This window comes from Meles meles, unplaced genomic scaffold, assembly GCF_922984935.1.
Source record: "Meles meles unplaced genomic scaffold, mMelMel3.1 paternal haplotype, whole genome shotgun sequence".
In the NCBI taxonomy this organism is placed as follows: domain Eukaryota; kingdom Metazoa; phylum Chordata; class Mammalia; order Carnivora; family Mustelidae; genus Meles; species Meles meles.
The window spans coordinates 1-59750 of NW_025721454.1; the positions used below are offsets into that span (position 1 = coordinate 1).

The window sequence follows — 59750 nt, forward strand, 5'->3', positions numbered from 1 at the left end:
GTCCTTCTGTATCTCTGACTACAGACTTTAGTTTAAAATCTAATTTATCTGATATGAGAATCGCTACTCCGGCCTTCTTTTGAGGCCCATTGGCATGAAAGATGCTTCTCCATCCCTTCACTTTCAGTCTAGTTGTATCCTTAGGTTCAAAATGGGTTTCTTGTAGACAACATATGGATGGGTCCTGTCGTTTTATCCAATCTGCAACCCTGTGTCGTTTTATGGGCGCATTTAGGCCATTCACATTGAGAGTGATTATATAGAGATAGGTTTTTATTGACATCGTGTTGCCTTTGAAGTCTTTCTGTCTATAGATTGTTTCTGTATTTCTGTTCAATGATATTCTTAGGATTTTTCCTCTCTTATAGGACCCCCCTTAATATTTCCTGCAGTGTCAGCTTGGTGTTTGCATACTCTTTTACGCCTTGCAGGTCTTGGAAACTCTTTATCTCTCCATCCATTTTAAATGTCAGTCTTGCTGGATAGAGTATTCTTGGTTGCATGTTCTTCTCATTTAGTACTCTGAATATATTTTGCCAGCCCTTCCTGGCTTTCCAGGTCTCTGTGGAAAGGTCTGACGTTATTCTAATGGGCTTTCCTCTGTATGTAAGAAGCTTCTTTGTCCTAGCTGCTTTTAAGAGGGTCTCTCTTGAAACAAAATTCCCCATTCTAACGATAAGGTGCCGTGAGGACTTTCGAGAATCTAAAATCTTTGGAGGAAATCTTTCTGCCTCTAGTATATGAATGTTGTTTCCATTCGTGAGATTGGGAAAATTTTCATAGACAACTTCTTCCACTATATCTTCTAGACTTCTTTCTTTTTCTTCCCCTTCAGGGATTCCAACAATTCTGACGTTGGAACGTTTCATGGCATCGTTTATTTCCCTGAATCTGTTTTCGTGGCTTCTGAGCTGTTTGTTCCAGGCTTCCTCCTGATCCTTTCTCTCTATCTGTTTGTCCTCCAGATCACTAATTCTATCTTCTGTCTCAGTTACCCTAGCTTTTAGAGAATTTAGATTGGATTGGAACTCATTGAGAGCATTTTGAACATCATCCCTGGTGGCTTTCCGTTCTGCCCTAACATTGTGAACATCATCCCTGGTGGCTTTCAGTTCTGCCCTAATCAATTCTGTTTGGTCATCCATGGCTTTCTCCAACCTAGCTATTGCCTGGATAATTGTTAGTCTGAATTCCTTTTCTGACATATTGTCTATATCGATAGTCATTCGCTCTGTTGCAGAAGGTCCATCCTCTGTATTTTTCTTCTGTTGGGTATTCCTCCTCCTAGTCATTTTGGTAAGAGATGACTAAACAGATGCAGCTGGACTTATCGATTGTGGTGCAGTCAAGGTGCACCCTGGAATGCTTCTGTGCAATCAGGATTCCCCACCCAAATGAGAGAAAAACGAGAAGAAAAAGAAATAGAGAAAAAGAAAGAAAAAAAAAGGGGAAAGATAAAAGGAAAAAAAAAGAGAGAGAGAGATAGGGAAAAAAGGGAAGATAAAAGAGAAGGCTCAGCCCAAATGGGCCACAAGGTAAGATTTGTGGAGTATACAAACAAAAACAGACAGACAAAAAGAGTGATAAAAGTATATGACAAGAGAAAAAAATTTGTATATATAAGCGAAAAAAAAAAAAAAAAGGGAAGAACCTCATCAGAAAGAACCCCAAGTATAAGGTTTATATATTATCAGGACAGACACAAATTCACAGAAACACTGACAGAAGGAAAAATTGGGAGAATGGTTATAGATTCTCAGTGTGGGTGAGGAAGGTTATTTTGATTCTTCCTGAAGGTATCTTGATGTTTTTGTTAAGGGACTCAACTTTCCTAAGTTACAGTGGGATTAGAAACTGGTTTGCCTATAGGGGTAGCATTGATTGGGGAAAGGGGATTACCTTGAAGTTTAACTGTATATGTATAGTAGAAAATAAAAATTAAAAAAGAATAAACTAGACTAAACTAAGTTAAAATTAAAAAAGAATTTAAAAAATAGAAAAAAGAAAAACACGGGTGTATGTATCAAAAAGTTCAGGTTAGAAGGTTATTAAAGAATTTGATGTACTGGACATCTCGGTGTTATGGTAAATAGGTTAAAAAATTATCTGTATGTATAAAAAAAAAAAAGAACCAGAATATTGGTAAAGAGTTAAAAATAAAAGTTGTATTTATGAAGTAGTGGTGATTGTTCTCTTGTAGTCTTTTTTTTTTTTTCTTCCTTCCTGGTTGGTTTTCTGGGGGAGGGGCCTGCCACGTGGGTTTTCAGACAGTGATGTTCCCTGAGTTAGGTCCTCCCGCTCCCCTCAAGGGGGTGAGCTCTTTTTTTTTTCAGGAAACTGTTTTTTTTCAGCCTTTTGTTCTCTGGGGGTTTTTATGTTCTTTCATCTGCTTTCTCTCGCCTTGACACCTTTTGATGGTTTTTGGAGATTTAGAGGAGAGCAAACTGCACCCCGACCTCCCTCTCAGAGAGAAGCCTCAGACTGTTTTGGAAAAGCTGCTGGCAGAGTCGGTTCTGAGTCACTGTCCCTGGGGATGCAGGAGCTCCTCGTTGTACCCAAAACCAGGGCAGCGGTGTCTGTCTAGGCAGCTCCAGACTGCCAGAGAGGTTCGGAGCAGAGATTGCACACTGAGATTTTCCCGCTGTCCCGGGCTGGGAATGTGTGGTTTTTCCGGCTGCCAGAGCTCCAGGCTAGCGCCTATGAGCACCTATCCCAAGGGAGGGTGTGGTACGCGCGCATTTCAGGATTGCCGTCTGGCCAGGCTCCCAGCCCCTCATGGGAGCCAGACCCCACTTGTTCTCGGGCGCGCTGGCGTTCAGGTGCACTGGCCGCTCAGGGACGGAGACCTGATTTCTCCGCCGCACTCTCTCTGGCTCCGCGCCAGGGGAGGCTGTCCTGGGTCCGGGGACTTAGGTCCCTGACCCTAACTGCCCAGGTTCCCACTATTACCCCCAGTGATCCTTTGCTGTTTGTTTTTTGAGTGCTTTCAACCAGACTCCAAGTTAATGCTGGTCCCCAGACGCAGAGCACTCTTGTGCTGGGGTGTTACTTTCCGATCGGTCTCCTCTGGTGTCTCTCTCCCCCTTTTGTTTATCTTCCGATATCAGTCGGATGTTCCCAGTCTGCTTTACCTGCCACTGGTGTCTTCTGCTCCTGTAGAGATCCAGACGTGTATAATTCTGATCTCGGGCTGATTTCATGGGTGGTCGGAGTTCTTTGGTAGGTAATCAGCTCACTTTAGGGTACAGGTTGAAATGGTGCCTCCTCCTACTTCCCTGCCATCTTGACTCCTCCCCTCTCATTGTGGTTTTGATTTGTATTTCCCTGATGCCGAGTGATGTGGAGCACACTTTTCATGTGTCTGTTGGCCATCTGGATGTCTTCTTTGCAGAAATGTCTGTTCCTGTCCTCTGCCCATTTTTTGATTGGATTGTTTGTTCTTTGGGTGTTGAGTTTGCTAAGTTCCTTATAGATTTTGGACACTAGCCCTTTATCTGATATGTCGTTTGCAAATATCTTCTCCCATTCTGTCAGTTGTCTTTTGGTTTTGTGAACTGTTTCCTTTGCTGTGCAAAAGATTTTGATTTTGATGAAATCCCAATAGTTCATTTTTGCCCTTGTTTCCCTTGCCTTTGCTGATGTTCCTAGGAAGATGTTGCTGCGGCTGAGGTCGAAGAGGTTGCTGCCTGCATTCTCCACAAACACATAGATCAGTGGCACAGAATCGAGAGCCCAAAAATAGACCCTCAACTCTATGGTCATCTAATCTTCAACAAAGCAGTAAAGAATGTCCAATGGAAAAAAGACAGTCTCTTCAATAAATGGTGCTGAGAAAATTGGACAGCCACATGCAGAAAAATGAAATTGGACCACTTCCTTACACCACACACGAAAATAGACTCAAAATGGATGAAGGACCTCAATGTGAGAAAGCAATCCATAGAGCAATCTGTTTTTGATGCCATTCCAATCAAAATTCCACCGGTATTTTTCAGAGCTGTAGAAAATAATCCTAAAATTTGTATGGAATCAGAAGAGACCCCAAATTGCTAAGGAAATGTTGAATAAGAAAAACCACATCTGGGGACATCAGGTTACCTGACTTCAAGCTTTACTACCGAGCTGTGATCATCAAGACAGCATGTACTGGCATAAAAACAGACACATAGACCAGTGGAACAGAGTAGAGAGCCCAAATATGGACCCTCAACTCTATAGTCAGCTTATCTTTGACAAAGCAGGGAAAAAAAATATGCAGTGAAAAAAAAGAGAGTTTCTTCAATAAATGGTGCTGGGGAAATTGGACAGCGATATGTAGCAGAATGAAACTCGACCATTCTTTTACACCGTGCACAAAGATAAACTCGAAATGGATAAAAGACCTCAACGTGAGGCAGGAATCCATCAGAATGCTAGAGGAGAACATAGGCAGTAACCTCTTCGATATCAGCCACAGCAGTTTCTTTCAAAATACGACTCCAAAGGCAAAGGAAACGTAAGTGATAATGAACTTTTGGGACTTCATCAAGATCAAAAGCTTCTGCACAGCAAAGGAAACAGTCCACAAAATAAAGAGGTAACCCATGGACTGGGAGAAGATATTTGCAAATGACAGTACAGACAAAAGGTTGATATCCAGGATCTAAAAAGAACTTCTCAAACTCAACACAATCAAAACAGATAATCATGCCTAAAACAGACTTTTTAATTTTTTATTATGATCATGTATTTTGTTTCTGTTTCAGCTATTTGATTTGATGGATTATACTAATTGACTATTCAATCCTGACATACCTGCTGCATATCTGACTTCGTTGTGGTGTATAATTCTTTGAATACATCATTACCAAAATTTTATTGAAGATATTGCACTAACAATTATGTGATATTTGGTCCAAAATTTTCTTGTAAGTACTTGGCTGTAGTATTAACATAGTGCTGTCCATGCAGCATGGGTTGAAAAGTATATCCTCTGATTCCATATTGTAAATAAGATTGTAGATAATTTGTATAATTTCTTCATTTAAAGGTTGGAAGCATTCATTTTTGAGCTCATTATAAGCTTGGTGTTATCTGTTTTAGAAAGTTATTATATATTGATTCAATTACTTTAATAATATTCATTAAGATTAATTCAATAAGATTCAATAAGATTAATAAGATACTTTAAAAAGATTCAAAATATCTATTCTTACGTGTTTTAGGCAGATGGTGACTTTCAAGGAATCAGTCCATTCAACTACTTTATCAGTTGTGGATATAGGATAGTTTATTATCCTTTACTTTCCTGTGGGATTTTTAGTGATAACCTCTATTTCATTTCTGATTTTAGTAATTGATGTCTTTTTATTTACCTTAGTAAGCTCAGGCTTATAACCGTCTGTTGACCTTTTCAAAGAATCAGCTTTTAGTATTGTTGATACTCTGTACTCATTCTTTACTCTAATTTTATAATAAAAGTGATAATTATTATTATTATTTTATTATTTTTAGATTGATTTAGAGAGTCTAACGTTGATTGATAAAGGAAACTACTGTTGGGCAAAAACAAGTTTTTGTGTTATTAAGCCATACAATGATAAATAAATATGATAACACACATAATTTTATATACATGGAGAAGTGCCCCAAATTTGAGAATTCAATAGCATTTTTTCAAATTGTTTAATCAAAATTTGTCAATTTCAACATCACTGTATAAAATACAGTTTTACTATAAATGAAGCATTTTAATTCCTGGTGTTAAAGGTTTTGATGAGTCCGAGTACTTAGCATTCATGGGAGGGGTTGGAAGTTAGATAGTCGATATACCAGTGGACAATGGCCAAATTATTCATGACCGTAAAATTCTGACCCAGAACTTCTGCAGCAACCAGTCAAGGAATACAAACTACAACCACAGCGATCAGCCTAGAAACAGCTAGAGTGGTCATTGCCTGTCATGTCCCTAAACTCTGCCCTGATTTTCAGGACAGCACTAATAATCAGAGAAACTCAAATATGTTTCCTAAACCAAGCACCTGAATGTCCTGACCCCCACTTCCAGCCTTCTCCATGCCAAGAACCTGTAATCAAAACACAGCTAAAACCTTCCCTCTTTAACTATAAAGTTGTCTCACTCTTCTACCTGCCTTAATCCTCTGTCAAATACAAGTGATGGATGACTTTTTTTTTTTTTTTTTTTTGCAAGTTCTCAGTAAGTGGCTTCTGATTGTTTTCCTTTGGATGGTCTTTATTTTCACAAAATCAATGAGCAGATACTTTTAAATCAAATAAGTTAGACTCAAAAGCACAACAGCTTGGTTTAAAACATGATTCAACTATTTTTTTAATATTGTATTTATTTATTTGAGAGATAGAGCATGAGCACAGCAGAGGAAGCTATGGTGAGAGAGTAGAATGGAGAAGCAGACTCTCCCTGAGCAGGAAGCCCAATGTGGGGCTCAATCCCAGGCCCCTGGGATCATGACCTAAGCTGAAGGCAAACGCTTCACTGACTGAGCCACCCAGGTGCCCCAATTCAACTATTTTGTAGCAAGTTATGTGACTGTGTTTAAGAGAATCTAGTTATTAATTATTATTTTCATCATCACTTTATTTTATTTTTTATTTTTATTTATTTTATTTCAGATTGCTCCCCTTTTAATTTCCGAAGGTGGAAGTAAGATTATTGATTGTTTTTTTTTCTTTTCTTTTCTAATATACACATTGAAAATATCCCTTTAGGCATTCCTTTTGCTGCATTCCACACATGTTGCATTACTCTCAAAGTATCCATTTCTCATGACATTTTCTCCTTGACAGAAATGTAATTTTGTGTTTGGTTTAACCTTTATGTTTTGGGGTTTTTTCAAGTTTCCTCTCTGTTATGGATATCCAGATTAATTCCTTTGGATTGGGAGTAGGTATGACATTATTTCTATTCCTTTTGGGTCCCTTTTTTGTCTTATGGACAGAATTTGAAGTTGCCTATAGATGTCAAGTATACCTATTTCATTAATGGTGCTGCTGGGTTCAACTGTGGCTTTAGTGATTTCATGTCTGTTGGATCCATCCATCCATCTTTGACAGAGGGATGATGGAATCACCGATTATGATAGTGGCTTCAGAAGTCTACCACTTCTACCAGTCTTATCCTTTGTATTTTCAAGTCTTGTTAGAAGCACATACATTATCCCATTGTGTGTGCGTGTGTGTGTGTGTGTGTGTGTGTGTGTATGTGTGTGTGTGTGTATGGTGTATATATATATTGTGTATATATCCCATATATCATATATATATATATATGTGTGTGTGTCTGTGTGTGTATTTACACATATATATATGTACTGATTAGATGGATTGAATGAACATCTTTATGTGATATATATATACATATACATGTATATACACATATATATATACACACACACATACATATACATGTATATGTATATATATCACATAAAGATGTTGATCCATTCATCAACCCATGGACTTTTGGGCTGCTTCCATAGTTTGAATACTGTAAGTAATGCTGCCATTAGCAAAGGGGTGCATGTATCCCTTTACATTAGAATTTCTGTTTTATTCTTTGGGTGTTGAGTTTGCTAAGTTCCTTATAGATTTTGGATACTAGCCCTTTATCTGATATGTCGTTTGCAAATATCTTCTCCCATTCTGTCAGTTGTCTTTTGGTTGTTAGCTGTTTCCTTTGCTGTGCAAAAGCTTTTGATCTTGATGAAATCCCAATAGTTCATTTTTGCCCTTGCTTCCCTTGCCTTTGCCGTTGTTCCTAGGAAGATGTTGCTATGGCTGAGGTCGAAGAGGTTGCTGCCTGCATTCTCCTCAAGGATTTTGATGGATTCCTTTCTCACATTGAGGTCCTTCATCCATTTGGAATCTATTTTCGTGTGTGGTGTAAGGAAGTGGTCCAATTTCATTTTTCTGCATGTGGCTGTCCAATTTTCCCAGCACCATTTATTGAAGAGGCTGTCTTTTTTCCATTGGACATTCTTTCCTGCTTTGTCGAAGATTAGTTGACCATAGAGTTGAGGGTCGATTTCTGGGCTCTCTATTCTGTTCCACTGATCTATGTGTCTGTTTTTGTGCCAGTACCATGCTGTCTTGATGATGACAGCTTTGTAATAGAGCTTGAAGTCCGGAATTGTGATGCCACATGGGGGGGTAGGGGGATAGGAGAAGAATAAATGAAACAAGATGGGATTGGGAGGGAGACAAACCATAAATGACTCTTAATCTCACAAAACAAACTGGAGGTGGGATTGGGAGAGGGGGAGCGGGCTATGGACATTGGGGAGGGGAGGCGAACCATAAGAGACTATGGACTCTGAAAAACAACCTGAGGGTTTTGAAGGGTCAGGGGTGGGAGGTTGGGGCAACCTGAGGGTTTTGAAGGGTCAAGGGTGGGAGGTTGGGGGAACAGGTGGTGGGTAATGGGGAGGGCACGTTTTGCATGGAGCACTGGGTGTTGTGCAAAAAGAATGAATACTGTTACGCTGAAAAAATAAATAAAATGGAAAAAAAAATTAAAAAAAAAAAGAATTTCTGTTTTATTGGAGTAAATACTGTGTAGCACAATTATTGGACCTTAGGACAGTTCTACTTTTAACATCTTTGAGGAACCTCCATACTGTTACCACAATAGCTGCATAAGTTTGCAGTCCCACCAACAAAAGTTTCCTTTTTCTCTACATCCTCACCAACACTTTTTCCTTGTCTTGTTGATTTTGCTCTTCTGAAGTGTGAGATGATATCTCATTGTAGTCTTGATTTGCTTTTCCCTGATGATTAATGATGGTGACCATCTTTTCATGTATCTGTGGCCAAGTATGTCTTCTTTGGGAAAATGTCAGTTCATGCCTTCTGCCCATTTTTTAATTGGATTATTTGCAGATGGTGTTGAGTTACATCAGCTCTTCATATATTTTTGCTACTAACCATGTTCAGATATGTCATCTTCAGATATCTTCTCACATTCAGTAGGTTCCCTTTTTGTTGTATTGTTTCCTTAGCTGTGCAAAAGTTGTTCTTTTTTTCTTATTTGATATAGTCCCAATAGTTTATTTTTGCTTATTCCCTAGCCTCAGGATACAGATCTAGAAAAATGTTGCTACAGTCAATGTCACAGACATTTCTGCCTGTGTTTCTTCTCAGATTTTGAAGGTTTCCTGTCTCACATTTAGGTCTTCAGCCCATTTGGAGTTTACTTTTGTGTATGCTGTAAGAAAGTGGTCCAACTTCATTCCTTTGCATGTTGTTGTCCAGTTTTCTCAACACCATTCAATGAAAAGACTGTATTTTTCCCAATACCATATTCATTATTTCCTGCTTTATTAAAGATTAATGCACCGAATAATTGTGAGATCATTTCTGGGTGTTCTATTCTGTTCTATTGAGCTACATACCTTTTTGTGCTGGCACCATACTGTTTTGAACGACAGCTTTGTAATATAATTTGAAATCTAGAATTGTGATGCCTCCAGATTTGATTTTCTTTTTCAAGGTTACTCTAGCTGTTTGGGGTCTGTTGTGGTTCCCTACAAATTTTAGGATTTTTCATTCCAGTTCTGTGAAAAATGCAGTTGGTATTTGGTTAGGGATTGTATTAAATATGTAGATAGCATTCAGTAGTATGGTCACTTTAACAATATTTGTTCCTGCAGTTCATGAACATAGAATATCTTTCCATTCCTTTGTATGGTCTTCAATTTCTTTCATTCCTGTTTTCTGGTTTTCAGGGTGCTCGTCTTTCACCAATTTGGTTAGATTTATTTCTATGTATCTTACTGTGTTTGATGCAATTGCAAGTGGAATTATTTCCTTTACTTTTCTTTCTACTACTTCATTATTAGTGTACAGAAATGTAACAGATTTCTGCACATTGGTATTATATCCTGTGATACTGAATTCATCTATCAGTCCTAGGAGTTTTGTGGTGGCATCTTCTAGGTTTTCTATACAGTGTATCATGCTACCTGCAAACACTGAAAGTTTTATTTCTTCCCTACAAATTCAAATGTCTTTTTTTTTTTTTTTGTCTGACTGCTACAGGTAGGACTTCTAGTACTAAGTTGACTTTAAGACATGAGAGTGAATATCCCTGACCTGTTCTTGATCTCTGAGGAAATATGTGTTCTCAGTTTTCATCATTAAGTATGGTAGCTGTGATTTTGTCACATATGGCCCTTATTATGTGGACATATATTCCCTCTAAATCTACTTTGCTGGGGGGTTTTGTCATGAGTGGATATTGTACTTTGTCAAACGCTTTTTCTGTGTCTATTGAAACAACCATATATATTTTAATCTTTCTCTTATTGATGTGGTGTATCATACTGATTGAATTGCAAGTATTGAACTACCCTTGCATCCTGGGAATAAGACCCACTTTACTGTGGTGAATGATTTTTTTTTATGTATTGTTGGATTTAGTTCACGAATATTTTGTTGAAGTTTCTTGCATTAAACATCATCATACATATTAGCTTCTAGTTCTCCATTTTTTGTTTTGTTTTATGGTGTCTTTATGTTGTTTAGGTATCAAGGTCATACTGGTCTCAGAAAATGAATTTAAAGGTCCTTCTTCTTTCTCTGGGGTTGGTTGGTAATAGACATGAACTCTGAATGTTTGGAAGAATTCACCTGTGGAGCCATCTGACCCTGGACTTTTTGTTTGTTGGGAGATTGTCATTTCAATCTCCTTGTGGAATATTGATCTCGTCAAATTTTTTTTTTTCTTCCTGATTCAGTTTTGGCAGGCTATATTTCTAGGAATTCATCAATTTCTTTTAGGTTAATTTGTTGGCATATTTTTTTCATAATATTCTCTTACAGTTGTATTTCTGTGATATTGGTTATTTCTCCACTTTATGATTTTGAGTCCCTTCTTTCCTTCTATCATTCTATCCTTCCTTCCTCACTCTCTTCCCCCCCCCCCTCCTTGGCCTTTCTTTCCTTTCTCTTTCTTTTATGAGTCTTGCTGGAGATTTATCAATTTTGTTGATCTTTTCAAAGAAACTGTTCCTGATTTCAATGATCTTTTCTATTTTGTTTAGTATTTTTATCATTTATTTCTGCTCTAATTGTATTATTTATTTCCTTCTGCTGGTTTGGGTTTTGTTTGTTGTTCATTTTCTGAGAAATGAATGAATACATTTCTGAGAAATGTAGAAGGTTAGGTTGTTTATATGAGATTTGTTTTGCTTCTTAGGGTAGGTCTATATTACTATATACTTCACCCCTAGGACCACTTTTGTTGCATCTCAAAGGGTTTGGTTGTTTGCATTTTAATTTTTGCTTGTTTTCATATACTTTTCAATTTCTTCTTTGATATATTTGTTGACTCATTTATTGTTTATTAGCATGATATTTAACCTCCATGTACTTGTGGTCCTTCCAGATTTCTTCTTGTGTTTGATTTCTGGTTTCATTGCATTATGGTGGGGAAAAAAAAAAAACAACACGGTATGATTTCTATATATCTGAATTTGTTGAAGATGGCTTGTGACCCAGTATGTCATCTATTCTGGAGAATGCTCCATGTCCACCTGAAAAGAATGTGTATTATGCCTTTTCAGGATGGAATATTCACAGTATACCTCTTAAGTTCATTTGGTCCAATGTATCATTCAATGTCATTGTCCCCTTGTTGATTTTCTGTTTGGGTAATGTGTCCACCTAGATAAGTCAGGTGTTGAATTCCCCTACTACTATTGTACTATAAAGGGTTAGTTCCTTTATGTTTGTTATTAACTGCTTTTGTCTTGGGGGTGCTCCCATGTTGAGTGCATAAATATTTACAATTGTTCTATAAATTCTTGTTGAACTCTCTCCTTTATTATTACTTAGTGTCCTTTTTTGTCCCTGTTTAGAGTTTTTGTTTTAAAGTGTGCTTTGTCCAATGCAAGTATTGTTGCTCCAGCTATGTTTTGATGTTCTTTGCACAAATGTTTATCTACCCTGTCGCTTGCAATCTTCAGGCATCTGTGGGAGGCCGCAATAAGGCTTGGGATGAGGACCACACCAGGCCCTGACTTGCATCTCCTTTAAAGTCCAAATAGCCTAACAAAAGGCTTAGGATGAAATAACTGAGTAGCACTGAGAAAGGGTCTGTGCTATGTGTTGTGCGCTCACCTACATGACTTCCCACATGTAGTTAGCTTTAAACACAATTCAGACGGGGTTATAAATCCTTAACTGGTCCTTGACGTCCCAGTACAAGCTTGTAAATTACTCTCGGGTTTGTTGTTACTTCTTGAATCAATATTGAAACAATGTTTTAGCTCCAGCCTTTTGGCGTCATGAAGTCTGTGTGTAGTCATTTACGAGATTGATTAGGGGAACTGATTACGGGAACCTGTGGTTGTTTAGCTAGACACAGATGCATTGCTTCTCTTATTGTAGAACTACTATATATATATGGCCATAATGCCTCTAATAAACTCAGCACTGTTGGACATCCTCCTCAGTGCTCCTCCTGCCCCCATCTCTTTGTTTCTTTGTCTCTCTCTCACCATCCTCTTACCCTCTTGTTCCTGTTCGTGTTGTCACGCCGGCCGCGACAGGCGTCCTTAAGTCTAAAATAAGTCTCTTCTGGGCAGCATATTTTAGAGTCTTACTTTTGTATCTCACTGTCACCATATGTCTTTTGATTGGAGCAGTTTGTCCATTCACATTCAAAGTAACTATGGGTAGGTATTTATTGTTGTCATTTAAAACTATGGAGCTCTTCATAAATTTTGGTGTCATCCTTGTGTAGGGGTATGCTAATCTTCTCTGTATTTTCTAATTTTAGTGTGTGTGCTGCCAAAGCAATCACCATTTTGTTTCTTAAATGACTCATTTCTTCCCTTCCTTAGTATATTGCATTTTAACATATACTGTATTTCTCTATATATTACATATGGGATATAAAAATAGTGGTTTTATGTATATTTGCATACATGTTGTATATTGTTCTATTTTGTACTTTCTTTTGGGGTTTGCATTAGAGTCTGCAATATACATTGACAATTCATATGACTCTACTTTCAAATAATGTATTCACTTCACAGGTCTTACAAATTCTTTATGAAAAATTTCCCAATTCCTCCCTCTCATCTCTAGTACCAGTATTCTCCTTCATTTAACTTATACACTAGCTTACATAATCATATATACTATCACTATTATTATTTTGGCCAAACTGTTATCTGTTATACAGTTTTGAAAAATGAGTTATTTTACCCTCACTTATCCACTTCATATTATCTTCTAATACTCTTACTTTGTGTGTAACTGTTTCAGACATATATCATTTTTCATATTAAAAAAAAACTTCTTTTTTAAAAAATCATCCAAGGTAGATCTACTGAGAACTACTTTCAATTTTTAAGAAAATATTTCCCCTTTACTTTTGAAGAATTTCACATGGCACAAAATTCTAGTTTGGTGGGACTTCTTTATTCTTGCATGGTTGCTGAGAAGATGAATGTAATTCTTATATTACTCCTCTATCGTTAATTCTGCCCTCTGGCTTCTTCAATAATTTTTATCTTTAAATTTTTGCAGTTAAATATAATGGGCCTAGAATTAGGCTCAGGGCACTTTGGGACTTTTGGTCTTGTGTCTGGCATTAATGGGGGGGGGGTGCACAAGTTACATCGTAATTATTTCAAATATTGCTTGTGATCCTTTTCCCCAACCTGACCCTTTATCTGGTATTCCCTTTATACCTAAGTTATACCTTATCTGTTCACCTGTTTACTTATTGGTTTTCTAACCCTGTGTCATCCACACTGATTGTCCAGGAACTTTTTAACTGTAGTACAGTTTTTCCTACCTTAGCACTGGTTTCCAAAGTAGTTTGTTTTTATGGGATTTACCCCAATAAGTTGTCATTTTCTGCATGTGCCTATTTCTAATGTTTTCCGTGGTAGACTGGTCTGTGACCTTGTTTCTCTGAGGGATCTATGAAGAGGTGATGGTTTTTCAGTCTGTCCAGTTTTTTATGTGTTGGCATGAAGTGGTGAGTAGAATTTTCCCTTTTTGGAGACTGAATATGAACAAAATATTTAAGCACAAATTCCTTGAAGAGGTTATAATGAGAGCCAGCCATATACTTACTAAGCTAATCCTTAATAGATTTCCAAGAACATAAATCAGAGGTCAACCATAAATGGCCACACCCAACCCACCACCTGATTTTTCTAAGTATAATCTTAGAGCAATGACGACATGCTGATTTTTACAACGTATGGTGGTGGTTGTTTTCACATTAACAAAGGCAGAGTTGAGCAGATATGACAGAGAGCCTTCATATGCCCTGTAAAAGATAACAGATAATTTCAATATGACCTTTTAGAGACAAAGGTCTCTGGACCCTTGATCAAAAATTTTAGTGATATACCCGGGAAATGATTGTGGAAAGGACAAGAAATGAGAGAAAATTACTTTTTCATCTTTACACGTTATTATCTTATATAAAGAAACATGATATTGACCCTTTAGTGGCACTCAGCTTTCCTATAATGTGTCAGATGATAACATAAAAATCTCTGAGACAAGTCTGTAGATACTGGTGGAATAACTCAATTTTGTATACATATACATGGATGTATTTATTTATTTATTTATTCCATTTTCACTTTTTTAAAATTTCTTTTCAGCATAACAGTACTCATTGTTTTTGCACCACACCCAGTGCTACATTCAATACGTGCCCTCCCTATTACCCACCACCTGGTTCACCAACATCCCACTCCCTGCCCCTTCAAAACACTCAGGTTGTTTTTCAGAGTCCATAGTCTCTCATGGTTCATCGCCCCTTCCAATTTCCCACAACTCCTTCTCCTCTCCATCTCCCCATGTCCTCCATGTTCTTTGTCATGCTCCACAAATAAGTGAAACCATATGATACTTGACTCTCTCTGCTTGACTTATTTCATTCAGCATACTCTCTTCCAGTCCCGCCCATGTTGCTACAAAAGTTGGTTATCATCCTTTCTGATGGAGTCATAATACTCCATTCGTTTATATGGACCACATCTTCCTTATCCACTCGTCCGTTGAAGGGCACCATGGTTCTTTCCACAGTTTGGCAACCGTGGCCATTTCTGCTATAAACATTGGGGTACAGATGGCTCTTCTTTTCACTACATCTGTATCTTTGGGGTAAATACCCAGTAGTGCAATTGCAGGGTCATAGGAAAGCTCTATTTTTAATTTCTTGAGGAATATCCACACTGATCCATGGATGTATATACTTAAATACCATACATTTTTGTTTTTGGCAAATGACTGAGAAAACAAATTCATACGGATTTCTAAACAGTAAAACTAACGTCTTCCAAACTTCTCACTTTATTCAAATTCTGCCTTGTAATCATTTTTAAAAATACCTTATTGTACATAAAATATGCTAAATGTTTTATCTATGTAACACACTTTAAAACACTTTTCGCACTAGAAAGGATACTTGACAAATGTCTCCACTACCACAGATATATCTATGCTTACGAAGTTGGAACCTGGGAAAAACTGGATATGCTCCCTAAAAGAGAAACACAGTACTAGCCACACCACCTAAATCATGGCATTATAAATTTTGTCAATATTGAATCAGACTTTCCAAAATATCAAGTATTGTGCTAGTCTGCTGACTTAGCTGACCAAAACCCTTCCCAAACATGCAAAGCCTGGCAATATCTAAAATGAAAACATTAAATTTAAAAACAGATGATTATTCTAGAACATGTACTCCAGTGGGTACTATTTTCAAGTGGGAGTAACAAAGCTGACTGCATATCAATTATGACTACCAAATACAGAGAATGACTTCAAAATATACCAGAATTTGCATCAGATAATTTCTATTCTTTCAAAGCAGCTTAACTTTCAAATCACATTTGCTCTAATTACATGCCATGCAACATCTCTCTGGCCCTAGTTATTTTTTTCAATCATTAAACAGAATTAAGACTTGAGTATCATTAAAGTCTCTTCTATTCTGGATTCCATAATCTGCATTTGTTCAACATTTAAAATGGTTCTCTTTCAAATATGTAGAACCCATAATCCATTTCTTAATTACTCTACTTGCTGACCTTTTCAATAGTGCAGTATTTAGTATGGGGAGTACTTAATAGAGTCACAGTGTCAAATTAACAAATATAGAGAATAACCTAGGTTGTACGCATAGACTAACTTTTTAAAAAGTAACATAACAATTCAGTTGTTTACCAAGTGATGAATGGAAAAAATATTGCATATGTGTATAATAATGTTATTTAGCTGTAAAAATGAGAATTATCCATTTAGAATAGGAGTAAACCTTGAAAACATGCTAAGAGAAGTAGAACACAGAAGATTAAATATTATATAATTTCTTTCATATGAATAACCCAAAATGGTCAAATCTGAAAGAGATAAAGTGATTGGTAGTTGACAGGGACCCAGGGCACACAGAAAAATGCAGAATTATTGGTTAATGACTATACGTTTTCTTTTTGAATTATACATTTCATTTGAAATGTTAAATGGGAGAACTGTATGTGGAGCATTTGTATACTTAAGAAAATTATGATGTCACTGTTATACTGACCCAGTTTTGAAACTATCATTATCTAAAATACATGGGTCATGCATAAATTATTTTGTGGTCCATTTCTTTAATCCTGTTTATTTCTGTTCTGAAACCCATTTGGTTCTTGCCATGAATGTAGGCAATTCAGAAAAAATCTAATAAATAGAGGGTCAAAATGGTGGGGAAGTAAGTGGAGGCGCCTTTTCAACCTGTACCCTAAAGTGAGCTGATTACCTACCAAAGAACTCCAATCACCCATTAAATCAGTCTGAGATCAGAATTATACACGTCTGGATCTCTACAGGAGCAGAAGACACCAGTGGCAGGTAAAGCAGAGTAGGAATGTTGGACTGATATAAGAAGATAAACAAAAGGGGGAGGGAGCCACCAGAGGCCACCGATTGGAAAGTAATACCCCAATACGAGAGTGCCCTGTGTCTGGGGACCAGCATTAGCTTGGAGTCTTGTTGAAAGCACTCAAAAAAAAAAAAAAAAGAGCAAAGGATTGCAGGGGGATATTGTGGGAATCTGGGCAGTTAGGGACAGGGGCTTAAGTCCCCAGACCCAGGACAGCCTCCCCTGCTGCTGAGCCAGAGAGAGTGCCGTGGAGAAAGCAGGTCTTGGTCCCTGAGCCTCCAGCATGCCTGAATCGGCAGCACCCCTGAGAATGCGTTGGGTCCAGTTCCCGAGAGACGCGGGGAGCCCAGCCAGATGGCATTCCCGAACCCGTGCGTCCCACACGCTCCCCTGGGAGATATGCACACAGGTATTAGCCTGGAGCTCTGGCATTCTGAAAAACAGGGATTACCTTCCTGGGACAGCAGGAAAATCTCAGGGTGTGATCACTGCTTGGAACCTCTCTGGAGGTCTGGAGCTGCCCAGACAGCCGCCACTGCCATGGTTTTGGGTACAAGGAGGAGATCCTGCATCCCCAGGGACAGTGACTCAGAACCTACTATGCCAGAAGCTCTGCAGAGCTTTCTGAGGCTTCTCTGTGAGATGGATGTCTGGGTGCCATTTGCTCTCCTCTAAACCTCCAAAAACCATCAAAAGCTGTCAAGATGAGAGAAAACAGATGAACGAACATAAAAACCTCCAGAGAACAAAAGCCTGAAAAAAACGGTTTCCTCATAGCCCAACCCCTTGAGGGGGACTGGAGGACCTAATTCAGAGAACATCATTGTCTGAAAATGCACGTGGCAGGCCCCTCCCCCAGAAAACCAACTGGGAAGGAAGAAAAAAAAAAAGATGACAAGAGAAAAACCACCACTACTTCATTAAAACAACTTTTATTTTTAACTCTTTACCAATATTCTGGTTCTTTTTATTTATACATAGAGATAATTTTTAACCTATTTACCATAACATTGAGATGTCCAGTACATCAAATTCCTTAATAACCTTCTAACCTGAACTTTTTATTACATACACCCGTGTTTTCCTTTTGCTTTTCTATTAATTTTATTTTTTTTTAAATTTCAATTTAGTTTGGTCTAGTTTATTCTTTTTAATTTTTATTTTCTAATATACATATAGAGTGAAACTTCAAGGTAATCCCCTTTCCCCAATCAATGCTACCCCTATAGGTAAACCAATTTTTAATCCCCCTTTATCTTAGGAAAGTTGAGTCCTTTAACAAAAACATCAAGATACCTCCAGAAAGAATCAAATAACCTTCCTCGCCCACACTGAGAATTTATAACCACTCTCCATCTTTTCCTTCTGCCAGTGTTTCTGTGTATTTGTGTTTGTCCTGATAGTATATAAATATTATACTTGGGTTCTTTCTGATGAGGTTCTTCCTTTTTTTTTCCTGCTTTTATATATATATTTTTTCTTGTCATATACTTTTAACAGTCTTTTTGTTTGCCTGTTTTTATTTGTATAATTCATAAATCTTACCTTGGGCCCATTTGGGCTGAGCCTTCTCCTTTATCTTCCCTTTTTTTCCTCTCTCTCTCTCCCTTTCTTCTTCTTTTTACTTTTCTTTCTTTTCTTTTTTTTTTTTCTGTCTCTCTCTTCTCTATTTCTTTTTCTTTTCTTTTTTCTCTCATTTGGGTGGGGAATCCTGATTGCACAGAAGCATTCCAGGGTGCACCTTGACTGCACCACAATCAATACATCCAGCTGCATCTGTTCAGTCATTTCTTATCAAAATGACTAGGAGGAGGAATGCCCAACAAAAGAAAAATACAGAGGATGGACCTTCTGCAACAGAGCTAATAGCTATCAACTTAGACAATATGTCAGAAAAAGAATTCAGGCTAACAATTATCCAAGCAATAGCTACATTGGAGAAAGCCATGGATGACCAAACAGAATTGATTAGGGCAGGACTGAAAGCCACCAGGGATGATGTTCACAAAGTTAGGGCAGAACTGAAAGCCACCAGGGATGATGTTCAAAAAGCTCTCAATGAATTCCAATCTAATCTAAATTCTCTAAAAGCTAGGGTAACTGAGACAGAAGATAGAATTAGTGATCTGGAGGACAAACAGATAGAGAGAAAGGATCAGCAGGAGGCCTGGAACAAACAGTTCAGAAGCCATGAAAACAGAATCAGGGGAATAAATGATGCCATGAAACATTCCAACATCAGAATTATTGGAATCTCTGAAGGGGAGGAAAAAGTAGAGGTCTAGAAGATAGAGTGGAAGAAGTTGTCTATGAAAATTTTCCCAATCTCACGAATGGAAACAATGTTCATGTACTAGAGGCAGAGTCGTTTTGCCCCAAGATATTAGATTCTCAAAAGTCCTCATGACACCTGATAGTTAGAATGAGGAATTAATGCTTCTAGACAGACCCTCTTAAAAGCAGCTAGGACAAAGAGTCTCCTTACATACAGTCGAAAGCCCATTAGAATAACGTTAGACCTGTCCACAGAGACCTGGCAAGCCAGGAAGAGTTGGCAAAATATATTCCGAGTACTAAATGAGAAGAACATGCAGCCAACAATACTCTACCCAGCAAGACTGACATTCAAAATGGATGGAGAGATAAAGAGTTTCCAAGACTGGCAAGGCTTAAAAGACTAGGCAACCACCAAGCTGACACTGCAGGAAATATTAAGGGAGGTTATATACAGGTGAAAAAATCCTAAGAATATCATTGAACAGAAATAGAGACAATCTACAGACAGAAAGACTTCAAAGGTAACACGATGTCAATCACAACCTATCTATCAAAAATCACTCTCAATGTGAATGGCCTAAACACACCCATAAAACAACACAGGGCTGCAGATTGGATAAAACGACAGGACCCATCCATATGTTGTCTACAAGAGACCCATTTGAACCTAAGGATACACACAGACTGAAAGTGAAGGGATAGAGAAGCATCTTTCATACCAATGGGCCTCAAAAGAAGGCCAGGGTATTGATTCTCATATCAGATAAATTATATTTTAAACTAAAGACTGTAGTCAGAGATACAGAAGGACACTACATCACTCTTACAGGGACTACCCACCAAGATGATCTAACAATTGTAAATACCTATGCCCCCAATATGGGAGCAGCCAATTACATAAGAAAACTATTAATCAAGATAAAGAGTCACATTGATATGAATACATTGATAGTAGGAGATCTTAATACGCCTCTCTCAGTAATATATAGATCATCGAAACAGAAAATCAATAAAGAATTAAGAGCATTGAATGAAACACTGGACCAGATGGACCTCATAGACATATAAGAACATTCCACCCTAAAACTACAGAATACTCACTCCTCTCAAGTGCACATGAAACCTTCTCCAGAATAGACCACATACTCGGTCACAAAGCAGAACTCAACTGATACCAAAAGACTGACATTATTCCCTGCATATTCTCAGATCACAATGCTTTGAAACTGGAGCTCAAACACAAGAAAAAGTTCGGAAGGAACTCAAACACCTGGAAGCTAAAGACCACCTTCCTTAAATATGCATGGATCAAGCAGGAGATCAGAGAAGAACTTAAACAATTCATGGAAACCAATGAGAATGAAGACACTTCGGTCCAAAACCTATGGGATACAGCAAAGGCGGTTCTAAGGGAGAAATACATACCATCCAAGCCTCCCTCAAAAACACTGAAAAATCCAGAATATACCAGCTCTCTCTACACCTTAAAGAACTGGAGAATCAACAACAAATCAAACCAACTCCACATGCAAGAAGGGAAACGATCAAGATTAGAGCAGAGATCAAGGAGGTAGACACCAGAGAAACAGTAGAACGTATCAATGAAACTAGAAGCTGGTTTTTTGAAAGAATCTATAAGATCGACAAACCATTGGCCACACTAATCCAGAAGTAAAGAGAGGAAGCCCAAATTAATAAAATTATGAATGAAAAGGGAGAGATCACAACTAACACCAAGGAAATAGAAACAATCATCAGATATTATTACCAACAGTTATATGCCAATAAGCTAAGCAACCTGATGAAATGGATACATTCCTGGAAAACTACAAACTCCCAAAATTGAACCAGGAAGAAATTGACAACCTGAATAGACTGATATCTAGTACCGAGATTGAAGCAGTGAACAAAAACCTCCCCAAAAACAAGAGCCCAGGACCTGACGGATTCCCTGGGGAATTCTACCAAACTTTCAAAGAAGAAATAGCACCAATTCTCCTGAAGATGTCTCAAAAAATTGAAGCAGAAGGAAAACTTCCAGACTCTTTTTATGAAGCCAGCATTACGCTGATCCCCAAAGCAGGCAAAGACACTACCAAAAAGGAGAATTTCAGACCAATATCAGTGATGAATATGGATGCTAAGATTCTCAACCAGATCCTAGCAAGCAGAATCCAGCAGCACATTCAAAAGATTATCCACCATGACCAGGTGGGATTCATCCCTGGGTTGCAAGGTTGGTTCAACATTCGCAAATCAATCAATGTGATAGAACACATCAATAAGAGAAGAGAGAAGAACCACATCGTCCTCTCAATTGATGCAGAAAAAGCATTCGACAAAAATCCAGCATCCGTTCCTGATTAAATCGCTTCAAAGTATAGGGATAGAGGGAACATTCCTGAACATCATCAAATCTATCTATGAAAGACGCACAGCAAATATCATCCTCAATGGGAAAAAGCTTGCAGCCTTCCCGTTGAGATCAGGAACAGACAAGGATGCCCACTCTCTCCACTCTTGTTAAACATAGTATTAGAACTCCTAGCAACAGCAATCAGACAACAAAAAGAAATAATGGTATCCTAATTGGCAATGAAGAAGTCAAACTCTCTCTCTTCACAGATGACATGATTCTTTATATGGAAAACCCCAAAGACTCCACCCCCAAACTACTAGGACTCATACAGCAATTCAGTAACGTGGCAGGAGACAAAGTCAATGTATAGAAATCAGTGGCTTTCTTATACACTAACAACGAAAATACAGAAAGGCAAATTTGAGAATCAATTCCATTTACTATAGCACCAAGAACCATAAGATAACTGCGAATTAACCTAACCAAAGTGGTAAAGGATCTGTACTCGAGGAACTACAGAACACTCATGAAAGAAATTGAAGAAGACACAAAAAATGGAAGACTGTTCCATGCTCTTGGATCGGAAGAATAAACATTGTTAAAATGTCTATACTGCCTAGCGCAATCTATACTTTTAATGCCATTCCGATCAAAATTCCACCGATATTTTTCAAAGAGCTAGAGCAAATAATCCTAAGATTGGTATGGAATCAGAAGAGACCCCAAATCGCTAAGGAAATGTTGAAAAACAAAAACAAAACTGGCGGCATCACGTTACCAAATTTCAAGCTTTACTACAAAGATGCGATCACCAAGACAGCCCAGTTCTGGCATAAAAACAGACACATAGACCAGTGGAACAGAGTGGAGAGCCCAGACATGGACCCTCATCTCTATGGTCAAATAATCTTCAACAAAACTGGAAAAAATATACAATGGAAAAAAGACATTCTCTTCAATAAATGGTGCTGGGAAAACTGGACTGCTATATGTAGAAGACTGAAACTCGACCCTTCCCTTACACCGTACCCAAAGATAAACTCGAAATGGATAAGAGACCTCAACGTGAGACAGGAATCTATCAGAATCCTAGAGGAGAACATAGGCAGTCACCTCTTCGATATCAGCCACAGCAACTTCTTTCAAGAGATGTCTCCAAAGGCCAAGGAAACAAAAGCAAAAATGACCTTTTCGGACTTCATCAAGATCAAAAGCTTCTGCACAGCAAAGGAAACAGTCAACAAAACAAAAAGGCAACCCACGGAATGGGAGAAGATATTTGCAAATGACAGTACAGACAAAAGGTTGATATCCAGGAACTATAAAGACCTCCTCAAACTCAACACACACAAAACAGATAATCATATCAAAAAATGGGCAGAAGATATGAACAGACACTTCTCCAATGAAGACATACAAATGGCTATCAGACACATGAAAAAGTGTTCATCATCACTAGCCATTAGGGAGATTCAAATTAAAACTACATTGAGATACCACCTGACACCAGTTAGAATGACCGAAAATATCAAGACTGCAAACAACATGTGTTGAAGTGGATGTGGAGAAAGATACAGATGTATCCCAAAAATACAGATGTCATGAAAAGAAGGGCCATCTGTACCCCAATGTTTATAGTAGCAATGGCCACAGTCGCCAAACTATGGAAAGAACCAAGATGCCCTTCAATGGATGAATGGATAAGGAAGATGTGGTCCATATACATGATGGAGTATTATGCCTCCATCAGAAAGGATGAATACCCAACTTTTGTAGCAACATGGACGTGACTGGAAGAGATTATGCTGAGCAAAATAAGTCAAGCAGAGAGAGTCAAGTATCATATGGTTTCACTTATTTGTGGAGCATAACAAAGAACATGGAGGACATGGGGAGATGGAGAGGAGAAGGGAGTTTGGGGGAGATGGAGAGGAGAAGGGAGTTGTGGGAAATTGAAAGGGAGATGAACCATGAGAGAATATGGACTCTGAAAAACAACCTGAGGGTTTTGAAGGGGCATGGGGTGGGAGGTTGGGGAACCAGGTGGAAGGCAATAGAGAGGGCACGTATTGCACGAACACTGGGTGTGGTGCAAAAACAATGAGTACTGTTACGATGAAAATAAATTAATTAATTAAAAAAATAAAAAAATATTAAAAGTTAAAAAAAAAAGAAAAAAGAATATAAAGCAAAAGAAATACCCAAATCTGATGAAAATCCTCAATCTACACATCTGGCCAGCTAAACAAGGTCAAATTAAGGCAAAACTCAAAGGGGTCCACACAGATCCTGTGCATGTTATATTATCTAGCAAAAGGAATGTTACAAATATGATAAGATTAAGAGCCTTGAGATGAGGAAATTATATTGTGTTATTCGAGCAGTCTCGACATGTTCCTTGGAAGAGGAATGCAGGTGAAGTCATAGAAGAGAAAGACATAAAAAAGAAAAGAGCCATGGAGTGATGAAATTGAAGATAAAGAGGCCATGAGTGCATGAATACAGGAGGCTGCTAAATTGAAAGTGTCAAGAATATGTGTTATCCCAGCAGAGACTCTAGCTGAGCCAGCCCTGCTGACACCTTGATTTCAGCCCAGTAAAATGAGTTTTAAGTTTCTGATATTCAGAAGAGTTAAGAGAATAATTTGTGTTGTTTTACCCCTATCTATTTGTGGAAATTGGTTACAACAATAAGAGTGAATTAATGCAGTAATTATTTCTCTCTTATCTAATATGAACCCCTTGTGTACAGAGAAAAAAATTATAAATCCATGCTGGTGGGAATACAGTGTACAAAGATGTCATTTGTGATAACAAAAAAAGGTGAAGACACAAAGAATCAAAGTTTATACATATTTTTTAAATGAGGCTGGCATTAAATCAATCGAATATGTCAATTTTAATCTCCAAGGCAACTCCTAATAGAATGATCCTAAAATATTTAGTAATAAATCCAGAACTAAGACAACAAAAATGAACAAAAAAACCTAAGACATTTAAACAAACCCTTAGATATTTAAAATGGTTCACTAGGAAATATCCAGTTAAAAGACAGAGATTGCTTATTCTCACTGTTTTTATTCAACAGTGTACTGAAAGTCCTAGCCATAGCAATCCAACAAGAGAAAGAAATAAAACGCATCCAAGTTGGTAAAGAAGAAAAACTTCCACTATTTGCAGATGACATGATACTATGTAGCGAGAACTCAAAGACTCCCCCCAAAAGCTACTAAACTAATAAATGAATTCAGTAAAATTGCAGGATACAAAGTTAATATACAGAAATTAGTTGCATTTATATACACAAAGTAGCAGATAAGGAAATTAAGAAAATAATCCCCATTTGCAATCGCACTATACAGAATAAAATGCTTAGGAATGAATTTAAGCAAGAAGGTAAAAGACCCGTACCCTCAAAACTGTAGAACACTGATGAAAGAAATTGGAAGGCATGCGTCGCATGGAGCACTGCATGTTATATATAAACAATAAATCTGGAACACTGCATCAAAAACTAATGATATATTTTATGGTGACTATCATAGGACAATTAACAAAAAAAGAGAGAGAGAAATTGAAGGCAATACTAAACAAATGCAAAGATACTCCATGCTCATGGATAGGAAGAAATGATATTGTTAAAATGTCCATACTACCTATGGCAACCTACAGATTGAATATAATCCCTACCAATCCTTATCAAATCAAATCCCTATTAGCATTTTCACATGACTAGGATAATCCTAAAATTTTTATGGAACCATAAAAGATGCTGAATACGCAAACCAATCTTGAGAAGGAGAACGAGGATGGAGGTTTCACGATCTCAGATTTCATGGTACACTATGAAGTTATGGAAACAGTATGGTACTGGCACAAAACAATGCACACATAGGTCAGTGGGAAAGTTTAGAGATACCAAAACTAAACCCACAGTTGTATTGCCAATTTACCTACAAGGAAGGAGATGAGAATATGCAATAGAGAAAAGACAGTCTCTCCAGTGAATGCTGTTTGGAAGACTGGACAGCTTGTAAAAGAATGAAATTGGACCACTTTTTTACACCATACACAAAAATAAACTCAAAATGGATGAAAGGACAAATGCGAGACCTAACATCATAAAATTCTGAGAAAATAACATAGGGAGTAATCTCTTGGGCACAGACCTTAGCAATGTGATGTGTCCTTAGGCAAAGGAAACAACAGCAAAAATAAACCATTGGGACTACACCACACTAAACATTTTTGTTTCACAAAGGAACCCTCCAATAAAATGAAGAAGCAGCCGACAGAATGGGAGGGGACATTTTCAAATAATATATCTGGTAAGGGTTAATATCCAAAATGTACAGAGAACTCTTCCAACTCAACACCAAAAATACTACTCCTCCAAATAAAGAGACAGAGAGAGGAGCTGAATAGACATTTTCCCATAGAAGACATACAAATAGCCAACTGGCACAGGAAAAGATGCTCAACATCACTCATCATCACGGAAATACAAATCAAAACCACAATGAGATACCGCCTCCCGCTTGTCAGAATGGCTAAAATCAACAACACAGGAGACAACAAATGTTGGCTGAGATGTGGAGAAAAGGGAACACTTACGTACTGTTGGTGGAAACGAAAACTGGAAAATGGTATAGATGTGGAGGGCATTATGTTAAGGGAAATGAGTCAGAAAGAGAAAGACAAATGTCATATGATTTCCCTTATATGAGAAATCTAAAGAGAGCTAACTAACAAAAAACAGAAGAGAGTTGTAAGTACAGAGAACAAACTAATGGAGGCGATTTGGGCAGATGGGTAAAGCAGGTGAAGAGGATTAAGACATAGAAAAGTCCAATCATAAAATAAATATACCACAGGGATGAAAATTATAGCATAGGGAATGTAGTCCTTATTATAATAATTTTGTATGGTGATAGAGGGTAACTATGCTTATCTTGGTGAGTACTGTGCAATGTATAGAATTGCCAAATCACTGTATTACACACCTGAAACTAATATAATATTGTATGTCAATAATACTTCAATAAAATAAAGTAGGTATCTATTCAAGAGAAAAATTGTAAGTGAAAGTCTAAGCAGAATGGATGATCCAACTGTATGCTGTCTAAACCAAATGGCAGAGTCAGACTAACAGATTCAGCTCAAAAGATGTTATAAAAAGTTCCGCGCATGTAGTAACCAAAGGCATGCAGTGGTGGATATATTGTTAGCAGACAAAGCAGACTTTAAGTAAAATATTTTACTACAAAGAAGGACATTATATACTGGTAAGAAGGTCTACCTGTCAAAAGATACAAGAATTATAAACATGCCTACCTAACAACAGAGTTCCAAATATCTGAGTCAAAAACAGACAAAATTTGAGAGGGAAATGGTTAACTATATCCAAAGAGGGACACAAGAACAAAAGGTCACTGGTGAACTAGAAGATATAAACACTATTATAACCCACCAGGGCTAACAGGCATATACAGAACACTACCACCACCAATAGAATACACATTCTTCTGAAATGCACATTCAGTATTTCCCCAGATGGGCCATATGCTAGATCATACATAAATTTCAATAATTTAAATGGATTGAAATCATAGCAAATATGTTCTCTCGCCACAATGGAATGAATCTAGAATCAGTAATGGAAGGAAATTCTGGAAATTTAGAAATATGTGTAAATGAAACAACCCATCCTTAAATACTCAGTGGGCCAAAAAAGAATACACAAGGGAAATTAGAAAATACCTTGAAATAAATGAAAATGAAAACACAATATGTAAAACAGCATGGGGTGCAACAAAAGCAGTTTCAAAAAAAAAAAAAAAATTGTAGCTGTAAACGCCCACATGAGGAAAAAAGATCTCAAATCAATTACCCAAACTCACATCTCAAGAAACTAGGAGTAAGAAATTATAACCACAAGACAAAAAGAGATTAAAAAAGAAAAAAAAAAAGAAAAAGAGGAGAATAACAAAGGCTAAGATGTAAATAAAAATTAGAGAGAGTAAACAGAGCAGAGAAAATCAACAAAAGTCAAAAGTTGGGTCTTTAAAAAAGTTAACAAAACTGACAAACATTAGGTTAGACGAAAAGGGGAAAAAATAGAGATGACTCCATTACTAAAACCAGAAGGAATAAGGACATCACTAGGAACTTTACTGAAAAAAAATTAAAAGACTATACTAGGTATACTTATATGTCCACAAATTACTTTTTAAAAATCTGATATGAGTTTAATATCCAAAATATATAAAAATCACTAAATATATCATCACTAATCAGGTCAATAACAACAACAAAAAAATAGCAGAGAATCTGAATAGACTTTTTTTTTCCCCCAAAGAAGATACATAGATATCCAACAGACACATGAAGAGATGCTCTACATCACTCATTGTCAGGAAAATAGAAATCAAAATGTCCACAGATTTCTTAACGTAGATAAAATATCCAAATTACTAGAAAAACACAAGCCACTGGAAACTTTTTTTTTAAACAGAAAATTTGAATAGATCTATGACAGATAAAGAGATTGCCTTGTTAATCAAAATTTCCACAGGAAAGGGGGCCGGGCAAGATGGTTTTTAGGGTTAATTTCATCAAATGATTCCCTAAGGTCCTTAATGGAAATATATTTTCGATACAGGGTTTGCCATCTTGTAGCAATCAGTCAATATGACATTTATTATTATTCATCAGAAATGCATTGGGTGCTTAACATGTGCCTTGAGTTTTGTCACATCCTGGTGCCTTTGATGATCTAGTTAGCATCTGTGTTTCTTGTTTAATGGGCACTGATAACATTGATCACTTTGCTTTCCAGTATCCCTCAGAAAGCGTGTTTCAAGGCCTTATAATGACACAATGCCTAGAAGCGAAGGTTTCTGAGATGACTGGGTACATCCTCACCATAAATAATCTTTGTTAGCATGAAAAAACTGAGTTTTACATAAATAAATATAAAAGTAACGTTTCATGGTATAAGGCGACGTTGTAAAGTTTTTAGGTAACAACGTTCTTTTCATTTTATTATGTTTTCACATACGTACTATTTCAAACTTCATGACTCATACTGAGGTAAAGTGACGGATGTTGTTATCACAGTTGCTCAGAAGGGGAAAGTGAGGCACTGGTCTGTAGTCAAGTGTGCAGTTCAGGGGTTGGAGTGGAAATCGGTCTGTTCTGACAGCGGATTTGAAATTGTAAAGGCTTAAATTCCATGGCTCAAAACCTACGAGTCATTGTGGGAACCTTTATCACGGCTTCAGTTTGTCGCCTGCTTGCTCGGTCCGTTTTTCGGCGCGGACTTGACCTGACTTCTGTGTTACACAGTGCCATGCATAATTCGTGAGCGTGAGCAAAACACGGGAGCTTTACGTGAACTTTGCTATTTTCCATGAGCTTTTCAGTGCCGGAATTATGTGTATACTAACTTATACCCATTTTACCCGAGGCAGCCACCAGACGGAGTGGCGCTCCTCCTGCCCACAGCCGGCGGCGTAATGAGTCGCACAAAGGCTGCTGACGTCATACGTGATTCACAATGAGGCGCGACGGGAGTAGCACCAAACGACTCTTTTCAACCTCGGGCTCCGCGGCTGCCATCTTGTTTCGGCGGTTGAGGTAAAGGAGGCCTCGTTCGTGGAAGGGACTGCCAGGAGAGGGGGAAGGCTGTGGCAGTGTGACTCTCCGCTAGCCAGTCCGCGGGGACGGAGGAGGACAAGGAGGGCGGCTGCTGGGCTTGCTTTGGCTGCGTGAGGAGTGGGCGGCGGGGCGATCCGTGGACGCAGCGCTGGTAACTAAGGGTCAGTGAAGGCGCCTCCCTGGCCCGGGGCGTGATGCTCTGGGACTTTGCTGGGGCCTGAGCTGGGTCTCTGTGGCGGCAGCCTATGGGCTGATCCTGGGGCGGGCCCCACGTTTGTTTTTAAGAATGTGACCTAGTGTTTCCCAAGGCCCCGTACCAGCTTTTAAGTAAGTTTCAGGTCAAACGTACCTAGGCACAAATCTCATTCCTTTGCAGACAGAGCGGCTAAAGTCAGCAGTTTGAACGTACCTAGCGAACATATGCCATCAAGGATTTTAAACCAAAATTATCCATTCGTCTGCCAGCACTTCTCACAGCCTCCAAGGGGACCAGACCGTGGTCTCGGAAGTTCTATTTGACTTCCATTTCCCCCAGAAAAGGTTTTTGAGGAACTTTGTTTTCAGACGGCCCATCGCTTGCTGACATCGTCTTCCTGGTCACCTTGCAAAGCTAAAAACACGGACCAGACTATGCAGAGCATCTAGGCCTGGCGCTCTGTCAGAGACTTCTTCCTCACATCTCTCATCATAGCTTCTTCTGCCAGAGATCCTCCGGATCCAGCGTTTCTATTCAGATATTTGTTGCTTTGTTTCTACGTTCGACTTCACTACCCAGTCCTAAAGACGTCTTTCTTTCTGCATCCCCTTCTAGACCCAGCATTTGTAATTAATGGCCCACCTCCCCTAACTCCTCAAGACCTTAGCCTCTTCCATGAGAAACTCCTTTGGGCCCCGCATTGCCCTTCAGTGACAAGCCCTCCGTATCTACTTTTGAAGAGTCTCTTTCTTTGTGGTCCCAGCATTCTTTCCAGATAACCCTGATCTATCTTCCCTGCGAGCCTCGTCACTGGCGAACATCACACAGGAACTGTTTGCACAAAGCTGTCCTCCATCAGAGGATTCTCCCAGTGCCGCCCTCACTTCCATAAGTATCTGCCCCTATCGATTTGGGTCCTAACCACCTCTGTCCGGTACAAGTCTTCCCAGCCTCATCCGAGGCCTGTCTGTGAATTCAAAAGTCAACAGCTGCCGTAGCTTCACTCAGTGTCCCTTGACTCCACGTCACACATTGTAGTCTTCCCTGAGAGCCTTTCAGGTGTTCCCTCAGGTGCCCTCACCTTCTGCTTTCTGCTTCGTGGGATTCCTTACCATTATCAGATATCCCCTTCCCCATGATTTCCACCAGAGTAGAGTGCTCTCCCAGCATCTACTGACTGTGTGCGCTCAGAGTTACCGACTGACCAGAGAACTTCAGATTCTAGCGAGCCTCTTCTCAGTCCTTTCGGCCTGAACCGTCTTGTCTGTCTGTCTTTCTTTCTTTCTTTCTTTTTTTTTTTTTTTTTTGCATTCCCTTGGAATGGGAAGTGAGGGAGGCATTCCAGAGGTTAGCAGGAATGGAGCTTAAAGAGTTAAACTGGCACTCTCTTACCATCCACCCTGCAGCTGCATCTGAGCTTAACCTCCTCTTTTCACTTCCTCACAGCAACCCCAACATGTAGCATCTCTTCTTTATCTTTCTCTTCTTTAAAAAGCGCTGCTAGTAGTTAAGGCCTTCCCTCCTCCAAACTTGCCACCAACAAGAAAGGCTACCCACCACAGAGGGCTCACCTCTAGCCCTTTTCTTTCAGATGTCCAGCTCGCCACTCTCCAAGAATCGCTGTGTGCCTGGGCCTGATCCAAAACCAAGTTGTGATTGCCCTTCTACCTGTTCAGCAATGTTTAACGTGCCCTCGGGACCGACCAACGTGAGTATCTTCTCCTTAAAGACTCATAGGTGGGGTGCAGGGTGTAAGAGAGTGCAGTTTGTTAACTATTTAAGTTCCTTTCTTGCTAAGCCCCGGAACGTGTTTTCCCCTCTTCATTCCTAGGGAATGCCAAAAAAAGAGAGGGAAACAGACATAGATGAGGGTCTTTACTCCCGACAGCTGTAAGTCTGGCTAAGTATGGGGATGTGGAGTGGGAAGGGGCACAGAAAAGATGGTATTGATTCCGTCAAGTCCTGACCCAGACTCTCTCCCAACCTGGCAGGTATGTGCTTGGCCATGAGGCAATGAAGCATCTCCAGTCATCCAGTGTACTGGTATCAGGCCTCCGGGGCCTAGGGGTGGAAATTGCCAAGAATATCATCCTTGGTGGGGTCAAAGCTGTCACCCTGCACGACCAGGGCACTGCCCAATGGGCTGACCTCTCCTCCCAGGTACCTTCCTCTTCCTGGCTCCTTTACTACCTTTGCCAAGATACCACCCCCCCCTTGAGCTTTGCATTTACTTCTCTTCCTATACCCTGTTGTAGTTCTACCTGCGGGAGGAGGACATTGGTAAAAACCGGGCTGAGGTATCACAGCCCCGCCTTGCTGAGCTCAACAGCTATGTGCCAGTCACCGCTTTTACTGGTACCCTCACTGAGGACTTCCTTAGTGGTTTCCAGGTACCTTGCTGCATCGTGCTTCTTGCCTAATTTTCCCAGATTCTGTTTCTGCTTGGTCATTTGAGGAGTTACTAAATAGACTGTCCCAGTGTTTAGGTTTCATGGGGGGAGCCTCAGAGATGTAGGCAGGAATTAGATCCTGGATACTGTCCGGTGGGGGGGGCGGGGTGGGTGGATCTCACAGCTTTTCAGAAGGGAAGGAATGGCCAAATTCTGTGATGCAGTGTTTGTGAACACTGAACTCTGAAGCAAAATACCTTGGTGGGTGGGTATCTCGCTCTTGCCGTTGCCTGGCAGTGAACAAGATACTTAGTTTATCTGCCTTTATTTTTGTATCTGTAGAATGGAAATAATAGCAATAATGACTTCAAAGTTTTTGTGATGGTTAAATACTTAGAAGAGCAGTTGGCACAATGGAAGTTCCAAATGTGTGTTTGTTAAACAGCTAGACTGGAAAGAGGGGACTGTGGGTACTGATATACTTGTGTAGGGTTTCCCAGAGGAAATGGATAGTGAAATTCCTGGTGTAGGACTAGGGAACAACAGACACAAATCCCCACAGACCAGATCTGAGCAGGTATTTTATTTATTTTTGAATTGAAGCAATTGAGGGTGGAATATGGGGGCATAAACTTGGACTTTGGGACCAGAGTATGATTCATTTTTGTCTCCCCTGATACTGTTAGGTGGTGGGAAGGCAGGGTTTTGTGTTTGTCAAATAAAAGAGTTTGTTGGTCTTTTCAGGACCTCTTTACCTTTCTTATCTGAGTCTGGGGAATCCTGTTTCCCATCAGTGAGCTTGCTCTCACTGAGCGTGACACAGATAGATACTTTATAAATAGAAGAAGACTGAGCCAGCAAAGTTTACATTCCTGACACCCCACCAGTGCTGGACTGCGTGACACTTCACCCACCCCAGTCCGCGTTTCTCCTTTATTTTCTTAACTCTCCTGCACCCCACTGCCAAGCCTTGTGTCTGAGCCTCCTTCTCTGTATAGGTGGTGGTCCTCACCAACACTCCCTTGGAGGACCAGCTGCAGGTGGGTGAGTTCTGTCATGGCCATGGAATCAAGCTGGTCGTGGCAGACACACGTGGCCTGTTTGGGTGAGTGCCTGCCTCTCACTTTCTCCCAAGCACCTGCCAGGCCCAGGCAAGATCCTTTTGCTCCCACTGAACTCATACTTCTCCCAGCCAACCCAAGCCTAGGTTTTGATTTTGTATATTTAGCTTTCCGTATTTGGCATGAGTGCCGTCTCATCGCCAGAAGAAAGGGGCTGAGTTTGCTTAGCAGCTACTCACTGCATCTTGAAGGGCTCATAGAGTACCTGGATGCACAGGTTTTGGGCTCTAGCCCTGTTGTCTCCTACAGGCAGTTGTTCTGTGACTTTGGAGAGGAAATGATCCTTACAGATTCCAATGGGGAGCAGCCTCTCAGTGCTATGGTATCTATGGTTACAAAGGTAAGGAGATCCACCCCAAGGGTTCTGGCAGGAAGGTGGGCAGCAGTAATTCTCCCTGTCTCCTCATGGTACCCGGAGCCTACCCCTGAGGCTTACTTTTCTTTGAACTAGGATAGCCCAGGTGTTGTCACCTGCCTAGATGAGGCCCGGCATGGATTTGAGAGCGGTGACTTTGTCTCCTTCACAGAAGTCCAGGGCATGGATGAACTCAATGACACCTACCCCATGGAGATCCAAGTCCTGGGTATGTCAGGGCTGGGCACAAGAAATGATTGCCTGAACCAAAGGGAGTGCCGTGGGCTGATTGAGAGGCCAAAATGTGACACACAACTGTAGCATGAATTAGACCAAAGGCCAAGAAGAGATGCCTTTCGAAACCTGAGCTAACATTTAGGAGAGATGTGTCCTTGGGACCTTACCAAATAGATGTGAGCTGAACTATAGAGGCAAGCTTATGCCACTAGTGTTTGATTTTATTTCCTGCTTAGTTGTTCACTGTATCTCTTTTTGCTTGTTTGCCTTAGAATTTATAATACAGAACTTTATATATATTTAGTGTATAGTCTCTAAGTAACACTTTATCACCTCATGTAAAAAAAAAAAAAAAAAAAAAAGCCTTACAACAGAATATTCCCAGTTCCTGGTTCCCCATGTGTATTTTCTCTCTGTCATAAACTCCTCAATACGTTTGCTTGGATTTAAAACCTATTGCTTTAAAGAGAGTTGAGAGGCGTCTGGGTGGCTCAGAGGGTTAAGCCTCTGCCCCCAGCTCAGGTCATGATCTCAGAGTCCTGGGATTGAGCCCCCATTGGACTCTGCTTTCCCCCCTCTCTCTGCCTGGCTCTCTGCCTACTTTTGATCTCTCTCTCTATCAAATACATAAAGAAAATCTTAAAAAAAGAGAGAGGGACTTGAAAGAATTAAGAAAATAAGGTTTTTTTGTGTTTTTTTTAAATCCATTTTTTATTTTCTGTCGATCCAGATTTTACATCTAGTATAGTTTTCTTTCTACCTGAGGGATGTCCTTTACCATTTGTTGTACTCATGAGATTTGCTGGTGGTGATTCGTTTAGTGTTTTAGAGATTTAAATGTTCTTTACTTGCCTATGTTCTTGAAAGCCATTTATGTGGACATTGGAATTCTGATTTGACAGTTTTTCTTTTCTTTTAGAAGATGTTGCTGTATTGTCTTGCTTCCATTATTTTCCACCAGAAGTATGCTTTCATTCTTTTCTTCGTTCCTTATGTATGTCATGTGCTCTTTTTCTCTACCACTGATGATTAACAATGTATGTGATCATGACAATGTACCTTAGTGCATTTTTCTCCAATTTCTTTTGTTTGGGTTTATTTAACTATGTTATTTGTCGGCTTACAGTTGTATTGGGTTTGGAAAATTACTGGCCACAATTTTTTTCAAAATATCACTCCTTCTTCTTGCCTCCCCTTTCTATCCCTCCCGTCCCTTCCCTTCTCTCCTCATCCTCTACGACTTCCAGAACTCCAATTAGGTGCATATTAAGCTACTTGACTTATTTTGTGTTTGTTTGTTTTCCCTCCCTGTTGTATTTTGAATAGTTTGTTTTAGCGTAGACTGGGTCAAGATCGATTTTCATTCTTGTTTTGATGGTGCTGTTGGTTCTCTGTGGTGGGGTAGGAGGAATGGTGGTTGAAGTAACAGACACTCCGTTCTTTTCCTCCCTTAGGTCCCTATACCTTTAGTATCTGTGACACTTCCAGCTTCTCTGAGTATACCCGGGGAGGCATTGTCAGTCAGGTTAAAGTACCTAAGAAGATCAGCTTTGTAAGTATGTGTGGAGGTGGGCTGTAGGGTTCTATACCTCTAGGATTTTCACTTCTCTGGTGCTGATATCCCACTCTCCACAGAAATCCTTGCTAGCCTCACTGGCAGAGCCAGACTTTGTGATAACGGATTTTGCCAAGTTTCCTCGCCCTGGTCAGCTGCACATTGGCTTCCAGGCCCTGCACCGCTTCTGTGCTCAGCATGGCCGGTCTCCTCGGCCCCACAATGAGGTAGATGAGTGGGCAAGCCAGCCGGCATCTTTGGCCCAAAGCCTCACCTGCTCTCCCATCTACTGTCTCTCTGTCTCATTCCCACAGTTGGCCTGACTGGTCCTCTCTTGGCCCTGTTTGCCTTTCCAGGAGGATGCTACAGCTCTGGTGGCCTTAGCCCAGGCTGTGAATGCCCAAGCCCTGCCAGTGGTGCAGCAGGACTCCCTGGATGAGGACCTTATTAGAAAACTCGCATATGTGGCTGCTGGGGATCTGGCACCCATAAACGCCTTTATTGGGGGCTTGGCTGCCCAGGAAGTTGTGAAGGTCAGTGTGGGTAAAGAGGGCAGAGCTGAGCACAGACCAGGTACCCTCCTGATTCCATCCCTGGCTGTCCTTCTGGGTCCGATTTTCATTAAGCACTGATGACCTCCCATTTCTTACCATCTCCTCAGGCCTGCTCTGGGAAGTTTATGCCTCTTATGCAATGGCTGTACTTTGATGCACTTGAGTGTCTCCCCGAGGACAGGCAGGCCCTCACAGAGGACAGATGTCGCCCGGTATGTGAGGGGGTCCCCATGGGGAGCGTATTATTTGGGGTCTCTGCAAGGCAGCTCGTCTCTGATCCTCCTCCCTTCACGTGACACAGTGCCAGAACCGTTATGATGGGCAGGTGGCTGTGTTTGGCTCAGACCTGCAAGAGAAGCTGGGCAAGCAAAATTACTTCTTGGTGAGTGATGCCATGGTGGACCAGCCAAGTCATCTTTACTTGCCTCTGGCCAATCTTTTCTAGAGTCTCCTGCCTCACAAGGGAGGGTAATTGGTTTTGTGCCCTCATCTCCTCCCTTTCTCCATTTTCCTCACACACAGGAAAGCCTGATAATGTGCCTTTATTCTGCCATCCGGGGCCTTCTTTCTTAGATGACAGTCTAAGAAATCCTCTAGGATTTCTAGCCACCTAAGAGATTACATAACTTAAAACATTCAAATCCTCTAGGATTTGAATATGTAATACAGGACCCCCTTACCCTTTCTCAGTATCTTCAGGGGAAGTGAGGACTAACAGGTTTCTTTGCTTTGCTTTCACTCTTTGTGTCTCTCTTCTTGGCAACCTCTCAGGTAGGTGCAGGGGCCATTGGCTGTGAACTCCTCAAGAACTTTGCCATGATTGGTCTAGGCTGTGGGGAGAATGGGGCAATCACTGTTACAGACATGGATACCATTGAGAAGTCCAATCTCAATCGACAGTTTTTGTTCCGGCCCTGGGATGTCACGGTGAGTAGTTACACCTGGTAACTGGATGAGCTGCTTCTCTCTCTTTTCTCCTATATTTCTTGTCCTTAATCTTAGTAGCTTAGGTCTTTTTGTCTCTATTTTTCTTTCTGCTTTTCTCTTCTCTCTTTTTTTCTACCACTCATTCTTTCTGCAGATAATTGAATACTTACCATGTCTTTACATTTCATTCATCATTTTATACATACCCCCACTTTTTTTTTCCTCCCTCAATCTTGGAGGATCAGTATGAGAAGTCTTCTGTGTTATTTCTGGCTACTCAGAGTCTTTTGTTTCATTTTGTCATCCTGCTATTCTGCACTGCCCTAGATATTTGGAATGCATAACATAGCAAAGGAGAGCTTTCTGCCTTTGTCTAGTGAGAAAAGACTGGAGGTCCACAACACTTTTCATCAAGTCCCCAAGGTCATAATTGTTTTAAGACTACCAAGACATCATTTGACATTTTACTCTTACTTTGTCAGGTAAAATTTCGATGGTACTTTAGGAAGACTTCCCTAACTCAGAAACTCCCCCCTCCCAACTGAAGAAATGCAGAATGGTACAAGAGAGAGCAGTACCTAAGGATCCATTCAAAGCGCAAATCAAACCAGTAGATAGTGGTACAGATTGAAGATCTTACCTTGCATCTCCACTTTAAAACACTGTTATTCTCAGGTTTTGATTTTTTTTCAATATCAACAGTTATCTGAAAATGCTATTAAAATATTATGTAAAACTGAGTATTTCCTCTGTTATACATTTAACAGATTGAAATGTGGTAGAGAAGAGAATCCAGCTGCCTCCTAAGAGATTACATAACTTAAAACATTCGTAAAAATGTACATATAATTTGGATTTTGTGACTGACGTTTTTGTATTGGAAAACATTTTTCATATTTATATTTCTACTGTGTAATGGAATCATTCCATTTTCAAATCAACGAATAACAAAATTTTACCAGTTTAAATTTTTTTAAAAGATTTTATTTATTTATGACAAGTAGGCAGAGAGGCAGGCAGAGAGAGAGAGAGAGAGAGAGGAGGAAGCAGGCTCCCTGCCGAGCAGAGAGTCCATTGCCGGACTCGATCCCAGGACCCTGAGATCATGACCTGAGCCGAAGGCAGAGGATTAACCCACTGAGCCACCCAGGCGCCCTTAAATTTTCTTTTTAAATTATGTTAGTCACGGGGCGCCTGGGTGGCTCAGTGGGTTAAGCCGCTGCCTTCGGCTCAGGTCATGATCTCAGGGTCCTGGGATTGAGTCCCACATCGGGCTCTCTGCTCAGCAGGGAGCCTGCTTCCTCCTCTCTCTCTCTGCCTGCCTCTCTGTCTACTTGTGATCTCTCTCTCTGTCAAATAAATAAATAAATAATAAAATCTTTAAAAATAAATAAACTATGTTAGTCACCATACAGTACGTCATTAGTTTTTGATGTAGTTTAAATTCCTAGCACAGGGAATTCTTGTAGCTGTAGCCGCACATAGAAGATGCTCTTCTTAAGATCCTTATTTTGAGGATGGATGCAATAAACAGTAATTTACAATAGCCAAGTACATGGCTGATGTTAAGATGGTGCAAAGTACAATGAAACATGAAAAACCAGGATGAGAGGGAAGTGCCATGGAGAGTGGTTTGCAGTGTGGTAAAGGAAGTCCTCAGTGGAAGGGTCGCATTTCCTCAAGACTTGGATGATAGAGAATGAGAAAGTAATTTAGGAAGCAATGTGTTGGGTAAAGGTAACAGCCTGAGCAAAATTCTGATGTTGGAATAATAGCTCATTGGAACAGAGAGGTCATTCAGAAGGGACCATGGTAGGAGATGAGGCTGTAGAAGTAATATGGGCCAATTCATACCCTAAGTGAAAGTGGGAGCTAGTGGAGGGTTTTGAGCAAAAGAAGAATGTGACCTGACTGACTTGGGCTTTCAGAGTATACTGTTTATATTTGTACAAGGACCTTGGCTTTATCTGGGTAACGGCATCCCAGTTCTGGATGTTGTTAAGTCAAAAGCAGTGAATGTTGCAGATACTTGATCCGTTGTCTCCTACTTGGTTTATTGTTCCTTTTCTGCTCCCCCTCGGGCCTGTTTGTCACAGCCTCAGCCATGTGACACTTGTCAGGCTGCTGCTAAAGAAGGGAGCCTACTGAACTCAGAGTGTAGATCTTGCCCACCATTAGATAAACCAGTTGTCAGAACAACTCTCTAAAGGTTTATAGGGTGAACATATGAATGACAGCTCCTCCTCCACCCCTACCCAGAAACTGAAATCTGAAACAGCTGCTGCAGCTGTGCGCCAGATAAATCCGTACATCCGGGTAATGAGCCATCAGAATCGTGTTGGCCCTGACACAGAGCATATCTATGACGACAGCTTCTTCCAGAACCTTGATGGTATTGCCAGCGCCCTGGACAATATGGATGCTCGTGAGTTTGGGGAGGGGGTTAAGGACAAGGGCAGAGTAGTATGTGTGTGTTTGGGGGTGTATCTGTCCTCCTGTCCCATCCTAATGTTACCACCCCGCGTCGTCTTCCCACAGGCATGTATGTAGACCGCCGCTGTGTGTACTACCGTAAACCACTGCTGGAGTCAGGCACACTGGGCACCAAGGGCAGCGTGCAGGTGGTTATCCCCTTCCTGACAGAGTCGTACAGCTCCAGCCAGGACCCTCCTGAGAAGTCCATCCCTATCTGCACACTGAAGAACTTCCCCAATGCCATCGAACACACACTGCAGGTGATCACTTTTGGAGGGAGGGAGAGGTGGAAGGGACAGGCACCTAACAGCCTCTCAGCCACCTGACTTGTCATTCAGGTGATGTAAGTGCCAGTGTAACATGTACCTTTTCTTCAAATCTCTTTCTCTCGTTTTACACCCTTCAGTCTAAGCCTTACTAAATGATTCATTTAACTTAAAAATGTTTAGTTTGTAGACCCAGAGATGGGTATTCATATAATATGTAATGTATTTTACGGAACTTCCATTTGAGAAAAGAAAGTGTGATCTTATATAAACAGATTATATTCTGGCTAAAAACTAAATTCTTAGCATTATCTCTGCTAGTTCTTTATTACTTGTAATATTTAGCCCACTTTTGGATTCCCCTTCCTGTTGCACACCATATGTTTAAGAATCGGCATGTCAGGATGATTCTGTGTCTATAACGTACATACACAACAGTGTACGTATTGTCTAAATGGACAAAGTAAACATACCTATTTAACCAATACCCAGAACCTAACTCAAATTCCACTGTTCTCTGAACCCGAGGATGACCACTGTATTATGAATTATGTATTATGTATTAATTATGTGTTATGATTCTTAATGCAGCCCTTAAAGACCGTATTTCAGAGTATGGGAGTAGGAGGAAGATAAGGAGAAACAGAACTACTTGCTTCACCTACTTGCTTCCAACCCAGCAGTTACCAATAACTGTACCATGGATGTATTTAAACTGATATATTCACTGCAGTGTACCTGTGTCTCCATCTCAGCCTGTGTGTATGCATATGTACATGTACACACGTGTATGTTTGCAGACATATATGTGCGTTTGTGTGTGTCCATACCTGTAACCTTTATTAGATGTTACTCTATTGCCTTGCCGCCCATGCAGAAGGACTATAAAACAAGCTCTTAAAATAAATTCCCTATGTGACTCTTTAAGGACTTAACCTCCTCACATCTCAGATTCCTTATGTGAAAAAAGGGAGGAGAGAAGTACTTCTCTCAAGGGTTTGTAAAGTATTTACCATTTAGTGAGTACTTGGGCACTGTTTTAAGTAAGCTTTTCATACGTACATGTATAGTCATTTCAACATATCAACCCATGAGTTATAGATCCTTCATTTACGGAATATGTTTTCAGAATAAGGATACATAGATAAAGGCATTACCTTGTATGCCACAGCACTGTGGCTGAGCTGGCCTTTGAACCTGGATCTCTAGGTTACAGATCACTTCACCAGTGGCTGTATTTACTGACCTTGTAATTTGCAGAGGGCAAAATTTGTATCTTATTTTATGTCCAGTCCCCCTGACCTGTATGGATCATTCATGTATTATTTTTGGTGTGAGCTTTGTTCTTTCATCTTGAAACACACCACATCTAGAGGAGGGTGTACCTATCTTAAGAATAAGTTTTCTATATATATATATACATCTATATATATATGTGTATGTATATTTTGTGTAACCACTGCCCAGATCAAGGCCATTGGTTTTTAAATTGCGAGGGTAGGACTTTGTAGTTTGAGGGGCACTTTTGAGGGGCTTTCTTCCTTAGTTATCTTGTGATAGCCATATTGTTCCCAATTGCTTCACTCACTAATGGTCTTTTTTTTTTAAATGTATTTTATTTATTTATTTGCCAGAGAGAGAGCAGGCAGAGGGAGGGAGAGCAGGCAGAGGGAGAAGCAAGCTCCGCTGAGCAGAGAACCTGGTATGGGACTTGATCCCAGGACCCTGGAATCATGACCTGAGCCAGAGGCAGAAGCTCAACTGACTGAGCCACCCAGGCATCCAAGCGGATGGTCTTTTAGTGCCTACAGAAGCGCATTTTGTGTCTCAGCCCCATGTAATGTCTTTGCTTTGTCTGCAGTGGGCTCGCGATGAGTTTGAAGGTCTCTTTAAGCACGCAGCAGAAAATGTCAACCAGTATCTCACGTGAGTAATCCTGTCCAAATGTTCTCTCACTTCTGCTCTACATACACGCCAGCCGAGCATACTGTATCCACTGTATGGCTCAGCACCAGCCACATGTTCTGAATCAATTAATGAATGTATAGGCCTCCTGCCACTGGAAAGTCGGGGCCAGCTCTCCATGTAGTTGAGCCCACTCCTGGGGCCTCTGTGTAATCTTGCCCATTTTTCCTCTGATTCCTGTCAGAGACTCCAAGTTTGTGGAACGGACACTGCGCCTGGCAGGCACCCAACCCCTGGAAATGCTGGAAGCCGTGCAGCGTAGCTTGGTACTACAGCGGCCACAGACCTGGGCTGACTGTGTGACCTGGGCTTACCACCACTGGCACACTCAGTACTCCAGCAACATTTGCCAGCTTTTGCACAACTTTCCTCCTGACCAGGTATTACATACTTGCTGAGTTCATTTGGCAGAATGCATTTTCTAGAAGCAGGTAGTGTTCTAAGAGCTCTTGTTACAGCGAATTCAGCTATGGTAGGCACACCAAGACCATTTTAGAAGACCTCAAGAAAAACTGAGCCAGTGCTTTGGGATACCTGGGTGGCTCAGTCGGTTAAGTGTTTGTCTGCAGCTCAGGTCATGATCTCAAGGTCCTGGGATGGAGTTCCGCATCAGGGTCCCTGCTCCACTGGGAATCCTTCTCAACCTACACCCACACTGTCACTCCCCCTGCTTGTGTGTTCTCTCATTCAAATAATATCTTAAAAAAAAAAAGTTTCTCCCTCTGCCCCTCCCCACTCTAAAATGAATAAATCTTTTTTTTTTAAGATTTTATTTAAATTCCAGTTAGTTTTATCATACAGTTTGGTATTAGTTTCAAGAGCATAATATAGTGAGTAATTCAGCACTTCCACGTGATACCCACTACTCATCATAAGTGCACTCCTTTATCCCTGTTACCTGTTTTTTTGTTTTTTTTTTAACTTGGTTCTTTTTTTTTTTTTAATTTTTTTTTAATTTGTTTATTTACAGCATAACAGTGTTCATTGTTTTGGCATCACACCCAGTGCTCCATGCAGTATGTGCCCTCCCTATTACCCACCACCTGGTTCCTCAACCTCCCACCCCCCAGCCCCTTCAAAACCCTCTGGTTGTTTTTCAGAGTCCGTAGTCTCTCGTGGTTCATACTCCACTTCCAGTTTCCCTCAACTCCCTATTACCTGTTTTACCCATCCCCCTCCACGTTGCTACTGCTAATCATCAGTTTGTTCTCTGAGTTAAGAGGCTGTTTCTTGGTTGTCTCTCTCTCTCTCTCTCTCTCTCTCTCTCTACCCCTTTGCTCATCTGCTAAATTCCACATATGTGTGAAATCATATGGTATTTGTCTTTCTCTGACTTACTCAGTTAGCCTAACAGTCTCTAGTTCTATGCATGCCATTACAAATGGCAAGACTTCATTCCTTTTTTATGGTCAGGTAATATTCTGTTGTATAGATATACCATATCTTCTATCTATGCAGTTATCATTAAATGACTTTGGGGCTGTTTCCATAATGTTGTGATAAACATCAGGGTGCAGGTATCCCTGTGAATTAGTATTTTTGTATTCTTTGGGTAAATAGCCAGTAGTGCAATTGCTAGGTTATAGGGTAGTTCCCTTTTTAACTTTTTGAGGAAACTCCATACTGTTTTCCACAGTGGTGGCACCACTTTCCATTTCCACCAACAGTGCATGACTGTTCCTTTTTCTCCACATCCTTACCAACAGTTGTCGTTTCTTATTTTGTTGATTTTAGCCATTCTAATGGGTGTGAGATTATATCTCATTGTAGTTTTGATTTGCATTTCCCTGATGATGGGTGGTGGTGAACTTTTTTTCATGTGTCTGTTGGTCATCTGTATGTTTACTTTGGAAAAATATCTATTCGTGTGTTCTGCCCATTTTTAGTTGGGTTATTTGTTTTTTGGTGTTGAGTTTTACATTTTTTTAAGATTTTGATTTATTTATACTTAACATTTTTTATTATATTATGTTAGTCACCATACAATACATCATTGGTTTTTGATGGAGTGGTGCATGATTCATTGTTTGTGTATAACACCCAGTGCTCCGTGCAGTGCATTCCCTCCGTAATACCCATCACTGGCAAGGCCACCCCCACCCTCTGAAACCCTGTTTGTTTCCTGGAATCCACAGTCTCTCATGGTTCGTCTCCTCCTCTGATTTACCCCCTTCATTTTTCCCTTTCTTCTCCTCCTAATGTCATCCATGCTATTCCTTATGTTCCACATATAAGTGAAACCACGTGATAATTGTCTTTCTCTGCTTGACTTACTGTACTTAGCCTAAGACTGTTTCTCCCTCTCCCTCTACCCCCGCTCCTCTCCTCAAAAGAAGTAAATAAATCTTAAAAAAAGAAAAAAAAAAGAGTACAATCTGTTCACATTCTAGCTTCATTTGACTTACAGCTAGTCATATATTTTTTCTCTGCATATTAGTATCCTCATCTCTGAATAATGATGACCTAGATCTTGGGAGTTTTTTGAGGATTAATTTGTACTTACTAAGTTATTTAAGTTGGTTTAATGCCTGAAAATTCGTAAGATACTGATAAATAGCTCTGCATATATATCACAAAGTCAATGTCCAGGGATAGTGAGCTGGGACATCTAGGTCTGAGATAAGGAGTCAGGATTGTCTCCTCTCAGGCCCTGCTCCCCAACCCTTTCTATCCTCTTAGCTTACAAGCTCTGGAGCCCTATTCTGGTCTGGGCCCAAACGCTGTCCACACCCGCTCATCTTTGATGTCAACAATGTAAGTCTCCCCTTCCCTCCCTCTATTGTTAACCATTTTATCCTTGGTTGGGGTGGATAGTGGTGGCTGGGAAGAAGGCCTGAGTTTCCAGGGTGAGGACCGATCTGCTCACTAGTCCATATCTTGCCTTCTAGCCCCTGCATCTGGATTATGTGATGGCTGCTGCCAATCTCTTTGCCCAGACCTATGGGCTGATGGGGTCTCAGGACCGAGCTGCTGTGGCCATACTTCTGCAGTCTATGGACATCCCTGAATTCGCCCCCAAGTCTGGTGTCAGGATCCACATCTCTGACAGGGAGCTTCAAAACGCCAGTGCTTCTGTTGGTGAGGGTGCTTAATCCAGTTGGCTCAGAGCACTGTTCCATTTATCTTATGTCCACATTTCTACACTAGTTGTCCTGGTTTCTCTGCTCTGAGTTCCCAGGCCTGAGTTTGACCCATGCTTTCCTGTGGTCTTTGTTTCCTCCAGTGTTAAGATGGGTGATTGAAGAAAATTCTTTCATGTATTCCTCCTTTCTCTTCCCATTTTTCTTTTTCCCATTCTGGCTCTCAGGATTAATTGTACATCTTCTTTCTGTGTGTGTGTTTGTATTTTTGTTCTCCTTTCCTCCATTTTATTCTTCCTCTGTTTTTCAGACTGTTGGCAAATAGTTTTCTTTGATGTCTTCCCCGGGTCAACTCCTTCCTGATCTCCATCCATATCCCCAAGTTCCATCTGTATGTATTTTCAATGTATGTTTTGACCTCCATGTCTTTCTTCATTTCCTCACCAAGGTCTTCCTCCTCATCTTACCATTTATAACTACCCTCCAACTTCCAGCTTCAATCTCCTGTTAGCTGTCCCATATCTGTTGGATACTCTCTAAGTCCGTCTCTATTTTGTATATTTTCTGTATATATCTTTCCATTTTTTCCTCTGTATATTTGTCCCGATCCTGCTCTTTTCCAACTAACTCGTCTCTCTTGTTCCTCTCTGTATATTTCTTTGTGTGTATCTCTAGAGTTGTCAACACTGCATGTATTTCCTTCTAGCCCATCCTCCATACGTAATTTATATCTCTGCCATTCCTATTATTCATTTCACATTTTGATTTTATCCTGTTCACATTTCTCTTCTCTTCCCATTTTTCCCTACTGCTGCTGCTCATATTTTCTTCCCCTCTATTTCTGTTGTGTTACCATTTCTCTCTCCTCCAAGTATCTCCCATGTATGTCTGTGGAACTCTTTAAAATCTCCTATCTCGGGGCGCCTGGGTGGCTCAGTGGGTTAAAGCCTCTGCCTTCGGCTCAGGTCATGATCCCAGAGTCCTGGGATCGAGCCCCGCATGGGGCTTTCTGCTCAGCAGGGAGCCTGCTTCCTCCTCTCTCTCTCTGCCTGCCTCTGCCTGCTTGTGATCTCTCTCTCTCTCTGTCAAATAAATAAATACAATCTTTAAAAAAAAAAATCTCCTATCTCTGTATCGTAACCTACATTCTTAAAGTGTTACAGTAGAAACACCTAAGATTTATAGTGTTAAGCACTTAAAAAAAAGGTTTAAATGTATTTATTCAACAGAGAGAGATCATGTACAGGCACAAGCAGGGGGAGTAGCAGATAAGGGGGAGGGAGAAGGAGCCTCCCTTTGGGGCTTAATCCCAGGACTCTGATCCAAATGTGGACACTTAACCGGCGGAGCCACCCAAGTGTTAACCATTTTTAAGTGTTCTGTTTAGCAGCATTAAAATAAAATCAATGCTGTTGTGAAACATCTCCAGGACTTTCTCACCTTTAAATTATGAAATTCTGTCCACGCTAAAGTAATTCCCCAGTCTCCTGCCCAGGCCCTGGCAACTACTGTTCAGTCTTCTGTGTCTATGAAGTTGGATTCTTAGAGATAAATATCTCATGTCAGTGGCATCTTAAAGTAGTTGTCTTTCTGTCTCTAACATAAAGCACTCTGGCTTTTTGATAGCTGCGTAATAGCCCATTGTGTGGACATGTGACTTCTTTAGCCATTCATTCATGAATGGACGCTTGGACTGCTTCCATCCCTTACATGTTCTGAATAGTGTTACTGTCTACATCCATTGTTATTGCTATTATCTTTGTTCAGCATCTCCATTTATATCTCTTTCTTATGGTCCTACTCCTGTCTACATCTTTCTTTCTTGTGTGGGTGTTTTCTGTTCCACATTTCCCTGCACCCTCAGCACTTTCCCGCAGTGTGTCTCCATGATCTGTCTGATCCTTGAGCTGTCTGAAATCTCTGCCCCATTCTAGTCTCCTTTCTCCTCATACCCGGGCCTGGAATGTAAAGGACTAACATGCCCCTCTCTTCCTACAGATGATAGCCGCCTACAGGAGCTCAAAGCCATGCTTCCCAGCCCAGAGAAACTCCCTGGTTTCAAGATGTACCCTATCAACTTTGAAAAGGTGCTGGGGAGGGTTGGGACCGTCAACAGGGTGGGAACACAGGCTGAGGCATCATAGGCTTCTGTGGGATTAGGCCTGCCAGATTCTTTGGCTGGTCTGCAGTGTGTTGAGGTGCAAATATAGTTGAATCCTTAGTAGCCAAGAAACCTTGTTTTCTTCTCACTCCCTCCCTCTTCCATACTGGTCCTCTCTTCTCATTCACAACAGGATGATAATACCAACTTTCATATGGATTTCATTGTGGCTGCATCCAACCTCCGAGCAGAAAATTATAATATTCCCCCTGCAGATCGGCATAAGGTAATGGTAGTATTTAGAGCTTAAGCTTTCACCCTTTCCCAAGGGTGAGTCTCCCACATTTATCCTCCTCTGTAGACCCTGAACCTCTCTAATGATGGCCTCTGCTGGTCATCTTCTCTCTGGCAGAGCAAGCTGATTGCAGGGAAAATCATCCCTGCAATTGCCACAACCACAGCAGCTATAGTTGGCCTCGTGTGTCTGGAGCTATATAAAGTGGTGCAGGGACACCGGCAGCTTGAATCTTATAAGAACAGCTTTATGAACTTGGCCCTGCCCTTCTTCAGCTTCTCTGAACCTCTTGCCCCACCCCGGCACCAGGTAGGGGCCTGCTTATATGAAAACCTTTGGTTTTGCCCATCAGTGAGTGAGTCTTTATGTATGTGGTGGGTAGGGTGTGCGTGCACCTGTATCCCTGGACAGCTGACTCATAGCAGATGATGCTCTTTGCATGTTTGGGTACCATACTCTTTGTATACCATCTGTCCGTTCATTATACAGTTCTTTGCATTGTGCCAAGTACAAATGTGACTGGCATCTTTGAGAAGTAATGAGAAGGTCAGGATAGTTAGATATTAAATGGGAAGGTCAAGGAAGTAGAAGATTAGTGAAGAAGATAACAGGATCGCCTTGTTGGTAGACACATTGGTCAGAATAAGATTATCACTTGCTTGCACACTGATATGGGGCCCCAGGTGGCTTAGGACGAAAGAAGGTTGTGATTGATCTATCTTAAAAACTCAAGTTCAGTGGTTACGCTAGGATCATCTGGGTTAGCCCATATTAGACTCCCCTGTGTTTGTCCTACAGTACTATAACCAAGAGTGGACCTTGTGGGATCGCTTTGAGGTGCAGGGGCTGCAGCCTAATGGTGAAGAGATGACTCTCAAACAGTTCCTTGACTACTTTAAGGTGAGGTTTTCTACACTCACTCCACCTAGGGGCGGTGATTGTGCAGGTGATTCGTATTCTCCTTTTCTGTGACACTGTTGTCTGTCCTCCGTCCCACCCTCTCCAGACAGAGCACAAATTAGAGATTACCATGCTGTCCCGAGGTGTATCCATGCTGTACTCCTTTTTCATGCCAGCTACCAAACTCCAGGAACGGTTGGATCAGCCGTGAGTTGGCCACTGGGCAGGATGAGGAAGGCCCTGTGTGGGGTGGAGAGCCTTACTACTTGTGGTCATGGCTTTCCCTACCTTCTTCAGCCCCATATGTGTCTCCTCTCTTGCTATGTCCCTGACCCTCTCCTCTCTCTCCCCAGGATGACAGAAATTGTGAGCCATGTGTCGAAGCGAAAGCTGGGTCACCATGTGAGGGCACTGGTGCTTGAGCTGTGCTGCAACGATGATACTGGCGAGGATGTCGAGGTTCCCTATGTACGCTACACCATCCGCTGACTCCCCAGACCCCAGATAGTTTACTTTCAGATGCCTTCTAGTTGTGCCCAAACATGTGCTGGCCAGGCACATAAACTTTACATCCTGTTGAGAACTTTTTTTGTGGTTGCTTTCTCCTATTTAGAGTTGGAACTGTTAATAAAGGCTTATTAACGCAGATGTGGCATGTCCTGGTTTTGGCAATGGCCCATGGCCTGTTTCGTCTGGGAAATGATGGGCTACCTATACCTTTGTTCAGGACATAATTCAAAGAGTTCAGTCCCATCCCAGAAACATGGAATGGGTCCCAAATCCAAGGTTATGAGACAGAGAAGATTAAGTGCAGCTCATCTAATAAATATGAGGTGTGATGATTCCTTTTCCTCCTGTCCTACCTCCTCAAACAAGAGAGAGGCAGTTTTAGGCTACAGAGCAGGTCTTCCTTTGCCCTGTGTTAAATTTCACTCACTTTCTAATCCTATCTTTGCTACCTCCAGCCACCTGCCATACTATTTTGAGATATAGTAGACACCCTGGACCCAGACTGTGGGTCTGAATACTAAGCCTTGCCAATGTGTGTTGCGTTCTCACATACCTTAACTGCTTTGTGTCTCAGTTCCACGTGTGAAAAAAATAAAGGAATAAAGGGTTGTTATGAGGGATAACGGCATTTAATGTCTATAAGGTGGCGTATGGTACGTGTTGTGCCTATGTATACTGTTATCATTTGAGAATGTACTTTCGCTACTCCATAAACTTTTTTTCCTGTAAGAACATGGTCCCATCCCACCTCACTTGATGCATGGAGACCATCCACAAATTGGCTCCATAAGCTCTCCTGGACTGTGATGCCAGGGCCTTAAGATACATTATACACTTACTAATGAAATTATTTTGCAGAGCACATCAACAGAACAAAGGCTTTTCTTGCTCCAGCCCAACCCCTTTCCCTAGGACTCCTTGTTCTTTTCCTCAAAAGCCTTCAGGCCTCCTACCATTGAGGAAAGGGCTTGCTTCTGAGACTGAGGGGGTTTCGTATGTTAAATCTGACAGCAGGAGTCTCCCAGCTGTCCCTACAGATAATGGAAGGCACACACGTCTCCACATAGCAGAAGGCACAGTCTTCTGCTGGCACATCCATACCTGTGTCTTCTTCATTGGTACCACTTGGGTGGTGAAGGATACCACCCAAACCTCACCCAGGACTGTTCAACATTCTGCCCTCTGGAGGATTTTCTTTCACCCCCAGCCCAGGGATGTGCCAGAGAGGGGCTGTGCTGTTGCAGCTGTCTACTTTTAGGTGGTGTCTATGTATAGCGTAGAACTGTCTGAGACCAGGCCTGAGTCTTTCTCAGTCAACCGATCGTAGGAACCCCCTGCGGCAAGCAGTTCAGGCTTTCAGAAGGCAGTGTAGCAAGAGTGGGGATCACAGGCATTTGGGCCACGAGGTCATCTAATTTCCTTGTGCTTTTACAACTTCCTTGGGCCTGATCTCAGGTATACCACTTCCATTTGATGATGCAATGTTGCTGTGCATGCCCAACTTTATGGCCTAATGGGTCAGATAACTCCCCGTTCATAATGGGCATATGAGGTTCCATCATTATTCCACGGTCCAGTTCCTATATGGTAGTCTCTGCTAATGCCCAGTAACAGACCAAAGGCTGGTTCTCAAAGGCAGAGTAAGCATGGCAGGGGTTTACTAAAACATTCTAAGGGACTGTGCTACAGGTCACATGTACAACCCTATCAAAGGCTCCAAAGAGTATCCCTAGCTGCCACAGACCAAGCCCCATTGAGTCTGCTAGATTGTACGTCTCACATACACAGAGCACTTTGCAGGGGTGTCTGGAACTGTTGCAGAATTTTCTGCTGCTGTGGGCTCCTAAAACCAGCAACTTCTTGGGCCACCCAACAAATTGATCAGAGTAACACACCCAAAAGAGTAATTGGCCCTTCAAATTCAGACTCAATAAACATTATGTATCCTTTTTTAGTTAAAAGACAGACCACGTGCAACTATTACTCATCTTAGGAGAGATATATCAACAAGCTTCATTCACATAAACTTGTGAAGGCTGAGAAATCCAAGCTCTGTAGTCCAGATCTGCAAAGACAAGACTCTAGATGGCCAACAGTTTAGTGTAAGTCCAAAGGCTTGAGAAGCAAGAAAGTTATTCCAGTTGGAGTCTGAGTCCAAAGCAGGGCGAGACCCATGACCCAGCTTGAATATAGGCTGAGCCAATTCTTTAAGCCCAGCGTTTTTGTTCAATTCAGGTCATCGACAAGTTGGCTGAGGCCTACCTGTGTTTTAAAAAAAAAAAAAAAAAAAAAAGACAATCTGCCTCTTTTAGTCTAGAAATTCAAATGGTAAACTCATCCAGAAACACCTTCTCAAACACCTCCGAAAATCATGTTTAACGAAATCTCTAGGCATCCTGTGGCCCACTTAAGATGACACATAAAATCCAACATCTTGATAACTGCTCAGGGTTGCAGGAGAGGCTTGATCAGGTTGAGATTTAAAAGGTTGGGTGAGCCTGCTGTTGGGTGTTATGGAGGGCACATATTGCATGGAAAACTGGGTATGGTGTATAAGCAATGAATTCTGGAACACTGGTAAAAAATTTTAAAAATGAATAAAAGTTAAAAATAAACAAAAGAAGATTGTGCTCTTGGATTTTGACACCTGAGTGAAGGTGAGTCCTTTGCTCAAAATTTTGGCATGGCCTCCCTTCTTAATGATGTAATTACCAGAATCCTTGCTGAATCATCCAAACCTGATAATCATATTCCACTTATCCTTCTGACCTAACTTCTGCTACTTCCTCCTTTACTCATTCTTTTTAACTTTTTACACATTCCTTGCGAGGTGAAAAAGCTGTACATGAACAGGCATTAGGAGATGCGGTGCTCAAAACTTGGTTTGAAAGTGGGTTCTCTTGTTCCTAACATAGATTTGACAGTAATGAGGTCATCCTCACTAATTTGCTTCCCGGGACAATTAGGCTTCTATGGGCAAATAAACCCAAGTTCGGTCTGGGGTGGGGATAAAAGTGTATGATGGGTAAGTGTACAACGACTTCCCTCCTACACTCATTTCAGGTTGCAGTTATATCTCTGTAGATTCCATGAAACATGTGTCCTCAGTTTAAAGGAATAAATTCACATCCTTCTGGACAATGATTGAAACTAGGGAATTAGAAGGCCAGTGGGAAACTGGGAGGATATGTCTGTTACAGACAATTTGTAGATTGTATCAGGCTCAACATAAGCAGGTGCTTCTGGTTTCATATATTGATTTTGATGTTGTAGGAAATTATGTTTAATATACAGGGTTTTTAAATTTGGATTTTAACTATAAAATTTTATTATGAACATTTTCATGCACTCCGAACAACCCATTATACATTATTTTTTTCTTTTTAGTAAAATTGTGATAAAATATATGTAACATAAATTTACCATTTTAACTATGTTTAAGTGTGTGGCTCAGTGGCATTAACTGTATTCATATTTGTGGCAAACATCACCATCATCCATATCTGGAACTTTAGTACTCTTCAAATTGGCCTTGCTCCAGTCCCTGGCAACCACTATTCTACTCTCTATGAATCTGACTACTTCAAACTCATATAAGTGGAATTGTACAATTGCATTTGTTCAAACTTCCTTTCCATTTAAGATTGGAGAGTAGTCCTTTGTGTACCAATTTTGTCCATTTATCTATGATGGACACTTACTCATTACTTCTTAAGAAAACGTGAACCATGTTGTTAATTCCTCAAAACATAAAAATGAAAACAAACATAAAAGTACTGCTTGAAGAATTCTTATAAAGGTCTAAATAAAATTTACTGTGGAACCAAAAAAAAAAAAAAAAAAGAATTCTTATAAAGATAATACACTCATGCATCAGGATTGGAATACACCATAGCCATCTTTCCAGAAGATCTTTTGATGCTCCTTTCTGGATACTAAATCCTTAGAGTTTAGATGTAAAGTTTTGCCTGTTTCTGACCAATAAGTAAATTGCAACACAACGTACTTTTTTTAAGTTTATTTTTTTAAACCTTATTTAAATTCTAGTTAACACATCTGGTAATACTGGTTTCAGTGTAGAATTTAGTGATTCATCATTTACATATAACACCCAGTGCTCATCATAACAAGTGTCTTCCTTAACATTTATCACAAATTTAGCCCATCCCTGCCTACATCCCATAGATTATTTTTACTCAACTTATTAAAAAAAATGTTTGGGCATCGTGGTGTTCTCGTTCATTAAGAGTCTGCCTTCGGCTCAGGTCATGATCCCTGGGGCCTGGTATTGTGCCATGCACCGGGCTCCCTGCTAGACAAGAAGGCTGCTTCTCCCTCTCCCACCTCCCTTACTTGTGCTCCCTCTCTCACTGTGTATCTCTCTGTTAATAAATCTTTAAAAACAATGTGGGGCACATGGCTGACTCAGTTGATAGAACATGCTACTCTTGATCTGGGGGTTGTGGGTTTGAGCCCCATGTTGTGAGGAGAGATTAATTTTTTTTTGTAAATTTAAACAATAAAAAATTATGGGCATTTATAAGAATTATTATTAACAACCATAGTACAATGAGCTCCATGTATCCATCAGGGAGGTTCAATAACCTTAAAGTCATGGCCAGTTTGGTTAATAGCACTGTATTACATTGAAATCAAGTTGGAACACTATACGATATTTTTAAGTTCTTCAATATATTTCTCTAAAACAAAGGACTGTACATCCTACAAAACAATACCATCACTATCACAACTATTTTTTAAAAAGTTTAAAAACCCTCCTTTCATTCATTTACGTGCATTTAAATAATTAAACTTACGTTAATATTTTGTCATATTGTATTTTTTTTCCTTTCCCTCTGGAATAGCTTTAAACAATGTGACATGTAACACAATGCTTATACCGCTTTAATTTGAATCTGTAAAGAATAACCCTGTTACAGAGCTGTAATTCTATCATTACACTTAAATTTAACGTCTGGGTTTCATGAGGTAGACTGTGTTTTATTTTCCTAAATTGCAGCCACGCTCTCTTTGAAATTGTTTGGCAGGTGAAATGCAAGTCTCTCAAAGAAAGAATAGATTTTCTTCCCAAAAGGGGCTACACATGGAGTGACACTGAATAGTTGCATTGGTTATTTCTCTCCTCTCCAATACTCATAGATACTTTTGTATTTGTGCGAATCCAAATTTGGCTATGAAAGGGATTCATCAATGGTCTCCATTAATAGGTCACTCAGCTGTGTTTCCTGACCCGCATCACTGCCCGTTCTACCAAACTTCTTGCCTACCAAAAAACCACCTGCATGTTTGCTGGAAGTTAGGCTGGCTTTTTACATGAAAAAAGAAACTGATTATAGGCATAGAATCAGCAGAAGATGCCATAGTCCTTGCAATGCAGCTGGAACTTTAATTCAGTAGAGGCAGTGATTGTACCCTGAGTATGACATCTCAACTGCCCTTTAAGCATGATATAATATCCTTATGTATTTCTAACCACAGTCTTTAGCTTAAAATCTAATTTGCCCGATATGAAAATTGCTACCCCAGCTTTCTTTTGAGGTCTGTTGGCATGAAAAATTGTTCTCCCATCCCCTCACTTTTAGTATCTTTAGGTTCAAAATGAGTCTCTTGTAGACAGCATATGGATAGGCCCTTTCTTTCATCCAATCTGCAACCCTGTTCCATTTCATGGGAGCATTTAGGACCTTCATATTGAGAGTGATCATTGAAAAAGATGATTTTTTTTTTTTGTCATCAAGTTGCCTGTGAAGCCCTTGTTTCTACAGACTGTAATTTTCTGTTTTATATCTTGATCCATTTTAGAGTCCTGCCCCTTAATATTCCTTGCAGGATGGCTCGATGGTCAGATATTATTTCAGCTTCTGCCCATCTTAGAAGCTCTCTCCATCCATTCTGAATGACAGCCTTGCTGGATAAAATATTCTTGGCCACATGTTCTTCTCATTCAGTACCCTGAATATGTCTTGCCAGCCCTTTCTGGTTTGCCAGGTTTCTGTGGACAGGTATGACTTATTCTGATGTTCCTCCCTCTGTATGTAAGAAATATTTTCCCTCTCACTGCTTTCAAGATTGTTTCCTTGGATCTAAGATTTGAGAATTGCATTATTATATGTTGTCATGTCGGTGTATGCTCATTGATCTTGGGAGGGGTCCTCTCTGTCTCGTGGCACAAATGCTTATTTCCTTCTCCAGATTAGGGGAGTTTTTAGCTAAGATGTGCTGAAATATATATTTGAGACCTCTCTCTCTCCACCCCTTCACAGATCCCAATAATTCTGATATTGGAATGTTTCATTCTGTCACTAAACTCTGTTTGATTGCTTGGGTTTTAATTTGTTTTTCCCATGCCAACTCGAGTCCCATCATTTCTATCATCTTTTTTTTTAATTTATTTATTTTTTCAGCGTAACAATATTTATTGTTTTTGCACAACACCCAGTGCTCCATGCAAAACGTGCCCTCCCTATTACCCACCACCTGTTCCCCCAGTCTCCCACCCCTGACCCTTCAAAACCCTCAGGTTGTTTTTCAGAGTCCATAGTCTCTTATTGTTCGCCTCCCCTTCCAATTTTTTTTTATAAACATATAATGTATTTTTATCCGTATGGGTACAGGTCTGTGAATCGCCAGGTTTACACACTACACAACACGCACGATAGCACATACCCTCCCCAATGTCCATAACTCCCTCCCCCTCTCCCAACCCCACCTCCCCCCAGCAACCCCCAGTATGTTTTGTGAGATTAAGAGTCATTTATGGTTTGTCTCCCTCCCAATCCCATCTTGTTTCATTTATTCTTCTCCTATCCCCCAACCCCCCATTTTGCTTCTCCATGTCCTCATATCAGGGAGATCATATGATAGTTGTCTTTCTCCGATTGACTTATTTCACTAACCATGATACCCTCTAGTTTCATCCACATCGTCGCAAATGGCAAGATTTCATTTCTTTTGACGGCTGCATAGTATTCCATTGTGTATATATACCACCTCTTCTTTATCCATTCATCTGTTGATGGACATCTAGGTTCTTTCCATAGTTTGGCTATTGTAGACATTGCTGCTATAAACATTCGGGTACACGTGCCCCTTCGGATCACCACGTTTGTATCTTTAGGGTAAATACCCAGCACTGCAATTGCTGGGTCATAGGCTAGTTCTATTTTCAACTTTTTGAGGAACCTCCATGCTGTTTTCCAGAGTGGTTGCACCAGCTTGCATTCCCACCAACAGTGGAGGAGGGTTCCCCTTTCTCCGCATCCTCGCCAGCATCTGTCAGTTCCTGACTTGTTAATTTTAGCCATTCTGACTGGTGTGAGGTGATATCTCATTGTGGTTTTGATTTGTATTTCCCTGATGCCGAGTGACGTGGAGCACTTTTTCATATGTCTGTTGGCCATCTGGATGTCCTCTTTGAGAAATGTCTGTTCCTGTCCTCTGCCCATTTCTTGATTGGATTGTTTGTTCTTTGGGTGTTGAGTTTGCTAAATTCCTTATAGATTTTGGATACTAGCCCTTTATCTGATATGTCATTTGCAAATATCTTCTCCCATTCTGTCAGTTGTCTTTTGGTTTTGTGAACTGTTTCCGTTGCTGTGCAGAAGCTTTTGATCTTGATGAAATCCCAATAGTTCATTTTTGCCCTTGTTTCCCTTGCCTTTGCCGTTGTTCCTAGGAAGATGTTGCTGCAGCTGAGGTCGAAGAGGTTGCTGCCTGCATTCTCCTCAAGGATTTGGATGGATTCCTTTCTCACATTGAGGTCCTTCATCCATTTAGAGTCTAATTTCATGTGTGGTGTAAGGAAGTGGTCCAATTTCATTTTTCTGCATGTGGATGTCCAATTTTACCAGCACCGTTTATTGAAGAGGCTGTCTTTTTTTCCATTGGACATTCTTTCCTGCTTTGTCGAAGATTAGTTGACCATAGAGTTGAGGGTCTATTTCTGGCCTCTCTATTCTGTTCCATTGATCTATGTGTCTGTTTTTATGCCAGTACCATGCTGTGTTGATGATGACAGCTTTGTAATAGAGCTTGAAGTCCGGAATTGTGATGCCCCCAACTTTGGCTTTCTTTTTCAATATTCCTTTGGCTATTCGAGGTCTTTGTGTCTTCCTCAATTTCTTTCATGAGTACTTTATAGTTTTCTGCATATAGATTCTTAGCCTCTTTGGTGAGGTTTATTCCTCGGTATCTTATAGTTTTGGGTGCAATTGTAAATGGGATTGACTCCTTAATTTCGCTTTCTTCTGTCTTGTTGTTGGTGTACAGAAATGCAACTGATTTTTGTGCATTGATTTTATATCCTGACACTTTACTGAATTCCTGTACAAGTTCTAGCAGTTTTGGAGTGGAGTCTTTTGGGTTTTCCAGATATAGTAGTATCATATCATCTGCGAAGAGTGATAGTTTGACTTCTTCTTTACCAATTTGGATGCCTTTAATTTCTTGTTGTTGTCTGATTGCTGAGACTAGGACTTCTAGTACTATGTTGAATAGCAGTGGTGATCATGGACATCCCTGCTGTTCCTGACCTTAACGGAAAAGCTTTCAGTTTTTCTCCATTGAGAATGATATTTGCAGTGGGTTTTTCATAGACGGCTTGGATAATATTGAGGTATGTGCCCTCTATCCCTACACTTTGAAGAGTTTTGATCAGGAAGGGATGCTGTACTTTGTCAAATGCTTTTTCAGCATCTATGGAGAGTATCATATGGTTCTTGTTCTTTCTTTTATTAATGTGTTCTATCACATTGATTGATTTGCGGATGTTGAACCAACCCTGCAGCCCTGGAATAAATCCCACTTGATCGTGGTGAATAATCCTTTTAATGTACTGTTGAATCCTATTGGCTAGTATTTTGGTGAGAATTTTTGCATCTGTGTTCATCAAGGATATTGGTCTGTAGTTCTCTTTTTTGGTGGGATCCTTGTCTGGTTTTGGGATCAAGGTGATGCTGTCCTCATAAAATGAGTTTGGAAGTTTTACTTCCCTTTCTATTTTTTGGAAGAGTTTCAGGAGACTAGGAATTAGTTCTTCTTTAAATGTTTGGTAGAATTCCCCTGGGAAGTCGTCTGGCCCTGGGCTTTTGTTTGTTTGGAGATTTTTGATGACTCTTTCAATCTCCTTACTGGTTATGGGCCTGTTCAGGTTTTCTATTTCTTCCTGGTTCAGTTGTGGTAGTTTATATGTCTCTAGGAATGCATCCATTTCTTCCAGATTGTCCAATTTGTTGGCGTAGAGTTGCTCATAGTATGTTCTTATAATTGTCTGTATTTCTTTGGTGTTAGTTGTGATCTCTCCTCTTTCATTCATGATTTTATTGATTTGGGTCCTTTCTATTTTCTTTTGGATGAGTCTGGCCAGGGGTTTATCAATCTTATGGATTCTTTCAAAGAACCAGCTCCTTGTTTCATTGATTTTTTTTCTATTGTTTTTTTGCTCTCTGTTTCACTGATGTCTGTTCTGATCTTTATGATTTCTCTTCTCCTGCTGGGTTTAGGGTTTCTCTCTTGTTCTTTCTCCAGCTCCTTTAGGTGTAGGCTTATGTTGTGTACTTGAGACCTTTCTTGTTTCTTGAGAAAGGCTTGTACCGCTATATATTTTCCTCTCAGGACTGCCTTTGCTGTGTCCCACAGATTTTGAACCGTTGTGTTTTCATTATCATGTTTCCATGAATTTTTTCAACTCTTCTTTAATTTCCTGGTTGACCCATTCATTCTTTAGAAGGATGCTCTTTAGTCTCCATGTATTTGGGTTCTTTCCAGCTTTCCTCTTGTGATTGAGTTCTAGCTTCAGACCATTGTATTCTGAAAATATGCAAGGGATGATCCTAATCTTTTGATACCAGTTGAGACCTGATTTGTGACCCAGGATGTGATCTATTCTGGAGAATGTTCCATGTGCACTAGAGAAGAATGTGTATTCTGTTGCATCGGGATGAAATGTTCTGAATAGATCTGTGATGCCCATCTGGTCCAATGTGTCATTTAAGGCCTTTATTTCCTTGTTGATCTTTCGCCTGGATGATCTGTCCATTTCAGTGAGGGGATTGTTCAAGTCCCCTACTATTATTGTATTATTATTGATGTGTTTCTTTGATTTTGTTATTAATTGGTTGATATAGTTGGCTGCTCCCACGTTAGGAGCATAGATATTTAAAATTGTTACATAATCTTCTTGTTGGACAGACCCTTTGAGTAGGATATAGTGTCCTTCCTCATCTCTTATTATAGTCTTTGGCTTAAAATCTAATTGATCTGATATAAGGATTGCCACCCCAGCTTTCTTCTGATGCCCATTAGCATGGTAAATTGTTTTCCACCCCCTCACTTTAAATCTGGAGGCGTCTTCACGTCTAAAATGAGTTTCTTGTAGGCAACATACTGATGGGTTTTGTTTTTTTATCCATTCTGATACCCTGTGTCTTTTGATTGGTCATTTAGCCTATTAACATTCAGGGTAGCTATTGAGAGATATGAATTTAGTGCCATTATTAGCCTGTAAGGTGACTGTTACTGTATATTGTCTCTGTACCTTTCTGATCGACTACTTTTAGGCTCTCTCTTTGCTTAGAGGACCCCTTTCAATATTTCCTGTAGAGCTGGTTTGGTGTTTGCAAATTCTTTCAGTTTTTGTTTGTCCTGGAAGCTTTTGATCTCTCCTTCTATTTTCAATGATAGCCTAGCTGGATAGAGTATTCTTGGCTGCATGTTTTTCTCATTTAGTGCTCTGAATATATCATGCCAGCTCTTTCTGGCCTGCCAGGTCTCTGTGGATAAGTCTGCTGCCAATCTAATATTTTTACCATTGTATGTTACAGACTTGTTTTCCCAGGCTGCTTTCAGGATTTTCTCTTTGTCACTAAGACTTGTCAATTTTACTATTAGGTGACGGGGTGTGGACCTATTCTTGTTGACTTTGAGGGGGGTTCTCTGCATCTCCTGGATTTTGATGCTTGTTCCCTTTGCCATATTAGGGAAATTCTCTCCAATAATTCTCTCCAATAGACCTTCTGCTCCCCTCTCTGTTTCTTCTTTTTCTGGAATCCCATTATTCTAATGTTTCGTCTTATGGTGTCACTTATCTCTCAAATTCTTCCCTCGTGGTCCAATAGCTGTTTGTCCCTCTTTTGCTCGGCTTCTTTATTCTCTGTCATTTGGTCTTCTATATCACTAATTCTTTCTTCTGCCTCATTGATCCTAGCAGTGAGAGCCTCCATTTTTGATTGCACCTCATTAATAGCTTTTTTGATTTCAACTTGGTTAGATTTTAGTTCTTTAATTTCTCCAGAAAGGGCTTTTATATCTCCAGAGAGGGTTTCTCTAATATCTTCCATACCTTTTCCGAGCCCGACTAGAACGTTCAGAATTGTCATTCTGAACTTTTGATCTGACATATTACCAACGTCTGTGTTGATTAGGTCCCTAGCCTTTGGTACTGTCTCTTGTTCTTTTGTCTGTGGTGATTTTTTCCGCCTTGTCATTTTGTCCAGATAAGAGGACATGAAGAATCAAATAAAATACTAAAAGGGTGGCAAAGACCCCCAGAAAAATGTGCTGTAAACAAATCAGAAGAGACCCCAAATT

General features: G+C 40.3%; 1 protein-coding gene and 1 non-coding gene across 2 annotated transcripts; one reads left to right on the plus strand and one right to left on the minus strand.

The window, feature by feature from the left end:
* Nucleotides 1-12715: 12715 nt before the first annotated feature.
* LOC123936399 lies at nt 12716-12820 on the minus strand. Its single transcript, XR_006817267.1, has one exon. It is a non-coding gene; the product is annotated as a U6 spliceosomal RNA (small nuclear RNA).
* Nucleotides 12821-29265: 16445 nt separating this feature from the next.
* Nucleotides 29266-48247, plus strand: LOC123936398 (ubiquitin-like modifier-activating enzyme 1). The gene is made up of 26 exons (XM_045996972.1): nt 29266-29377; nt 31004-31120; nt 31244-31302; nt 31404-31572; nt 31668-31802; nt 32801-32907; nt 33173-33263; nt 33375-33507; nt 34970-35067; nt 35151-35297; nt 35427-35603; nt 35732-35836; nt 35926-36006; nt 36396-36551; nt 38811-38976; nt 39090-39286; nt 41154-41218; nt 41442-41637; nt 43937-44011; nt 44146-44335; nt 46336-46424; nt 46632-46724; nt 46851-47042; nt 47532-47633; nt 47740-47840; nt 47987-48247. The coding sequence occupies exons 2-26, from the start codon at nt 31004-31006 to the stop codon at nt 48120-48122; spliced, it is 3177 nt and encodes a 1058-aa protein (XP_045852928.1). The 5' UTR covers nt 29266-29377; the 3' UTR covers nt 48123-48247.
* The last annotated feature ends 11503 nt before the right edge of the window (nt 48248-59750 follow it).

What these genes read in the sequence shown, in the direction of transcription:
- LOC123936398 (XM_045996972.1), top strand. Translation starts at nt 31,004, where the DNA reads ATGTCCAGCTCGCCACTCTCCAAGAATCGCTGTGTGCCTGGGCCTGAT. An exon ending in CTGCCCAGGAAGTTGTGAAG is followed by an intron (nt 35,604 to 35,731) that starts GTCAGTGTGGGT and finishes CCATCTCCTCAG; the next exon opens with GCCTGCTCTGGGAAGTTTAT. An exon ending in CAGAGGACAGATGTCGCCCG is followed by an intron (nt 35,837 to 35,925) that starts GTATGTGAGGGG and finishes CACGTGACACAG; the next exon opens with TGCCAGAACCGTTATGATGG.